This window comes from Homo sapiens, chromosome 7 (assembly GCF_000001405.40).
Source record: "Homo sapiens chromosome 7, GRCh38.p14 Primary Assembly".
Classification (NCBI taxonomy): domain Eukaryota; kingdom Metazoa; phylum Chordata; class Mammalia; order Primates; family Hominidae; genus Homo; species Homo sapiens.
Window position 1 is genome coordinate 145,749,857 of NC_000007.14, and position 72,089 is coordinate 145,821,945.

General features: G+C 35.4%; 1 long non-coding RNA gene across 1 annotated transcript; it reads right to left on the bottom strand.

The window, feature by feature from the left end:
• Positions 1-31,796: 31,796 nt before the first annotated feature.
• Positions 31,797-60,450, bottom strand: LOC124901765 (uncharacterized). The gene is made up of 3 exons (XR_007060575.1): positions 60,375-60,450; positions 34,648-34,725; positions 31,797-31,942 (listed from the first exon to the last, which is right to left on the bottom strand). It is a non-coding gene; the product is annotated as an uncharacterized LOC124901765 (long non-coding RNA).
• Between the last annotated feature and the right edge of the window lie 11,639 nt (positions 60,451-72,089).

The window sequence follows — 72,089 nt, forward strand, 5'->3', positions numbered from 1 at the left end:
TGCAACATTGGGCAGGAAAACGGAAATGACTGTTTTCACCTAGGTCTGTGGGCACAGACCTGGGGGCGGAGCCCTAGCCAGGGACCACGCCCTCCCTTTCCCAGCACTTCCCTGCACCCCTCTCCAGTATCATTTCCCCCCTCTGAAGTGGTACATGTAACTGCTGTTAGAATATGGACGGCCGGGCGTGGTGGCTCAGGCCTGTAATCCCAGCACTTTGGGAGGCCGAGGCGGGCGGATCATGAGGTCAAGAGATCGAGACCATCCTCGCTAACACGGTGAAATCCCGTCTGTACTAAAAATACAAAAAAATTAGCCGGGCGCGGTGGCGGGCGCCTGTAGTCCCAGCTACTCGGGAGGCTGAGGCAGGAGAATGGCGTGAACCCAGGAGGCGGAGCTTGCAGTGAGCGGAGATCGCGCCACTGCAGTCCAGCCTGGGCGACAGAGCAAGACTCCGTCTCAAAAAAATAAATAAATAAAAGCATATGGACAATGACCAGTCTTGGCTGCTTCCTGCTGACAGGTGGCATTGTTCTGAGGAAAACGCAGTCAGATTCCTCCCGGAGGTCTCTAAGGGTTCCTAGCAAAGAGGAGCCATCGCCCAAGGCTCCGGTTGCCTGACCGTTTGGAGTATGATGGCTTCTAGGCATGAGAGAAAAAAACAAGTTTTATAAGGTTAAGTATACATAGGCTAAATATGTGTATTATACAAGAAAAGAATTTAGTGCTAAAAATTAAAAAGATAAGAAGTGAAATATACTAACAACAACAATGTACTCTGAGCTGTTTCACTCTGGTGAAAGAAATTAAACCTTGTATGGGAGCGCATAAACGTTTAGAAAGAGATGTTCTTGCCATATCTTTGCAGTTAACAAATGTAACCAGAGAGTTCTGGGGTTTGTGGGCTTGCCTGGTGGCCACTAAAGCTTCTTTCTCTTTCTTGTATTTCCTTTCTCTTTCCTGGGCCTCCCTGTCTCTATTATAAAAGACCAAGGTGGCCACTTTTCAGGAGGTCTCTAATGTACTATGTGGTCCCAGGGCCCATTTCTGTAGCTTCCTCATGATGTTAGCAGTTGCCTGAGTAATAAATGTATCCTTTGGGATTAGCTGTCCCTCGACAGAATCAGGAGATAGAGAGGTGTGATTTACCAAGGCCTCTCTTAGCCTCTCCAGGAAGGCGGTGGGATTTTCATCAAATCTCTGGTTGATCATGGACAACTTAATGTAATTGAGAGGTTTGGTTTTAATCCTACATAACTCCTCAATTATGCACACCTGAAAGTCTCTCTTCTAGTCTTCCAACTCATCACCAAGATCTCATTTGGGGTCATCCATTGGTATTTCTTCTCTTCCAGTTGGATAATATTTGCCCCCTTCCTGGATGCTATATGTGATGCAAAGCTCATCCACAAATCTGTCTGCTGCTCGCGGGGCTGCCTGTTTCTCAGTGTCTGTCAGGGTCTGATTCGAAAGTAACAATGTTTCTCCAGGGCAGTTCAAATATTTGGGTGAATTTCTGGAAAGCCTCTATATATTTTTCAGGGTCATCTGAAAACTTGCCAAGAACCTCCTTAATTTGCTGTAAGTCTTGTAGGGAGAAGGGGACCTGGACCTTACTGGGCCCAAATTCGCTGGGCACCTGTTGGAGGGGCAAGATGAGACTGGGGCTTGTTTAGGGTGAGAATTTCTAGGAGGAAGCCAGTGAGAGGCTGATGCTGGATAGGGAGGTTGGGGTGGACCTGGAGGAGCAGGGCTTGAGGGAGTTGGCTCCTCTGCTGGGGGCACCTCTGGGATTTGTATATTTAATTCCTTGGGCTTGCCCTTGCAACCTTCCCTGAGACAGCAAACAAGAGGACTAGATCAATCCTACATTGTTGACAAAGTTCTTGATTGCCTTGCAAGGTATAGAAAGCTTTCACATATGGGGCCTGAGGTCATCTATCCTCACATCTACAGAAAAGTTCCAACGACCAGATGGTATGAAATGAATGGTCCCTTTCTGTGGCCAGTCCTTGCTGTAAAGGATAATTTGGGCAAACCTCTGTGCAAACGGTTGTGAGGCACTCTTCCTCCACATTCTGAGGATCAAAGCCGTCCCAGTGGTTCAGGACACACTCCAGCAGAATATAAGCTGGGGGTGGTGAAGAAAACTGGCTGCCCATTCTGAAAGACAGGAAATAGAGGCATTTCTCATTCCCTTCCTTCTTACAGTGAAAATTCAGGGTGTGATGGAGAGAAAAAGTGAGCCTCCTCCCTTCACCTTTCACCTCTTATCCCTGATCCCGGGCGACCTTGGCAGGTGCCAGCTATAGGTACTGATGTATGCACCCATGAAGCAGGGAAAACCTGGAGAATAGGAATTAACCAGCATCACCTGTGCCTCCCTTTCTCCCTGCTGTCAACAAACTTTGAGTTTCCTGGGCCTGTTTATGTTGCGAAGCATGGTTTCCTTCCTTGGGGTGGGGTTTTAGTGGGCAGGAATTGGTCCTGCTCATTTACATTGGGCCTGTTGGTTGGCTTTGGATCCCTCAGACCTGGTTTTTCTTTCTAGGGCCTTAGTCTGAAGCTTGAAATCGAGTTTGGGACTGAAAAAGTATTTTTGAGGCTGTTTGTGTCCCATTAAGCTGTCTCAAATAAGCCCTGCTGAATTTGCAGTTTTCAGCTAGCAGGAGTCATTCCTCCATTAACTTCCCTATCAAAAACAGAGTTGGGGAAGGGTGGGGCGGGGTGGGGCGGAGCGGGGTGGGACGGGGCGGGGCGGAGTGGGGGGGGGGGGGGATCCGGGTGAGGCGGGGCTTACTTAGAAAATAAAAAAAAGAGGCCAGGCGTGGTGACTCACGCCTGTAAGCCCAGCACTTTGGGAGGCCGAGATGGGCGGATCACGAGGTCAGGAGATCGAGACCATCCTGGCCAACACGGTGAAACCCTGTCTCTACTAAAAATAGAAAAAATATTAGCCCGGCGTGGTGGCGGGCGCCTGTAGTCCCAGCTACTCGGGAGGCTGAGGCCGGAGAATGGCGTGAACCCGGGAGGCGGAGCTTGCAGTGAGCCGAGATCGCGCCATTGCACACCAGCCTGGGTGACTGAGCGAGACTCCGTCTCAAAAAAAAAAAAAAAAAAAAAAAAAAAGGAAAAAGAAAGAAAAAAGTTTAAGGGGCAAAAGTGGGGAGATCCTGTGGGAAGAATCCCTTGCTTAGTGCAGGTGGGTCACTTTAATTATTGTATCTTTCCCCTGGTTGAGACTGGGTTCGATTCCTTGGCCAGGGGAGAAACGTTCTGTTGGCCTGGCGGGTGAGAAGCACCATCCACTGGCCCTGTGGTTGTTGGGCTCGGCCTTTGGCCTTTGCCTGCTGCCGGCACGCCCAGCAACAAGCTGGGTGCAGAAAGGTTAATGGGAGGTGCCCTGAACCGTGTGTGCCTGTGGTGTCGCGGTGGAGGCATAGATGGCACCTCTAGGAACAGTTGGTCTGATTTGCACCTTTGGCGGCTGAGCCAAATGATCATTTTACTTAGTAACATTGACGCTTTAAATACTCTAAAGCCAGTGAGTTAGGGCAATCATAAAACTCATTTTTTTTTCTGCCTCTTAGGGAGTAATGTCATTTGTTGCCTGATGTGTCTTGAACAACAATATTTTATATATTTTGTCGTTTTTTTCTTGATTGTTTCAGACAAAAGGGTAAACTTAGATCGTGTTAATTCATATTTGCTAGCAAGAATTCCAGATTTCTAAGTCCGGAGAATTTTTTAAAGATTAATGCATATGTATTTTAAAGAAATGTTCTTTATTTTAAATATGATTTATACATAAACTAATACTTTTGTAATTATTTTTAAAAATTATAAGTACATAAATTGCCATTAACTACATTCAAGTAATTTTCCAAATTAGATTAAAATATATTCTCTAAGATTGTTTATCATGATTTAGCATGTTATATACAGTTGATGTCATATTAAAGATAACTGAAATATAAATGTTTTATACTAACATTAAATTTTGCAGTATTGAAGATGTGATAATTTTGAGATAAATTTATTCTTAGTTTACTAAGATTTTCATATGTACTTTAATTAAATTCATGATGGTTATAATTTCAAATGGTATTGCTACATTTAGTGAATACAGCTGTATTCAGTAAATACACCAAAGTGTATATTTTACTAGTAAAATACATATGTATTTTCAAAATTAAGCCAACACAAAGAGAACCCAAAATAAACCTCCATATGTGTACAATATACAGTTATAGTTCCAGCTCCTGCTTATTTAAATTAGTTTTGTAGTCATCCCTGTTTTCCCAATATTAAAGCTATTCTTTCTTTTCTGTACTGATAAAATGCATCTGGAGGTAATAAGATACTTATGTTTGCTTGAAGACACAAATATTATGACTGCTCAGATTCCAAAATTCAATGGCACCTTTGTCACCAATTACTTTAGCAGAACTTTGCTGAGATCATTTTTAAGAAATCCTTTGACATACGCATGGGCTTGCTCATTTTCAGTTTAAGCAAACAAAACCTACTATCTGCATTTCCATGTAGAGAAAATAATTCTGATTACTCTAAGGGGTTGTAGATAAATATACATAAAGATATAGCCAATTTAAACTTACCAAAAAAAAAGCTCTGATAAGGTTTTAACACGAAGTTTATTTTTAAAACTTATTCACAGAATTCCAAGAAGATAATTTTTGCTAGTCTTAAAATGTTTAATAAGAACAACTATAATAAAAGCTAACACTGAATGCTTACACTATGCATGCTATAGTGTAGTTGCAGTGTCTAAGGGTTTTGCATGTTAACTAATTGAATCTAAATTGAAAACCAAAATGATTTATTGTTATCCTCATTTTGCTGTTGCAGAAACTGAGGCATGGACAGGTTTTTAACATGTCATAGATATAATAGCTTTCCATAGATGGCATATTTAGAATATGCAGTATTTGGTTTTCTGTTCCTAATAGTGAATCAAGGATTCAAAGCCAGAAACACGATGACTCTGGGTCCAGATCCCTATCTGCTAAGGCGTTACTTTTTTGTATCTCTCTACCTTAGAAGCAAATTAATGCTTTCTTTTAACAAGTCAGGTTGATCAACAATGTTAGTCTCATGCACTTCATATTTCTAATTACTATACTCTCATGATTTCAAAATGTATATCTTGTGATCCCGAAATCTCTCCTGACATGCATCGAGCCTCTCCACCTAGACTTCAGCATCACCATGAACGAGCTTCTTATTCTCTTACCCTAAATATGACTGTTGCACTTCTTCTATAATGATTGAAATCATTGATTATCTATACTCACTATTTCTCTATTTCTATCCTTCCTCTCATTTTTTATTTGAAAAAAAATTAAGTTTATTACAAAGTTACAGGTATAATACAAATAATTTCTTTTCTGAACAATTTAGTAATAAGTTGCTGATATCACTTCCAAATACTTTACTGTGCAGTTTTATTTTACAAATAAGGACATTCTTATTGTTAAACACAGTACAACCATAAAAATCAGTAAATTTACATTAATATATTGCTAACATTAATTCTAAGATCCCATTGAAGTTCTTTTTTTAACTTTTACTTTCAGGGGTACATGTGCAGGTTTGTTATACAGGTGAATTCCGTGTCACAGGGGATTGGTGGATGGATGATTTTATCACCAAAATAATAAGCATAGTACCCAATAGGTAGTTTTTCAAACCTCACCCTTCTTCTATCCTCCACACTCAAGTAGGCCCTAGTGTCTATTGATCCCTTTTTTGTCACCGTTTGTACCCAATATTTAGCTCCCACTTATAAGTAAGAATATGCAGTATTTGGTTTTCTGTTCCTGCATAAGTTTATAAGAAAATGGCTCCCAGCTGCATCCATGTTGCTACAAAGGACATAATCTCGTTTTTCTTAATGGCTGTGTAGTATTCCATGGTGTAGATTTACCACATTTTTTAATCTAGTGTTCTGTTGAAGGGCATTTTGGTTTATTCCATGTCTTTACTATTGTGAATAGTACTGTGATGAACATACATGGGCATATGTCTTTATGGTAGAATGATTTACATCCCTTTGAGTATATACACAATACTGGGATTGTTGTGATGAATGGTAGTTCTGTTTTAAGCTATTTGAGAAATGGCCAAAATGCTTTCCATAATGACTGAACTAATTTACATTCCTACCAACAATGTATAAGTGTTCTTTTTTCTCTGTAACCTCGCCAGCACCTGTTCTTTTTTGACTTTTTAATAATAACCATTCTGACTTATGTGAGATGGCATCTCACTGTGGTTTGATTTGCATTTCTATAGTGATTAGTGATGTTGAGTACTTTTTTATATGTTTGTTGGCCACATGTATGTCTTCTTTTGAAGTATCTGTTCATGTCTTTTGCCCATTTTTTAATGGGGTTGCTTGTTTCTTGCTTGTTAATTTAAGTTCTTTATACATTCTGGATATCAGAGCTTTGTCAGATGCAGAGTTTGCAAATATTTTCTCCCATTCTGTGGGTTGTCTGTTTACTCTGTTGATACTTTCTTTTGCTCTGCAGAAGCTCTTTAGTTTTATTAGATCTCATTTGTCAATTTTTGTTGTTTTTTTTTGCAATTACCTTAAAGTTTTATCACTAGTCTCACAATGCCCTTTAGAGCAAGAGCATTCAATTCATAATTACAAGTACTACTGAATTTTTATGTCTCTACTTTTTTCAATCTTGAATAGATGTTCAATCTTTCTTTGAATTTCATGACCACTACGTATGTGAATATAAAAACAATTATCTTATATAATGATCCTCATAATGTATTTAATGTGTCCCATGATTACTTTCATGTTGTGATTCTTTGACTTTAAAAGTGATACTCTGGCAGATCATTTCCATTTGTTTCCTTACTGGTTATGTTAACTCTGATTATCTGGCAGAATTCCCAGTTATCAGACTTCTTACTGACTAGTCAGTCAATAAATATTCAAACAAATATCCCAACAAAAAAATTTTGTTGGGAACTATGTTGAGACTATGTAAATATCTTGTAATTATAAACTTTCAATGTACTCAATTACATTCAGTATATTCAAATTTATCATGGCTTCCTGTTTAAAAAATAATTACAGTTTGCTACTATTATTATTTTTATAATCAGATTGTCCCTCTTTGGCCAGTGAGGGTCCACTTAAGTTAGCCTCTGTATCCTTTGAACATGCTCTTTTCCACTTTATTGAGTGTCTCTATTCTAGCATAAGATAGCCAAAATTCATCTTGCTTTTTGCCTTCGCTAGCCTTGGAAACAGCCACTTACCAAAAAAGCATGGTACTGATACAAAAACAGACACATAAGCCAATAAACAGAATGGAGATCTCAGAAATAAGACCGCACATTTACAACCATCTAATCTTTGAACAAGCCTGACAAAAGCAAGCAATGGAAAGAATTCCGTATTCAATAAATGGTGCTAGAATAACTGGCCAGCCATATGCAGAAAATTGAAACTGGACTCCTTCCTTACACCATATACAAAAATTAACTTAAGATGGATTAAAGACTTAAGTGTAAAACCAGAAACTACTAAAACCCTGGAAGACAACCTATGCAATTCCATTCAGGACATAGGCATGGGCAAAGATTTTATGATGAAGACACCAAAAGCTATTGCAACAAAAGCAAAACTTGGCAAATGATATCTAATTAAACTAATGAAGCTCTGCACAGCAAAGAAACTATCAGCAGAGTAAACAGACAACCTATAGAATAGGAGAAAATTTGTGAAAAATATGTATCTGACAAAGGTCCATTATTGAGCATCTTTAAAGAACTTAAACAAATTTACAAGAAAAAATCCTCATTTAAAAATGGGCAAAAACTTGAACAGACACATCTCAAAATAAGACATACATGCAGCCAACAAGCATGCTAAAAAAAAAAGCTCAACATCATTGATTGTTAGAGAAATGCAAATCAAAACCACAATGAGATACCGTCTCATATCAATCATAATGGCTATCATTAAAAAGTCAAAAAATAACAGATGCCAGCTAGGTTGTGGAGAAAAAGGATCACTTACTCACTGTTGGTGGGAGTATAAATTAGTTCAACCATTGTGGAAGACTGTGTGGCAATTCCTCAAAGACCTAAAGTCAGAAATACCATTTGACTCTGTAATTTCTTTACTGGGTATATACTGTTACTCCTTTTTCTAGTCAGAAAAGGTTTCTACCATCATAGTCTGGTAAAACTTTAGAGAATTTTAGTAAAAATTTTAAAAAGTTTGTACTTCCATAACTACATGTGTTATGGATATGAACATGTTCATATCCATATAACATGTTTATATCCATATCATATATGGGCATTAATAACCACATAATGGGGTTTATATTCTTGCTGTGTCAGGTCAGAAATGACATTTGACTCAGTAATTCCATTACTGGGTATATACTGTTACTCCTTTTTCTAGTGAGAAATCAGGCTCTCATAAACATTAATATGTCTATTTATGGAACTTCTTGTATGTATCTAATCTCTCATAACCACCATTGTCTGCTCCCCTGCATTATTGCCCTCCCTGCATTCTTGCCCTCCCTACACCACTTGACTCGAACTTCCTGCCTGAGCTACTTATGTTGCCACACAATTGGATGTGTGGCAATCCCACCCTAAGCTAACAATCTGTGCTGACTGCCTCTCCTCAGGTATGCCCTCTGATGCCACATGGGCTCCAATATGCTGTACTAGAGAGCACTCCATATGACACCATTCTTTACTCTGATCAGGACCCTGTTAAATTCAAGATAAATGCCTAAATATTTACAATAGATCAAAAGACCCCGCAAGATAAAGCTTCCTTGTTCCTAGTAAGAACAGATCATTTACTACTCCCTACTCACTCAGCTTCAGCCACCCACCCTTCTTGCTATTCCTAAAATACACCAGACACTCACTTCTCATAGGGAATTTGAACTTGTATTCTTTGCACTATGCACTTGTTGCTCTTATTTTCTGGAATTCCATTTCATCAGACAACTGCAAAGCTAATTACCTCATCTTCTTTCTATTAGTAGTCAAATGCCACCTCGTCAGCAAAGCCACAATACAGTCTTGTTAACTATAGGAACAACACTGTGTAATAAATATCTAGATTTTGATCATCCTGCATAACTCAAACTGTACACCCATTGAATAGGAAGTCCCCATTTTCTCCTCCCTTTATCCTCTGGCAACCACCATTCTACTCTCTGTTTCAATCTATTTGCCTACTTTATATACCTCATATAAGTAAAATCATGAAGTATTTATCCTGTGGTGACTGGCTTGTCTGGTGTAGGATGATTTCCTTTAGGTGCATCTACAGTTTTACATATGGTGGAATTTCTTTGTTTAATGTTGAATAATATTGTATTATATGTATATTCATATTTCTACTAACAGTGTACAAGGGTTCAAATGTCTCCACATTTTCACCAACAGTTTTTTAAAAACTATGGCCATCTTAATAGGCATGAGGTGATATCTCATAGTTTCGATATACATTTCGCTGATGATTAGTGATGTTGAGTATCTTTTCATATACTTCTTGGCCATTTGTGAGTGTTCTTTAGAGAAATGCCTACTTATGTCATTTGCCAATTTAAAAATCAGATTAGTTGTTTGTTTATTTTTTGGTATTGAGTTGTAGGAGTTCATGTCCTGTTTTTTAAAAATTTTTACAATTTTACATCTTATTTTTTTCCATGAAGACCTCTATTATGTATCATTCTTAAGTAGGTTAATCAGTATGAATAATCTACACAAATTAATCAATTGGCACAAATCAATCTGCAGATATTATGACTTTTATTGTTCATCCTTTGTTATCCATGACATGCTATGTCCCAGTTTACCTGTTAAAATACTTGTTAATTATCTTTAAAAAATTTTTATTCTCTGTGAGGTTATCATTCTTGGTTTTTCTTTCTTTTTTTTGTAATTTATTCTAGACATTTTTTTAGCAGGAATCAGTACCAGGAATAAATTTGGTTAAATATTCAGCTTTAATTCTTCCTTATTTTTACCCGCTAAATATATCAGATACCCTCATAGTCTTGTGAAACTTTAGAGAGTTTTAGGAAAAATTTTAAAAAGTTTGTACTTCCATAACTACATATGTGTTATGGATATGAACATGTCCATATCCATATAACATGTTTATATCCATATCATGTATGGATATAAATAACCACATAATGGGGTTTATATTATTACTGTGTCAGGCAATTATGGATGTTTTCATTGCTTGAAAACTGAATTTTGTTTTTTTGATACAAAATTAATCATATGCTAAAAAATTTAGCCTAGCAAATTAAACTAATGAATGATATTCCTGTCATGTGTTATGAAATAAAATTAGGAAAATTATCTTTATGGTTTTCTCAATCAAAGATAAAATTTATTCATTCATTCATCACATGATTACTGTGCACCTTCTGTATAACAGACATGGTTCTACAGTTTGATAATCATTAGAGAACAAAGGAAATAAGTCTGGCACTCATGCACTGATGCTACATAAGATGTATTCTAGAATATTGAAGATGAAAGTCATTATACCTTTATGAACTGAAATATTTAATAATATAATGCAGATGTTCTTCAAAAGTATCAGAGTAGATTATGCAAAAAGAATTTGTACAAATGATTAAAGATAGTCGCACTCATAATTTTGATACCCTGTCAATACCAGTTGGTTTTAGTTTTCCTCCTATACAATGATGTGTGTAATTGGGCATAAAGATGGATGTAGCATTGTAGTCTTGGATTCATCCTTACAATTTCCTTCTCATGCTTTGTTTGGCTGGAATAAATAGGAAATAATTTTTTATTTTTTTCTGCTATTCGCACCCCAAGAGGGCCAACCTAGTTTATGAAAATCAAACTGTACGTTTTTATAGCTTCTGTTTTCATGGACGTTTTGAATTGCCACCTCAAATCATTGCAGAATCAGATATGGTTTCTATTACCTTACCATTTTGCTTATAATTTATGAAGCAGACAGGATTTGTGTTTGATTTCCTTAAGCTTCACTGAAATTCTAGGTTGAGAATAACATTTATTTTGACTGGAAAGCTGAATAAACAAAATTTCAGAGTTTTAACAAGAATCATTTATCAAATCCATTGAGTTTAAAAAGTAGAATAATTCTACAGAGTATTTATGTTTTCTTCTTTCTTTAAATGTTAGTTGTGTCAATAACATTTCAGAGTATGGATTTGGCTACAGACAGTCATCTTTACAGGATAAAATGGATAGGTTTGGCTCTGTGTCCCCACCCAAATCTCATAGCTCCTATAATTCTGACATGTTGTGGAAGGAATCAAGTGGGAGATAATTGAATCATGGGGACAGGTCTTCCCTATGCTGCTCTTGTGATAGTGAATAAGTCTCACGAGACCTGATCATTTTAAAAATGGGAGTTTCCCTGCATAAGATCTCCCTTTGCCTTCTGCCATCCATGTTAAGACGTGACTTGCTCCTCCTTACCTTCTACAATGATTGTGAGGCCTCACAGCCACATGAAACTGTGTGTCCAGCGAACGTCTTTCTTTTGTAAATTGCCCAGTCTTGGGTAGATCTTTATCAGCAGTGTGAAAATGGACTAATAGAGTAAATTGGTACTGCGAGTGGGACGCTGCTGAAAAGATACCCAAAAATTTGGAAGTGACTTTGGAACTGAGTAAAAGGCAGAGGTGGGAACAGTTTGGAGGGCTCAGGAGAAGACAGGAAAATGTGGGTCAGTTTGGAACTCTCAGGAGACTTGTTGAATGGCTTTGACCAAAATGCTGGTAATGATATGGATCATGAAATCCAGGCTGATGTGGTCTCAGATGGAGATGAGGAACTTGTTGCGAACTGGAGGAAAGGTGACTCTTGTTATGTTTTATCAAAGAGACTGGTGGCATTTTGCCCCTGCCGTAGAGATCTGTGGAACTTTGAACTTGAGAGAAATGAGTTAGGGTATCTGGCAGAATAAATTTCTAAGCATCAAAGCATTCAACAGTTGACTTGGGTGCTTTTAAAAGCATTCAGTTTAAAAAGGGAAACATATAAAAGTTTGAAAAATTTGCAACCTGCCAATGCGATAGAAAAGAAAAAATCTGGCTGGGCACAGTGGCTCACGCCTGTAATCCCAGCACTTTGGGAGGCTGTGGCGGGTAGATCACGAGGTCAGGAGATCGAGACCATCCTGGCTAACATGGTGAAACCCCGTCTGTACTAAAAATACAAAAAAAAAAAAATTAGCTGGGCATGGTAGCGGGTGCCTGTAGTCCCAGCTACTGGGGAGACTGAGGCAGGAGAATGGTGTGAACCCAGGAGGTGGAGCTTGCAGTGACCCGAGATCATGCCACTGCACTTGAGCCTGGGCGACAGAGCAAGACTCCATCTCAAAAAAAAAAAAAAAAAAAAAAAAGGAGAAAAGAAAAAATCCATTTGCTGAGGAGAAATTCAACTGGCTGCAGAAATTTGCATAAGTAACAACTAGCTGAATGTTAATCACCAGGACAATGGGGAAAGTATCTCTAGGGCATGTCAGAGACCTTTGCAGCAGCCCGTCTCATCACAGGCCCAGAGGTTTAGAAGGAAAAAATGGTTTTGTGGGCTGGGACCAGGGTCCCTTTGCTTTGTGCAGTCTAGGTACTTGTTGCCCTGCATCCCAGTCACTCCAGCCATGACTAAAAGGGGCAAAGGTACAGCTCAGGATGTTGCTTTAGAGGGTGGAAGCCCCAAGCTTTGGCACCTTCTATGTGGTGTTGAGCTTGTGAGTGCACAGAAGTCAAGAATTGAGGTTGAGGAACCTCCACCTAGATTTCAGATGATGTATGCAAATGGCTGGCTGCCCAGGCAGAAGTTTGCTGTAGGGGTGGGGCCCTCATGGAGAACCTCAGCTAGGGCAGTGTGGAAGGGAAATGTGGGGTAAGAGCCCCCAAACAGAGTCTCTACTGGGGTACCATCTAGCAGAGCTGTGAGATGACAGCCACCATTCTCCAGATGCCCAAATGGTAGATCCACTGACAGCTTGCATCATGCAGCTGGAAAAGCCACACACACTCAGTGCCAGCCCATGAAAGCAGCCAGGAGAGGGGCTATACCCTGTAAAGTCACAGGGGCAAAGCTGCCTAAGGCCATGGGAGCCCACCTCTTCCATCAGTGTGACCTGGATGTGAGACATGTAGTCAAATGAGATCATTTTGGAGCTTTAAGGTTTGACTGCCCCACTGGATTTCAGACTTGCATGAGGCCTGTTGCCCCTTCGTTTTGGCCAGTTTCTCCCATTTTGAATGGCTATATTTACCCAAGACTTGTACCCCCATTGTATCTAGGAAGTAACCAACTTGCTTTTGATTTTACAGGCTCATAGGCAGTAGGGACTTGCCTTGTCTTGGATGAGACTTTGGATTGTGGACTTTTGAGTTGATGCTGAAATGAATTAAGACTTGCGGGGACTGTTGGGAAGGCATGAATGGTTTTGAAATGTGAGGACATAAGGTTTGGGAGGGGCCAGGGTGGAATGATATAGCTTGGCTCTGTGTCTCCACCCAAATCTCATCTTGTAGCTCACATAATTGCCACGTGTTATGGGAGGGACCCAGTGGGAGATAATTGAATCATGGGGGCAGGTCTCTTCCGTGCTGTTCTTGTGATAGTGAATAAGTCTCATGAGAGCTGATAATTTTAAAAATGGGAGTTTCCCTGCACAAGCTATCTCTTTGCCAGCTGCCATCCATTTTAGATGTGACTTGTGTCCCCTTACCTTTTGCCATGATTGTGAGGTTTCCCCAGCCAAGTGGAACTGTAAGTCCAAAGAACCTCTTTCTTTCTGCATTGCCCAGTCTTGGGTATGTCTTTATCAGAAGCATGCAAATGGACTAATACTATGAAATTATGCAAAGATTTTCACTTTTTAAAAAATTTGTGCACTTGTTTTTTATTTTAAATCTCCATTTAATTATGTCAGATAATTTGATTTTGATGTGTATCCGTAAACATTATAGTGTATATTTTGATGAAATAAGTCAAGTAACTTGGGGAATTAGAATTTGGGAAAAATTATTTGAGCACCTGATTGTTTTTGAGTTAAAATGCTTTTTAACGTACTTTCAGGAAATGTTTTATGACTTCAAAACTATTTAAAGCCTTCTTAACTTATAGCTCACACAAATTCATACCATTTAAATTTTTAAAATTTACTATTTGATAATATGGTTTAAACAATATTACAAATAAATTTTAAGCAACTCTTGTTTGTTTGTTTTTTGAGACGGAGTCTTGCTCTGTCACCCAGGCTGGAGTGCAGTGGCACGATCTCGGCTCACTGCAACCTCTGCCTCCCAGGTTCAAGCAATTCTCCTGTCTCAGCCTCCCCAGTAGCTGGGACTATAGGCGCCTGCCACCACACCCAGCTAATTTTTGTATTTTTAGTAGAGATGGGGTTTCACCATATTGGTCAGGCTGGTCTCGAACTCCTGACCTCAGGTGATCCGCCCGTCTCAGCCTCCCAAAGTTCTGGGATTACAGGCGTGAGCCACTGAGCCCGGTGCAACTCTTTAAAAGGTAGACATTTCATGAAAGGCAGGCCATAATTCTTATTTCAGGTTCTCTAAAATTTTAACTCCTTTGAAATGAATAAAACATAGTGACTTTTTTTTTTCTTTTAAAACAGGAACTTGTGGTGAATAACAAATAAGACACTTTTTACATTTTTGTTTTTTGTTTGTTCAAAATGAGTTAATATGGTCACAGGTTAAAGTCCTTTTTGGATAACATAATTAACAGATTTAGAAATCTCTAAAATTTCATCTCACAAGGATAGATAATTGCATTTAATGTCAGCCACAATAAAATTTAGGAGTTGTTATATGGCATTATTTTAGAACACTGTATGGATCCAAAGGCATTGCAAAGAAAGAACAAGGATTTAGTAAATTTAGGCTAAGTTGAAGAAATAGGAGAGCAGAGGAACACAGGATTAGCTAAGCCTAAGGTAGATACCAGGATATGGGTTAAGACATGGTCAAGAGTATGGAAACTTATCAAAACACAGCATTAATCATAGATTTATGTTTTTATTGAACACAAAACACCTCCTATATGCTAAGTACTCTTCTAGGTGCTAACACTGAGATGAGATGCACCAATAGGACTGGGTATCAACAACAAACATATTAATGACTAAAAGGTTTTCATGTCTTAGAAGAGGTACATACCAAAACCTGACTGTGTCAAATGTCATGGTAAATATAAAATTAGACATTAGTAAGCAAATGTTCAGATAGCATATCTCATTGCAAAAACGAAAACAAACTAGAAGAGAAAAAAAAGGTCTGCTTTCTTCTCACAATATAAATGTATTCAGTGAATGCATCTTCTTTTCATTTGCTCTGGCAAGAATTCTACTCCATATTTTTTACCTTTTCTCCATAACATCAGAAATATAAATTAACAAACAGCATTTGTTTGTGTTTATTGTTGTTTATCTTTAGTGTTTATTGTTGTTATCTTTAGTGTTGTTATCTGCAGTTCAGTTTCTCTGGCTAAATGCAAATGTCTAGTCTTTCTGTCTCCAATTTTGTCCATTCTTATTGATTCTGCAAATTGAAGACAAGCTGATCTTTTCCACACACATATCTGATCTGAAAAATCAAGCCAGTGATGAAGGAAGTATTGGCTAAACACAAATATGAAAAAAGATTTGCATTTGGAATATATAAGACACTCTGAAACTCAATAACAAAAAATAAAATAGCCCAGTAATATATGTAAAAAGACATTTCACCAAAAATATGGGTGGCATATAATATATACAAAATATATATGGAAGGAAAATAATACAAACATAGATGTTTAACAACATTAGATATTAGAGAAATGCAAATTTAGAGCACAATAAAATACTTCTGCATATGTATTGGAATTGCTAAAATAAAGAAAAACCATCCAAATAAGATAAATGCAAGGCAACTAGAATTTTCATATATTGATGAGAATGCAAAATGGCATAGTCACTTTGGAATATATTTTGACAGTTGTTAGTAAAGGTAAATATATACCTGACATATTACCCACAATCCCAATCTTAGATAGCTAAGTAAGAGTCATGAAAGCTTCCATTTTCACATGTTTATTGTTATATTTTTAAAAACAGTAAAAATAAAATTAAATACTTTCAGCTGATGAATGGATAAGCAATCTGTGCTCTATCAATACTATAGAATACTGCTCAGCAATAAAAAGGAAGAGAATACAGATACACACAGCAACATGGATAAATCTCAAATGTTATACTGAATGAAAGCAGCCAGATTAAAAGTTTACTTCGTATATGAGTCCATTTATATGACATTGAAGAAGAGGCAAAATTTTAGTGATAAAAAGCCAATCAGTAGGTAATAGGAACTGAGGATTGGAGTTGGTTTGTCTTAAAAGAGCACAAAGGAATTCTTATGTGATGACACTTTTCTATATTTTGGTTGTGGTATTATGTCTGGCTCAATCCATTTGTCAGACTATAATAAAAAGGATAATTTTTACTGTATGTAAATTATGATTCAATAAACCTGACTTAAGAAATAATATGATTATTCTATTACTTTAAATCCTCAATTATTCTGTTATCCAAAGGTGAAATTCACACTCTATGAAATGACATATGTGTCTTTTAGTTTATTAGTTTGTTAGCTTATAATTTGTCCTAGTTAGCCTTTCCTATGCTCCTCTTTCCATATTCTTTAGCCAAATCCCATATTCAGTTAAACTGGCATGACCAGTTTCTAAAACATGCCAGTCACTTTCTACTTTATATGTAAGCCATGTGTTTTAAATTTATATGCATTACTACAATGTATAGGGCTGAAATTTTCTTAATTTTTTTATGTAATTGCAATCAGTTTGCTTATGAACTTCCATTTCTACTCAAAAGAGGAAAATGTATTATCTGTCCCTGTAAGGAAACTCTGTGCTGTTCAAGTTAAAACAGCCTCTTCAGGGTAATTTCTCAATCAGTATTGCATTTAAGCTTAGTCCATTTCAAATTAAAACTTATTATTAGTGATACTGTTCTCTCTTAATAATTATCCCCCTTTTCCCTCTCTCTGATCTTCAGGGGAAATATTCATAACCTGTGGCATTAGAAAGGGGTGCAGAGTGCTGAGCTGTTGTCATGGTCAGCTGTGGCATCTCTGATGCATCTTGATGCATCTGGTGCAAATCCAGGCTCTGGTTCACGTCCTGTCCTAGCATCTGCTCCTGCTGTAGCTTGCTGTGTTCACTCATTTGAGATTGGAATATATTATTGTTATCCTGTCCATGGTATTTGCTGTGCCAACCAGTTGTACGGTTCACAAACTATGTCTTCCTTGTTCAGACCACAGGCATCTTCTCAATAGTTTGATGACATGTCTGTTTCTTCTACTGAGTTACAACTTATAAAAAAAGTATAAGTTCAATCTTCTGAGCATTGATTTTTGTCATTTGAGTTAAGCTTTTAAAATAAAAAACCCATTCAACCTTTCAAGTGCCTGGGTCTTCTCGTCTGACAACCAGTTTATAAGACAGACTCTTTTGGATTGGCTTCAATAGGCTCTTAGAATTTCAAAGCTGAAAATAAAAGTCTCCTCTAATTCCTTTGTATTTCAATCTTTGAAAAATTAAGGTCTCCCTCAATAAAATAATTTCCTCTGGATGAATAAAAAGCAGGAAACATAGGGATATTTTTAAAAAGTAAATTTAAAAAACAAAAATAAGAAAAAAAAACCATCAGCTTGCACACATTCTGCAATATCTGTGTGATGTGTGCCCCATCCCTTTCCTGAGCACTTTCCACCCATCCTTTGGGGATCTTAAGTAATATTAATAAGAAAATTCTGATCTCCAAGGAGTGTATTAGCTGTCACTTCTGTGTCATATTTATGCAAATGTGTTCCCATTGGCAATACTTATCACACTTATGGAAAATCCTCTTTAATTAAAATTTGAATTATGATTTATTTTTGAATTTATGGGGTATTTAAAAGTGTTGCTTTAAATTTTTTCATTATATGTAATTATTATAATATTTATGGGATACGGAGTGATATTTTGATACATATGTACAATGTGTAATGATAAAATCAGTGTAATTGCCATATTTATCACCTCCAACTTTTTTTTATTATTATGAACATTCAAAATCTCTTCTAGGCTTTTGGAAATATACATTAAATTATGGTTAATTATTTTCACTCTACATTGCTGTAGAACCCTATACATTATCCCTCCCAACTAAGTGTAAATGTTTTGAGTCCCACATTTAAGTATTTAATTCATTTTAATTTGTTTTTGCACATGGTAAGAGCTAGGAGTCTAGTTTTATTCCTCTGCTGTAAATATTGTTTACCCAGCATTATTTATTGAAAAGATTGTTCCTTTTTCAATGAATGTCCTTGCTGCCTTTGTCAAACATCAGTTGGCCGTAAATACAAGAATTTATTTCTGGGTTATCTATTATCTTCCACTAGTCTATGTGTCTGTTTTTATAGTGATACTATGCTATTGTATTTGCTATAGCTTTGTAATATATTTTGAAGTCAGGTAGTGAAATGCCTCCAGCTTTACTGATTTTGCTTAATATTACTTTGGCTATTTGGGGTCTATTGTGGTTGTATATGAGTTTCAGGATTTTGTTTTCTATTTCTGTGAAGAATATTATTGGCATTTGATAGGGATTGCATTGAATATATGGATTGCTTTGAGCAACATGGCTATTTTAAGACTATTAATTCTTTTAATCCATGAGCATGGGATGTATTTCCAATTATTCGTGTCCTTTTAAATTTTTTTCATCAATGTTTTATAATTTTTATTGTACGGATCTTCCACCTGTTTGATTAAATGTATTGCTAGGTACTTTATTTTTCTGTAAGTATTGTGAATGAGATCACATATTTCATTTTCAGTTACTTCTTTATTGGTGTATAGAAGTGCTAGTGATTTTTTTATATTGATATTGTATCCTGCATATGTACTGAATTTGTTTCTTAGTTCTAAGAGTTTTTTGGTAGAGTCTTTAGGTATTTTAGTATATAAGATTATGTCATCTTTAAAGGGGGACAGTTTGACTCCTGCTTTTCCAATTTGGATGCCCTTTATTTCTTTATCTTGCCTAATTGCTCTGGCTAGAACTACGAGTACTATGTTGAATAACAGTAGTGAAAGCGGGCATCTTTGTCTTATTTTAATTCTTAGATATAGATTTTCAATGTTGCCCCATTCAGTATTAGTTGTGGGTTTTTCATATATGGCCTTTATTGGGATACGATATAGTCCTTTTATATCTAATTTGTTGAGTTTTTATCATAAAGAAATGTTGAATTTTATCAAATTTTTTTTGCAATTATTGAGAAAATGAAATGGCTTTGGTCCTTCATTCCATCATTGTGATGTATTACATTTGTTGATTTGCATATGTTAAACCATCCTTTCATTCCCGGCATAAATTTCACTTGATCATGTTTTATTTTTTTAATGTGTTGCTGGATTTCATATGCCAATATGTTGATGAGAATTTTTACATTTATGTTTATTGAGGATATTTCCCTATAGTTTTATTTTTTTTGTTGTGCTTTTGTCTTGTTTTGGTATCAGGATAATTCTGGTCTTATGGAATAAATTAGGAAGAATTCTTTCTTTTCCAGTTTTTTTTAATAGTTTGAAAAGAATTGGTATTAGTTCTATTTAAAAAGTTTGATAGAATTCAGCAGTAAATTCATCTGGTCCAGGATTTTCTTTCCTGGGATTCATTTTATTAATGATTCAGTCTTATTATTGGTTATTGGTCTGTTCATGTTTTCTAATTCTTCCTGGTTCAATTTTGGTAGATTTATATGTCCAGGAATTTATCTATTTCCTCTAGGTTTTCTAATTTGTTGCTATGGAATTGCTCATAATAGTCTGTAATGATTTTTTTTTATTTCTATGGTATCAGTTGTAATGTCTCCTTTTTCATTTCTGAAAATATTTATTTGGGTCTTCCATCTTTTTTTCTTAGTCTAGTTAATGGTTTGTTAATTTTGTTTATCTTTTTTAAAAATAAACTTTTGGTTTTGTTGCTCTTTGTATGTTTTTTAAAATTCCTATTTTGTTTTATTCTGGTCATATCTTTTAAATTTCTTTTCTCCTAGTAATTTGGGGTTTGGTTTGTTCTTGCTTTTCTAGTTCCTTGTTAGGTTGTTTACCTGAAATCTTTCTACTTTTTTGACATAGGCATTTATTATTATGACCTCTCTTAGTACTGATTTCCTATATCTCATAGGCTTTGGTATGTTATGTTTCTGTTTTTATTTGTTTCAATTTTTTAAAAATTTCTTTTTAATTTCTTCATTGACTTAATGGCCATTCGGGAGCTTATTATTTAATTTCCATGTGTTTGTAGTTTCTAGAGCTCCTCTGTTTACTGACTTATACTGTTATGGTCTGAGAAGATATTTGTTATGGTTTTGATATTTTTATATTTGTTGCAGTTTGTTCTGTGGCCTAACATGTTGTCTATCTGGAAAATGTTTCATGTGCTGATGAGAAGAATATGTATTCTACAGCTGTTTGATGAAGTGTTGTAAATGTCTTTTAGCCCCTTGGCCTATAATTCATTTAAGTTGAATGCTTCTTTGTTGTTGTTTTGTTTGAGTGTTCTGTCCAATACTGAAAGTGAGCTATTGAAGTCCCCAACCACTATTGTATTGGGGTCTTTCTCTTTAGCCTTAATATCTCTTTAGCCTTAATATTTTTGTTTTATATATGTGGGTCCTCCATTGGTGAGTGAATATATGTTTACAATATTTATATACTTTTGGTGACTTGATTCTTTTTTTTTTTTTTTTTTTTTTGAGACAGAGTCTCGCTCTGACGCCCAGGCTGGAGTGCAGTGGTGCGATCTTGGCTCACTGCAACCTCTGCCTCCCGGGTTCATGAAGTTCTCCTGCCTCATCCTCCTGCGTAGCTGTGATTACAGGTGTGCACCATCATGCCCAGCTAATTTTTGTATTTTTGGTAGAGACGGGGTTTCACCATGTGGGTCAGGCTGGTCTGGAACTCCTGACCTCGTTATCTGCCCGCCTCGGCCTCCCAAAGTGCTGGGATTACAGGCATGAGCCACCACACCTGGTCAATCCTTTTTTCATTATATAATAACCTCACTTAATTATTTTTATGTTTTTTGAATTAAAGTCTATTTTATGTGAGATAAGTTTAGGTATTCCTGTGCACTTTTGGTTTCCCTTTGTGTGCAGTGTCATTGTCTTCACACATAAAGAGAGACTTTGTAGGCAGCATATACTTTGGTATTTTTTAAGTCCATTTAGCTGGTCTAGATATTTTAATTGGGGAATTTATATCATTTAAATTCAAGGTTATTACTGATAGATGGGAACTTCCTCATTTTGTTACTTGTTTTTTTATTCTTTTATATATATTCTTCATCATTCTTCTTCTCTTATTGTTTATCTTTGTAATCTTTTGATTTTCTGTGGTGATAACGTTTGATTTCTTTATCCTTCTTTAGGTATCTGTTCTACCAGTTAATTTTATACTTTTATGTGTTTTCATGATAATAAATGTCATCCTTTTTCTTCTACATGTAGGACTCCCTTAAGCATTTAATGTGAGGTCAGTCTAATGGTGATTAATTCCCTCAGTTTTTGCTTGTTTGGGAAATACTTTTTATTTATCTTCATTTCTGAAGGAGAGTTTTGCTTAGTATGGTACTCTTGGCTGACTTTTTTTTTTTCTTTCAGCACCTTGAATTTATCATCCCATTCTCTCCAGACTCCTGAGGTTTCTGCTGAGAAATATGTCATTAGTCTAAGGGGATTTTCTTATATTTGACTTGCTGATTTTCTCTTGCTGGTTTTAGAATTCTCTTTTGGTCTTTGAATTTTGGCAATTTGCCTGTAAAATGTCCTGAGAGGACATGGTCAGTTCAATCTATTTGAGAGTATTTGAGATTCCTGTATCTGGATGTTTATATCTCCTCCAAGACTGTGAACATTTTCAACTATTATTTTATTATGTAGATTTTCTATGCCTTTTCTCATCTCTTCTCCTTCTGGAACTCCCAAAATTCAAACATTTGTTCACTTGTTGGTGTCCAATGTATCATTTATGCACCCTTCTTTCCTTCTCTGGGAAAATGTAATTGTGTGGCCTTCAGCCTTCAGGCCTGTACTAGACTCAGAGTTGCTGAGGGTTGAGGGACTCTCACATAGCTAGAATTGCAGGCATCTGTGGTGGGAATGTGGACGATTGGGAATCTCTTGCTTACCCTTCCCCTGCAATGGAAAGTCTCTCCTAGCTTTCAGCATATCACAGCTGAATGCTTTGCTTACCTCTCTATGGTGCAATCTTAAGTTCCCATGCCTCACAGGTTCCTGTCAATTTCCTGCTGAATTCCAGTGTTCTTCCTTATACACTCTACTTGATGTTTGCTTATCTAATCTTTTCATCATTCTTCATGGATAAGGGGAATGTTGGATTCTTCTAGTCAGCCATCTTGATGGTGTCTCTCTAGAAATGCTTTATTTTACAACGTTATTTAATTTTCATTGCCAAATTTATTTCTTATTTAATTGCATTTTACTGAGTATGACCTAATAATATTGATGATTTGACATTGTATTAAAATTTGCTTAATGTACTAATATATGTGATCTTTTAATCCATGTATTCATTAAATACATTATCTTTGCATATTGGTTACAAAGTTCTATATATTGCTCAGAGGCAATGGGCAAAATATTTGAAAACCAGTGCTGTGTTGGTCCAGCCAATAGTAATGCATGTTCTATCAGTCAGAACGGCTACTGGCACCTACATTTTACCACAGATGGTAGCTGAAATTAGTTCTGTACATATATATATCAGTTAGAAAGACTGTGTGAATCCTGTTGTTTGGGTCTTATATATTTTCACTGTTTTTCATAGGCTTAGCTTATAATTATAATTGAGGAAATTGGGGTTGAAATCTTTTAATGTGATGTTGAATTTGACAATTTCTCACAAATATGTTTGTCAATTTTAAAAATTATTGTGAAGGTACTTTTAAAATCTTATGTTTGAAATAATTACATTATCTTAATGAATAGGATTCTTATTACTTGGCAATTTACTTTATACTCATTAATGGTTTGTTTTTAGTGTACTTTTAAAATTTATTGTCTTTATATGTTTTGTATCTCTGGAGTTTTTTTTTGTTTTTGGTGTTACTCATCTTTTTTTATTATAGATCAAAATTTCACCAGAGTTGTACTTAAATAAGAAAGTTAATATTTTACCATTAAATATGTCTAATTTTAATCTACTGTTTATCCATATCAATTTTGACCATTGCTTTATAATTTTTTTTAGGTATTACTTTTTATTATTGTGGTAGATAGCTCTTAAGTATTGTGCTTTTTAACTGTTATTAGTTGGTATATATAACATAGGAATTTTTATATGCCTATTTTATCAATTTTCTATTGTTTAATATTATAATACTACTAGATTATATTGATAAATAAATAGTTTTGTAAGATGTATTGAATAAAGTTAATGATAGAGGGCTATCTTGTGTTTTTCATTTTACTTTGTCTTTTTTTTTATGCTTTTCTATTTTCATTTTTGGTATGGTACAAATAACCTACCAAAGACTTAAATATAAATATATTAAGATTTAAGCAGACATACAAACACATTTTATGGTTGCACATTCCTCCACAGATTCAACATTAATAGTATTCTTGACAATTGTTTAGACAATTATTTTTCTAGTGTGCTTAGTTAAATGAGGCCAAGAGGAATTCTCTGGAAATCAAGGCACAATTAATTTTAAAGCATTTGTTTTTGCTGTTTACCTGTAAATATAAAACACAAAAAGATCTAATTATATCAAATACACTTGTTTCTCAGGGCCAGTCTGCTTGGCCTCCTAAAGAAAAACGATAAAACAAAGTGAGTCTTTCAATGTCAACAAGGTCTATCAACCAGTGTTACAAGTATGTATGTCTAAGACACCTCAAGGTTATAAACCAAATTCCTAAAAGTTCAGGTTTATTGCTTCATACTGAGTCACTTTAAAACCTCTGAATCCCATAGGGAAACTTTTATTTCAAAATCAATGTTGGAGTTGTTTGAAGAGAAGAGAACTATCTCTCAACCAATGCCCTATCAGTTAGAAAGGATTACAGGTATTTGAAATAAACTTCTAAGGAGCTTTTCAAAATTTGGAGAATGGTCACAAAAGCTGCCTTTTATGTATCATCCACAGAAATATCTATGAGTTTACATACACATAATTAGCAAACATTGTCATTAAGGACTTTTACAGACTTTGGGTGAAAGCATTTTTGTTTGTATAAAATAAGGTATCAATTTGTTCTACTTACTCTAGTAGACAGCCAGGAATACTGCATATTCTGCAATTTTGATTCACACTTAGAAAAAGAGGGAGCAAAATTGCTTTAAATCTACCACTGCCACAAATTTAACATTTAAAAAGTAGTTACATACATTTAGGAGGTATCCATGCACACTTTGAGGAATAGTAACGTGAAGACATCAAAAATACTCATTTAACCTCAATTATATGCACAAGTTTGTGATTTAATGTGACTATATAGTGCTAACAAGACATGATGTTTCTTCTTCAGAGATCATCCTTCAGCTAAGATATAAAAACCACCTGTTATGATTGGACTGTTTGTCTCTACCCCCAAGTTTATGTGATGAAATCCTGACCCCCAAAGTGATGGTATTAAGAAAAGAGGCCTTTGGGAGGTGTTTAGTGAGGGAAGAGCCCTGATGAATGGAATTCATGCCTTCATGAAAGAGACTTCAGAGAGCAGCTTTGCCCTTCCAACAGGTGAAGACACAGGGAGAAGCTATCAGTTTGCATCCCAGAAGAGGGCCCTCCCCAAAATTTGACCATGCTGGCCTCTTGATCTTGTACTTTCCAGCCGCAAGAACTGTGAGAAATAAATTTCTGTTGTTCATAAGTGAGCCAGTTTACTGCATTTTATTATAGCAGCCTAGATAGACTAAGAAACATTCTGCTTTTTTTCATTAACACTAAATGCTGACTTGGGATTTCTTAAACGTATGAGGCAATGCTATTTTATCTTAATTTTATTTTCATTATTTTTATATACTTGATTTAAAATAGTCAATATTTTATTAAATATTGTAAAATAATATGCCTGACTTATAAAATGTTAGAAAGATTAACTTATTTACACAATGGAGTTTTAAAATAGAACATTGCCATGCTGTTTTCCTGTGACATTCCTTCTGGTTTCTGATTATGATGTAAACCTGCATGAATGTAATACAAAAAAAAAAGGTCAGATTTCTTTTGCCTTTTAACTTTATATAAACAGAATATTTGTGAGGAGTTATACTTGCTGTTGTCCTCTTCAATTAGGAACCATGAGATCCATTATGTCATGTGTAGTTATATACTTTATTCATGTTACCGTTGTTTATTATTTCTTTCAGTTTTCAATTTTGCCAATAGAATTATTGTAAAATAATTTCTTATTGTGCGTTAATTTCATTTCTTATTAAAATTCAGTTATGCAAATTGTCAAATATTTACTTGTCATTTGTGTGTCATTGTCTATGAAATAATTGTTCATGTCATTCCCTATGTCAGTTCCATGTTGGTGAATTTTTGTAATTGATTTATATATTTGGAGTGTTTTTCCCCCTTGGTAATACATATGGCATGTATTTTCTCTTCATTTGTGGTTTGTCCTTTTCATCTGAACAGAAATTTATAAGTTTTTATTTTCAAATGAGTATTATTATCCCTAATTATGTACTCTTTTTGTACTTACAGGAAACATTTTTTTCTCTTTTCTTAAGTAATAAAGATATTCTCATGGTTTTGTTTCCAAAATAACAGATTTGCTTTTTGCATTTAATTCCTTCACTTATCTAGAATTGCCTTTGGTAAATGGTCACAATATTCAAATATTTGCTTGGATGTTTCCTCAAAAAATTAAAAAGCTACATACTGCTTTGCAAAATATATGTGATGTTTTATAAAGTGTAAATAGCTGCAAAAGATGTTTTGGCATTTTGTAAATTATAGCTTTTAAAAAAATTATGTCAACTTTTAAATTGTCTCCAATAAATCAAAATATTATGGCAATTTAATATCCACATTTATCAAATTAAAAAATTAGCAACAAGAGCATATTTAACATTTAGATTTTTTTGCCTTGTTTCATGTACTCAGTATTTGATATGTCTTATCACTGAAATTATTTTAATCACTTATATATTACTGCAACAAAAATGTGAATATTATTTTAAATAACATTTTGAGACATTTTGTTTTACTGAAGCTCTATACAAGTTAAAATGTTTTAGGATGTTTTCACTACATTTGAATTACTGTGAGTATAAAAAATATAATGACATACATTTTGATACTTATCTAAATATTTACTAAATATGAGAGGTAAAATATAAAATTGAAATTATCTTTTATGAGTTGGAGGAAGCTTTTATTTAGTTAGTTCATATATCTCTGGGTGATCATTACTTATTGCTAGATTACTATTCCTAGTTTTCTTCATCATACATGTAAGTGATGGGAAAATTTGTGTATTTGAATGGGGAGATAAAAATAAATGAAGCTCTGTAATATGAATTGTTACTCAATTATTTAAACCTTTTTTTTTTTCAAATTATTTACCAAATAACATAGTGGTTTCTTACAAAACCTATTTTTAATGTAATATCAGCTGACAACTTGATTACTTCCTCCTTCAGTTTTATTGATAGCAAGAAATTGGAAATGACCTAACTTTCAAAAAGATTTGTTACCTAGTCATGAAGATCAATTACACTCTCAGTGTCTAGGAATTATACATAAAAGGCTCTACAAAGACTTTTCAAAAGACTATTAATTTTTCCCTTAAATTCTTTCTCAACTAGAGGCAACATATTTAATATGATACACTAAAAATATATCAGAAATAAGATTAAAATATAATTAATTCTAATATACTCTTGTCAATACAATATATATTTGAATTAATGCCTTCATCTAATTCCCTGTTTTAAATATACTTCAGTCAGAATCATGGAGCCATCATTGAATTCAGTTAGTTTATGGGAAATGATGGTCATATAACCTAACTTGCAAAGTCAATCCTTGTCAAACAAATCAGCCAAATGGTATTTACTTTCTGTCAGAAAGTAACATAAATGTGTTAATAAGCTTCCCCTTGGCACCCATTAAGCTTCTTATTCCCAATTCTAAGATAGATAAATCCCTAGCATGACTCTGTGGTCTAGATCTTTAAAAAGGGCTACATCTTCAACTTTTTTTTTTTTTTTTTTTTTTGAGACAGAGTCTATTCCGTCGCCAGGCTGGAGTGCAGTGGCGTGATCGCGGCTCACTGCAGTCTCTGCCTCCAGGTTCCAGCCATTCACCTGCCTCAGCCTCCCTAGTAGCTGGGATTACAGGTGTGCACCACCACGCCTGGCTAATTTTTTGTATTTTAGTAGAGTCGGGGTTTCACCGTGTTGGCCAGGATGACCTGGATCTCCTGACCTCGTGATCCACCCACCTCGGCCTCCCAAAGTGCTGAGATTACAGGCATGAGCCACAGTGCCCGGCCTTTCTTTTTCTTTTTCTTTCTTTTTTTTTTTTTTTTTGAGATGGTGGTCTTGCTCTGTCACCCAGGCTGGAGTGCAGTGGCGCAATCTCGGCTCACTGCAAGCTCTGCCTCCCGGGTTCACGCCATTCTCCTGCCTCAGCCTCCCAAGTAGCTGGGACTACAGGCTCCCGCCACCACGCCCGGCTAATTTTTTGTATTTTTAGTAGACACGGGGTTTCACCATGTTAGCCAGGATGGTCTCCATCTCCTGACCTCGTGATCCACCCGCCTCAGCCTCCCAAAGTGCTGGGATTACAGGCATGAGCCACCGCGCCCGGCCACATCCTCAACTTATAAGTTCTCATCCTCTCTCTCTATCTCTGTCTCTTTCTCTACCACCCCCTACCACCCCCTACCCATTTTCCCTCTTCCCTTGTTGTTTCATAGGATTTCCCCCGAGAAGTGGTACACACAGTATTTAACAATAATTTGGAAATAAAAGAACCAAGATCTCCATCATTCCTTTGCTCCACTTGAAGTAAACGTTGAAGAGCATTTTAATATAGAACAAAATGTTGTATTTATCATGTTAAGCTTTTTTCTTAACAAAAGGGATAAACAATATTAAATCACATAGGCCTTGCCCTACAGACATTTTTAGCTTTTCGTTCCTTCCCTTTAAGTAATTACAGGCTTTGGGTAGCCATGGGCAAGAAAGAGGGCAGGTAGTAAGTTTCTTTAGCCTTTGTCTTTTTTTGCTTTTAAGCTGGCTCAGTTATGACAGCTGCTATGTCAATTATATTCTTGGGGAGTTGACTATATTGGGATATTTTCTTTCAATAACTTGCATACAGCAAGTGCAGCTATGATCTTATCAAATCATATCTGAAGCAATTATTTTGGCTGTATAATACTCTTGTAATTGCTTAAAAGAATGATGAAATAACAGGCTTTTTAAAACATTGTGTAAAAGTAACAATCTTCTGTCCTCTTAAGGTAAGCTCAAGAAATGTCCAGCATATTTTCGCTGTTATAGCTATTGATTTTATCAATGTATATTAGATTGGTTCTCTTACACAGTCTATTAATTATATCAATACACTGCCAGTCTATTTTGTGTGAACCATAATAATACAGAATTTCTTTTTTCATGTCTCAATATTTCTTATAACCAAAATATTGTTTTCCAAAATAAAAAATAGGGTCATCTGTCTGACCAGATTAGTCCTCATCCTTTTCCTTGTATTGGATTTCCCAGTTACCAGTCCAATTTTTCACTGATGAAACACTTACAAGAAATTTCTTTCTTAGAATCTTTAGTACACTCTTGATCTATTAGAGAATTCTTGTAAGAATGCATTGCTCACAGAGGAATTAATTTCTCAGAGAAAAAACTGTTAAAAAACACCCTGAATACTCATATCTGAGTCTTACAAACTAAAATAAATGAATATCATAATCAGAGTTTATTATAGTTTTTCACCTTGTTTAAACTTTGTAAGTCTGAAATTTAAACTCTCCTTCATTCTCAGGTTTTCATACATGAAAACTTTTTTTTCTCCCATATTCTGGATGTTGATAATAGAATTGTATTTTGGATTTTTCTCCTATAGCAGTAACTTTTCTGGTTGGAAGAGTTTCTTTTTGTGTTGATTTTTAGTTCATGTTCTTGTTGGGAGGGGTGAGTAGACAGATTAGGGAAGGGGTATGCATTAGAAATAGTGTGAGTAAAAAACAACTTACATATTTGCTAATGCATTCCTTTGGGATGTTAAATATGTGTCTCGAAACAATAAAGCTTGTTGAACTCACATTTTTCACATATTCTTTGTTTCAGTTTACATTGGCCTAAAAGCGGGTGTCTTTTTTTTATAGACACATTTATTTTGAGTTGCATAATACAGAATTGTGGGAAATATTCACAACAGATTTGCAAAACATGTTAATATGATCTTATTCAGAGTGCATCTTAGAAGCAACTCTTACAATATTTTTATCTTCCTAGATTTCTTCCCAATATTAATATAGTTCCTCTAGTGTTCCCATTGCAATCGAAATTTTTATAAAGCCAAATTTCCTAGCCTTATTTTTAAACTACTTATGTACAGTTTAAATTCACATTATGTAATTGATTGGGAGAGCCTACTTAGGTTTTTATCCTTTTTTTAAACAAAGTCTGAATGTTGAATTATTTTATATATCACTTTGACAGTTTAGGATGCGTTCACTATCTTACTTGAGTCAAAGAACAGATACTATCACACATTTATTATTGAGTTTTATACCTAAGGAAACTGAGGCTTGTTGGGAGACAGTTAATGGGTCTCTCATATTTCTGCATGTCTTGTGAGCAGAGGCACTAGCTTTTTTTTGTTCCAGACCATCTTTTTAAAGATATGTGTATAGCAAACATCTTTAAACAAGAGGATTTTTCTTTGGAGCAGAGGTTAGGTTTGTTTACTATTCAGTATAGTAAAGATCATGTCCCCTCTAAGCAAAGGTCAAACAAGTTTTCTTACAGCCCATTATAAAAACTTGGAGTTTTCAAGCTTAGGGCTCCTCTGCTGTGTTGCAAACACAGTGCACGTGCAGCATTCACCTAGACTGCTCTGTATCACAGGGGAAACTGCAAAGATGGGTAAAAAGTCTTTTGTCTCTGACCAAGGGTCTTCATATCATTCACAAGCATTCATAAAACTGTGGCAGGCTTGCAGATCAGGTCAAATATCAGGCCCCTCACAGTATATAACAAGGGTCAGAGAAAATAAGTGCCATTAGAAATACTGGAGCTAATTATTGCTATTACTACCCTTATCATTTTCCTATAATTATGTAATCTCGTAACTATTGTTTTCTGAAATATATATCTTTATTAAAATAATGAGTTTCTGTTCTAAAAAATAATTAATAGTCCAGTAATTTCTTGTGTTTTTAAGACTAATCAAGTGATGAGTGCAATAATTCCTTATTCATTGACTTAAAAACATTGTCTCTAAATGAGTTAATTATAGTTTTAAGGTTGAATAATTCACTTGTATAGTTTGGTGATTTTTTTAAATAAAAAACAGATAGTGAAGAGAAAAATTAAAAGTGATATATCACATATCATTTTTCATATAGTCTTTTTGAGCATATTTATTTTCATCTAGTTGAGCTCATGCCTCAAATTTTATTATTAAAAACAATTTATGGCTGCATAAATGTCTTCTTTTGAGAAGTGTCTGTTCATGTCCTTTGCCCACTTTTTGATGGGGTTGTTTGTTTTTTTCTTGTAAATTTGTTTGAGTTCATTGTAGATTCTCGATATTAGCCCTTTGTCAGATGAGTAGGTTGCTAAAATTTTCTCCCATTTTGTAGGTTGCCTGTTCACTCTGATGGTAGTTTCTTTTGCTGTGCAGAAGCTCTTTAGTTTAATTAGATCCCATTTGTCAATTTTGGCTTTTGTTGCCATTGCTTTTGGTGTTTCAGACATGAAGTCCTTGCCCATGCCTATGTCCTGAATGGTAATGCCTAGGTTTTCTTCTAGGGTTTTTATGGTTTTAGGTCTAACATTTAAGTCATGAATCCATCTTGAATTAATTTTTGTATAAGATGTAAGGAAGGGATCCAGTTTCAGCTTTCTACATATGGCTAGCCAGTTTTCCCAGCACCATTTATTAAATAGGGAATGCTTTCCCCGTTGCTTATTTTCTCAGGTTTGTCAAAGATCAGATAGTTGTAGATCTGTGGCATTATTTCTGAGGGCTCTGTTCTGTTCCATTGATCTATATCTCTGTTTTGGTACCAGTACCATGCTGTTTTGGTTACTGTAGCCTTGTAGTATAGTTTGAAGTCAGGTAGTGTGATGCCTCCAGCTTTGTTCTTTTGGCTTAGGATTGACTTGGCAATGGGGGCTCTTTTTTGGTTCCATATGAACTTTAAAGTAGTTTTTTCCAATTCTGTGAAGAAAGTCATTGGTAGCTTGATGGGGATGGCATTCAATCTATAAATTACCTTGGGCTTAATTTTTCAGCAAGGCTCTATGGCATTCATGCTTGTACAAGAGGCAGATACACGTGGATTATTCATTTCACTCTGTTTCCATAAGTTGCATCATCTAGCATCAGCATCATAACTAGCTCTGTGTACCTAGTGTGTGCTCGGCATTGATGTATGAATGACTAGCATAATCTCCCTGTTGCTTATATAATTCTAGTGAATAATAATGCAGTTTTCTATAATGTTTAAATATTGGCTTGTTTCTTAATACTTTTTTATTATTTTCTGATCACCAATAAAAATATCACCAATTCCTGAAAAATAAATAAAATAAAAATAAATAAAAACAATTTATGCCAATTTGGGTCTCAGAAATATATGAGGTTAAATAAGAACTTCGTTAGTTTTATGTTTTTTTCACTTACTACCATACTCCAAACATTTTAATATAGTAAAATGATTGTTAATAAACAGTGCATGTTATTCTATCAACTGAATACAGAATAATTTATTTAGTATTTTGTTATTATTAAACATTTTATCTGTTTTATTCTCTACCATAAAAATAATACTGTCATAACACTTTTTGTGCATATTTATTCACAACTTCAGTAAAATTATAGAATACATTCTCAGCAGCAAAATTGCTTGCTCAAATTTTAAATATACTTAGAATTTTTTAAGTATATTGCTTAAGATTTATTCAGAAATGTACTATTTGACCTTGAGTATAGAAAAATATATATCTTACTAATATGGCAGGTGAAAGGTGGAGGTTACACTTGGCTTCCTTTGGGTTTTTAGTTTGTGAGGTTAAACATGAAAATCATGTTAATCAGCCATTTATTTGTTAGTCATTTTTGTAAATTTTTTGTTCTTGTTTTACCAGCTGTAATGCTATTTTATCTCTCTCCATTATGATCAATATTTCTTCATCTGACTACATAAATTATGGAAAAGGAAAAGGGATTGTATACTAAAATAAATCCTATATGTTAATCTCTGTAACCTACATGCTCCTTTATAGTATGCACTTTTTGTGTTCAGATAATGTCTGTGAGCTACTTTCATGTTATTGCTTGTATTTGAAGCTTATTTTTTTATTGTTGAGTAGCCCATAGCATGTACATATCATACTTTTTCATTATTGGTGGCCATAATATCAATGTTATAAAAATAAATAGAAGTAATGAAAATTTGGAATGCATTGCCACAATTGTGATGTCTATAAACAGATAGTTATTTTTAGTTCTATAATTATATAATTCTATAACTTGATTGCATTCTTGAGTCTTCATTTGTGTATGCAGTCAGCACAAAATTTTCAACTCAGGTACAGAGAATTTTGTGCTTTTAAATTTGCTATTGAGTAAATCATCAATTTAAAATTTTTAGATAGATCCAAATTTTACCTGAAGCACATCAAGGATATTTTCTTCTCTCTTACATCATCATGAATAAAAGTGCATTTTAACTTCATAGCTTTGCATCTGTAATAAAGGCCAATAGTCCTTGTCTGGTCTATAGTTTCCCTTGTATTTGTTTACCGTGATGATTTACAAAGATGATTGGACTCATAGTCTGTTTTCTCAGCATAGATAAAACCAAGCATTAGTTCTAGCATGGGATAATGGATGCATGTTTAAAATATTTTAGAAAAGGCCAGGCGTGGTGGCTCATGCCTGTAATCTCAGCACTTTGGGAGGCCAAGGCAGGCAGATCACAAAGTCAGGAGTTCGAGACCAGCCTGGCCAAAATGGTGAAACCCCGTCTCTACTAAAAATACAAAAATTAGCTGGGCGTGGTAGTGCACACCTGTAGTCCCAGCTATTCAAGAGGCTGAGGCAGGAGAATTGTTTGAACCTGGGAGGCGGAGATGCAGTGAGCCCAGATCGTACCACTGCACTCCAGCCTGGGTGACAGAGGGAGACTCTGACCCCCCAACCCCCCAGAAAAAAAATGAAAAAGTTTTAGAAAATATTGATATTAAATATGCAAATGTAATAATTTTACTGGTTTGACAAATGCGTGAACCTTATAAACCACCACTTATTTCAGATATACAGTATTTGACCAACCCAGAGAATATTTTCATGCCTCTTGCCAGTAATTTCCTTGAAAAGAAACTGCTTTTCTGATTTTTTCTAAATCATAGGTAATTTTTTCCTATTTTATATCTTCATAAGTGTGAATTATTCATTATATATTCTTGTCTGAATTCTTTGTCTAGGACATCGTCCATGAAGTGCTTTCACGTCATTGAAAGAATCTGTCATCTATTTCTCATTGTTGCTGAGTACTCATCTGTAGTGTGAATATTCCACAGTTTGCTCCCCTGGATGGACACTGGGTCATTTCCAGCTTGGGTTAAGAATAAAGTCAGCTGGGTGCGGTGGCTCACACCTGTAATCCCAGCACTTTGGGAGGCTGAGGCAGGCAGATCACCCGCAGTCAGGAGTTCGAGACCAGCCTGGCCAACGCAGTGAAACCCCGTCTCTACTAAAAATACAAAAATTAGCCGGGCGTGGTGATGGGCGCCTGTAGCCTCAGCTACTGGGGAGGCTGAGGCAGAAGAATCGTTCGAACCCGGGAGGCTGAGGTTGCAGTGACCTGAGATCATGCCATTGCACTCCAGCCTTGGTGACAGAGTGAGACTCCATCTCAAAAAAAAAAAAAAAAAAAAGTCTGTATGAACTTTTTTACATAAGTCTAGTATGTGTTGCTATGGCTTGAATTCTCCTATAATTCACATGGGGAAGAACTGATCCTCAGTATCTCGGGATGTGACTGTATTTGAAGATAATGTCTTTAATCAAGTAAGGTTAAATTGTTACAGGTAGTTAGGCGTGAGCGGGCAGGAGAGGGCTCTCCCCGCCACCCACTAGAAGTCTTGAGTGATGGTTCAGTAATTGTTGCATTGCCTCTCTAAAAGTGATACATTGGCAGCCGGTGCTAGGGAGAGGCCATTCAGTGATGGTCCACACCTGTTAACGTTAAAAACTGTTAATTAGAGGCAGACCTCATGGAGAAGAAATTTCCTGGGCGTGCACATTAACAGACAAAAATAGCGGAGTGTGATCTTCGGCGTATCCTCTACCTGAAAAAGGAAGAAAGCCTCAGATAAGCATGCGTACAATTTACTGAACACACTACATGAGCTCACTTCCCAAGGGTAAGAAGGGCTCTGGCCGGGCGCGGTGGCTCATGCCTGTAATCCCAGCACTTTGTGAGGCCGAGGCGGGCGGATCACGAGGTCAGGAGATAGAGACCATCCTGGTTAACACGGTGAAACCCCGTCTCTACTAAAAAAAAAACACACACAAAAAAATTAGCCGGGTGTGTTGGCGGGCGCCTGTAGTCCCAGCTACGCCGGAGGCTGAGGCAGGAGAATGGCGTGAGCCCGGGAGGCGGAGCTTGCAGTGAGCCCCGAGATCACGCCACTGCAAGAATCCAATCAAGGGAAAGAGGCTATAAAGGTCATAGCATCACGGTTAAACGGGGCTTTTTACCTTCTTTAATCTTCATGAGCCCTCTTGGATCTCTTCTAAGTGAACTTTCCTTTCTTTCCTGTTCTAAGGCCTTTTAAGTAAACTTCCACTCCTGCTCTAAAATGTGCCTAGGTCTCTTGTTCTGCTTTATGCCCCTCAGTCTAGTTGTTTCTTCTGAGGAGGCAAGATTTAAAGTTGCGGCCGACCTGTGCGGATTTGCTACTGGTAACTCCTGGTAACTCCGGTCTCTTCCACCACTAACAAAATGAGGTCCTTGAGGTGGGCTCTAATTCAGTATGACCGGTATCCTTACAAAGAGGAGATGAGGACCTAGGCACACTCAGAGGAAAGATCGCTTGAAGACACAAGGAGAAGATGACACTGTACAAGCTAAGGAAAGAGGCCTCAGAAGAAACCAACCCTGCTGACACCTGGGTCCTGGACTTCTATCCCACAGAACTGTGAGTAAATACACTTCTGTTATTTAGACCATGCAGTCTGTGATACATTGTTATGGCAGCTTTACCAAACTAATACATGTGAATATACATATATGTTTTAATTTATCTATGAGGAAATATGTAGGAGTGGAAATTGTTGAATTGTATATTGCTGTACTTGCAATTATTCAAGAAATGGCCACAATTTTTTTCCAAAGGGTTTAAACACTTTTGAAATTCAAGCAGCAATATATGAGCCCTCCAATTATTCCACATCTTCTGTAATATTTAATATTGTTTGTTTTAACTATAGCCATTTCGCTGTGTGTGTCATTGTATTTCACTGGGACTTTAATTTATATTTTCGTATGACAAATGATGTTTAGAACTTTTCTATGCACATCCATATATCTTCATTTGGAAGGTGTTTCTTTCAGTGTGCTTCCCACTCTCTATTGGCTTGCTTTCTCTTTTATTATTGAGTTGTAATATTTCTTTATAAAATCTGTATAACATTTCTATCAGATATGAACTTTACCATTTTTTTTTTTTCAATTTTGTTGCTTGAGTATTCACTTTCTGAGTGAAAGGGAATGGGAGAAGAAGGCATTAGCCCAGTCTATAATGGCACACCAGCCTCCTGGGCCTGTAGCGTTTTTGTATGGTTCTCATCACATCAGACATAAGCATAGCAATTGGAGGGACCACCTTGGTTAGTTCTTCACATCCCATTGTTAAACTCTAGGAATTGTCTGCCTTATATACTGGTCAGATCAAAATGCTGAACAAGAATAGTGGGAATCCAGACTCTTACCTCAGCCGTTTTCTTAAAGCGGTAATCTTTTGCTGCCTTTGGGAATACTATACTGCTTAGTCTTTACTAGCAAGGAAGGTTCATGCAACTCCAAAATTTCCCATTTAACAGGGACAATTAAAACTGGATAAGAGTGGGCTTAGCAGATAACCCCTAAGGAAAGAAAACCGCAGTACACTCTTTTCACGCATATCAGCTATTTCAAATATGCATTTAGGTAAAGGCTAATTAATCCCTGAAAAAATCTCTCCAGTCACATTTTGTGGTTTGTACCTTTACAATGCATTTGTTCCAAGTCTATCTCTGAACCCATCAAGTTCCATGTTAGTACCTTTCAGCACTTTTCCCATCTTTTGTAGGGTTTGCTGTCCACTGAACCCCAGCATCTTACAATTTTGAGAAGTTTCACATATCACCTCTTGGTCATTTCATCCAAATCATTGAGCATTTCCTATATATGATTAGTGATGGCACTAATACATAATTAGGAATGATACTAATTTCTGTAGTTCTGCAGGAATGAAATTGTGTTTCTGGTTTCTGACATTGCTAAAGTGGGGAAATTCCAGGGGTTTCTACTTCATCATTTCCACCATATTGGCCATTTCTCCATGGGTCAGAGAGTCAATGTGGATATTCTGAAAATTGCCGAATATTCCAATTAATATAACTTCAATGATACATTCAGGAAATGAGGAAATAACCACAGAGTGAGTCCCTACCTGGCCCCACGTGAGTTGAATTTTGACTCAGACTCCGTCTATCACCTGACACCAAAAGTACACACTTTGCCTAGTGAACCACACTGGCATTTTTGACATTCAGGAATTAGTGTCAGTTCAGAGCCAGCATCTACTAATCTTTGAAAGGTCTTGATATCTTTCTTCCCATTGCGCATTCACTCTAGTAAATGGGCCCTAGTTCCTTAAAGGAAGATTCATGATCTATGCTGTGGCAAGGCTGTCAGGTCTTTCTTTGTATGGACCTGGCTTCCCTTTTAAATTTTAATAAACTGCTTTTGAAGTTTTAAATTTACAGAAAAATTACACTTTAGAATTCTCATATACCTCGCACAATTTCCCCTATTAACATCTTAACTGATCTGGTTAACTTGTTATAGCTAATAAGCCAATATGGAAACATTATTATTAACTAGAGTTTGGAGTTCAAATTTCCTTCTTTTTTAGTTTTGGCATTTTTTTTTTTTTTTTTTTGAGATGGAGTCTCACTCTGTCACCCAGGCTGGAGTGCAGTGGTGTGATGTTGGCTCACTGCAACCTCCGTCTTTAGGGTTCAAGCAATTCTCCTACCTCTGCCTACTGAACAGCTGGGATTTCAGGCATGTGCCACCACACCTGACTAATTTTTGTATTTTTAGTAGAGATGGGGTTTCACCATGTTGGCCAGATTGGTCTTAAACTCCTGACCTTCAGTTATCCACCAGCCTCAGCCTACGAAAGTGCTGGTATTACAGGCATGAGCCACAGTGCACACTCAAATTTCCTTAGTTTTATCCCCAATATCTTTTTTCTGTTCCACTATCACATCCAAGATACCACAGTACATTTAATTGTCATGTGTCTTTAACTTAGTTTCTTAGATTTCCTTGTATTTTATGACACCAGCAATTTAAGGCAGTACTGGTTAGGGGTATTATAGAATGCCACTGTGTTGCCTCTGTTGATTTTTGTTTTTGTTTTTATTTTTTGATGTTTTTTCATGACTAGACTGACAATATGGGAGGAAGTTCACAGAAATAAAGTGCCATTTCACCACTCATACCTAGGGTACATACGTCAAGATAATTTAACAATAGTGTCCTTTATCACTGGACTGAGGTGCTTTTATCAAGCTTCAGTGCAAAGTGTCCCTTTTTTTCTTATTCTACTCAGTATACTTTGGAAAAAAGTAACTATATATAGTGTACACACACACACACACACAAATATTCACTTTTTATGCTGTGAAGTTCCAAAGCATCTGACAAATGTATAATGTCATGTATTCACTGTTAAAACAACGTACAGAACCATTTTACCACCTGAAACCCCCTGTGGTTAACCCGTTCATTTCTTCTCAATCCCCAAAACTCTTTGGTAACCACTGATCTTTTTCTTTTCTCGACAGTTTTGCCTTTTCCAGAATGTCATTTAATTGCAGTCGTGTGCTATGTAGCCTTTCAGACTTCTTTTGCTTAGCAGTGTACCTTTTTCATGGTTTCATAGTTGATTTCTTGTTACTGCTTTTTAATTTTCTTACAATTTTCTAGCAATGGCTTGGAACTGCCATGTTTTTTTCTAAGTTGGTAGAAGAGATGTAATTTTTTATATCGTATTCTTCAATTAGTTGCATTATTTCCAGGGCCTTGTGCCTTCATCTTTCTTGGCTCCCTGGTTTGTTTTGCTTTTTTTACTTTATATTTGAGAATTATTTGGGGGTAGATGCCTAGCAGTGGAATTAGTGAGTCATAAGTTGAATACAGCTTTAACTTCATTGAATATTGTCAAATTGTTCTCTAAATTGTCATTCCACGATACATTTCTACGAATAGCACTTAAGAATTCCCACTACTCATCCACACCTGGTATTATTAGATGTTTAAATATTTGCCTATTTAAAAGGTTTGAAATAATCCCTTGTTATTTTAATTTGATTGGCACCTTAGTGAATCTATGCATTATGTTTAAATGTACATATTCACATTTGAGTAATATTGAGTCTTCCTACCTGTGAATATGAAATATCACATTGTTTTGATAGTTTAAATTATTTCATCAGTGTTTTACAGTTTTCTACAAATAGATTTGTACATACTTTTTAGATTTACACCTAAGGTTTTCATGGTTTCCTGTGTGTGCATGTGTGTGTGTGCGTGAGTGTGTGCTGTCAATGGTGTTGAATGGATGAGGTATTCTATAAGTATCAATTAGATCAAGCAGATTGATGGTGATATTTCCTTCAGCTATATCTTTTTTTTTTTTTTTTTTGAGACGGAGTCTCACTCTGTCACCCAGGCTAGAGTGTAGTGGCATGATCTCAGCTCACCGCAACCTCCACTTCTGGGTTCAAGCGATTCTCCTGCCTCAGCCCCCTGAGTAGCTGGGATTACAGGCACCCACCACTACACCTGGTTAATTTTTGTATTTTTAGTAGAGACAAGGTCTCACCATGTTGGCCAGGCTGGTCTCAAACTTTTGACCTCAGGTGATCCACCCGCCTCAGCCTCCCAAAGTGCTGGGATTACAGACGTGAGCCACCGCCCCTGGCCTTCAGCTATATCTTCACTTATTTTCTTATTGCATGATCTGTCCATTAACAATACAGTTGAGTTGAAGTTGCCAACTCTAATAGGGAATTTAAATATTTATCTTCCCAGATATATTCACTTATCCCTCACATTATTGACATGCCATTGTTTTATGAATACATGTTAGGGATTGTTATGTCTCATGGAAAATTGACCTCCTTATTGTTATGTGATATACCTCTTTACTTTTAGTAATTTTCCTTGTTTTAAAACCTTTTTTGTCTAAAATGGTAATATGGCTATTTCACCATTTTTTCAATTATATTAGCATGGTATATCATTTTTGCCCCTTTGTTTGCAACATTTCTTTGTATTTATGGATTTCTTATAGCCAACATAGAGTGGGTTTTGCATCTTACTTTTTGAAATGCACTCTGTCACTGTCTTTTAATTGGTGTATTTGTACCATTCACATATAAAGAGATCATTGATATATACTGTATTAATATCCTTCATGTTTGTAACTGTTTCAGATTAATTTCACTTGTTATTTGTTTTGAATCTCCCACTCTTTTTTCTGACTTTTCTGGTTTTAATTGAGCACTTCCTATAATTCTCTCTCCTTTCTTAGCATAACAGTTATATTTTATTTTTGGCTAGTAGTTACCCGGAGTTTGCAATATATATTTACAACTAATTTAAGTCCAATTTCAAATAGCACTATACTGCTCCCCATGCAGTATACCTTTTAAGAGTATTCCCAAGTCCTCTCTTTAGTTCCTTATAACATGACTGTCACATCCAGTACATTATTATTATTATTAACTTAAAGAAAATGTTAGCCTTTATTTAAACCAAAAATAAGGAAAATAAAATATTTTATTTTACCTTTATTCCTTCTCTTATGCCCTTTCATTTTAGGTAGATTAGAATTCTGACCTATATCATTTTCAATTTCTCCAAAGAATTATTTTAATTTTTCTTATGGAACATGTCTGCTGGTAACTTTTGTCCTTAATTTTTCTTTGTGTGAAGATGTCTTGATTCTTCTGATTTTGAAGGATAATTTTGCTAGACATAGATTTCTAGCTTAGTGTTTTGTTTATATTTCAATGCTTTAAATAGTTTTTTCTTTTTACATGGTTTCTGATGTGAAGTCTAATGAAATTCTTATCCTTATTCCTCGATTGATAAAGTGTGTATTTTTTTTTTCTGTCTTCTTTCAAGATTATCTCACTGTCTTTGGCTTTCTATAGTTTAAATATGGCATAACTCTCTGCAGAATTCCTGATGTTTATCCTGTTTCTATGAGTTTAACCTGTTTCTCTGCGCTCCTGGTTCAGTGGTTTGGTGTCTTCGTTTAATTTTAGAAAATTCTCAGTCACGACTACTTCAAATATTTATTCTGTTCCTTTCTCTTTTGTTTCTCCTTCTGATATTCCCATTACACACAATTATACCTTTAGTAATTGTCCCACTGTTCTGGCATATTCTTTTCTTTTTTTAAAATAAAATTTTCATATTAGTTTAGGAAGTTTTAATTGAGTTATGTTGAACTTCAGATTCTTTTCTTGGCCATATCCAGTTTACTGATGAGCCTATCAAATAATTTATTCATTTCTTTTCCAGTGCTTTTGATTTCCAGCATTGCTTTGATTCTTTTTTAGAGTTTCATGTCTGTGATTACATTACACATCTGTTCTTGCATGATGTTCATCTGCATGTTTCTATTAGAGCCCTTAACATATTAATCACAGTTATTTATATTCCATGGCTGATAATTCCATTCTGTGTCATATCAGATTCTGGGTCTGATGATTGCTTTTTCTCTTTAGGCTGTGTTTTTTTCCTGCCTTTTAACATTTCTTGTACTTTTCTGTTGAAAACCACACAAGATATATAAGGTAATTGGAAGTGATGTAAATAGGCCTTTAGTATGAAGCTTTTTGTTATCCGGCTAGAAACAGATATGTGTTTAACATTTGCTGTAGTTTTCGGTGCCAGAAAAAGTGTCTTTCCTCAATAGTCCTTGTTTATTTCTCCTCTCTTCCTTTATGGTTCCCTAAATAACTCCTTCTTAAATGGAATGTGAGCTGGCAGCTCTTTAAGTTGTCACCCACTGTCCTGGCCGTGGACCCCTGTAGATGTGGTGGTAATTTGTGGAGGAGAGGAAGTGTTCCATAATTTTATGATTACGTTTAAGTTCTTTAGTGGGCTGAGCTCCTGGACTGTAACCTTCAGAATTCATTCTTATCCTTTATTTGTTTCCTGTTATCTAATTCAGGATGCTGAGATGGATGGGAGCTGCCTAATCACAGTTTCCCCAGGTAGGAAAAGGCTCTGGTACAGTTCATTCCCTTGGAGGTTAGGTCTTTGTTATGGAAAACGTGCTGGACACATTTTGAAATGGTGACTGTGTCTCTCATCCTGCCAGAAACACAAGAGTATTTTTCTCAGATCGTTACAATGAGAATCTGGTTGGGGATCCTGGAAGTAATGTCTATGCATGTGTCAGGACCCTGCTAAGACTAGGCTCCCAGGAGTCTTTCAGTCTCAAGCTGGTCTACATTCAACCTCCAGTAAAACTGCCACTTAAGTGTTTTTGCTAGCTTTGCCTCTGGAAGCTTTAGCTTCGAGTAAGGTGGTCTCAGCTGTAACTCTCTGTATTTGCCTGTTTCTTCAGATTCAGGGGTATTAGTGTGTCCAGTGACATCAGTGCTCTGATAAATCTAAGAAAAATTGGTTTTCATTTGACCAGTTTTTTCTAGTTGTAAGGAAAACCAGATTTCTAAGCTCTTATTATAGGATAGCTAAAATTAGAAGTCCTGGACAGATTCTTTTAAAACCTGAGAAAAACAAGCAATGGGGAAAGGATTCCCTATTTAATAAATGGTGCTGGGAAAACTGGCTAGCCATATGTAGAAAGCTGAAACTGGATCCCTTCCTTACACCTTATACAAAAATCAATTCAAGATGGATTCAAGACTTAAACGTTAGACCTAAAACCATAAAAACCCTAGAAGAAAACCTAGGCATGACCATTCAGGACATAGGCATGGGCAAGGACTTCATGTCTAAAACACCAAAAGCAATGGCAACAAAAGCCAAAATTGACAAATGGGATCTAATTAAACTAAAGAGCTTCTGCACAGCAAAAGAAACTACCATCAGAGTGAACAGGCAACCCACAAAATGGGAAAAATTTTTTGCAGCCTACTCATCTGACAAAGGGCTAATATCCAGAATCTACAATGAACTCAAACAAATTTATAAGAAAAAAACAAACAACCCCATCAAAAAGTGGGCAAAGGACATGAACAGACACTTCTCAAAAGAAGACATTTATGCAGCCAAAAAACTCATGAAAAAATGCTCACCATCACTGGCCATCAGAGAAATGTAAATCAAAACCACGACGAGATATCATCTCACACCAGTTAGAATGGCAATCATTAAGAAGTCAGGAAACAACAGGTGCTGGAGAGGATGTGGAGAAATAGGAACACTTTTACACTGTTGGTGGGACTGTAAACTAGTTCAACCATTGTGGAAGTCAGTGTGGCGATTCCTCAGGGATCTAGAACTAGAAATACCATTTGACCCAGCCATCCCATTACTGGGTATATACCCAAAGGACTATAAATCATGCTGCTATAAAGACACATGCACATGTATGTTTATTGCAGCACTATTCACAATAGCAAAGACTTGGAACCAACCCAAATGTCCATCAATGATAGACTGGTTAAGAAAATGTGGCACATATACACCATGGAATACTATGCAGCCATAAAAATGATGAGTTCATGTCCTTTGTAGGGACATGGATGAAATTGGAAATCATCATTCTCAGTAAACTATCGTAAGAACAAAAAACCAAACACCGCATGTTCTCACTCATAGGTGGGAATTGAACAATGAGAACACATGGACACAGGAAGGGGAACATCACACTCTGGGGACTGTTGTGGGGTGGGGTGAGGGGGGAGGGATAGCATTGGGAGATATACCTAATGCTAGATGACGAGTTAGTGGGTGCAGTGCACCAGCATGTCACATGTATACATATGTAACTAACCTGCACATTGTGCACATGTACCCTAAAACTTAAAGTATAATTAAAAAAAAAAAAGAATGAAATAACTCCCTTGCTTCCATTTTAATCAAAGGCTCTAAGTCTATTAAGTGACTCAGGTCTGAAAAGTGGGTTAGACAGTATAGTTCTCTATTATGAAAACTTATGTTGGGACTTGACTACTACATTTAGTCTTCCCTCCCGTTCCACCACTTACATAGATCAGGCACTATTGCGGCATGATAATCATCCTTTTCCTTCCTGAGGACAATATGAACAGTTAGCCTGCTCCAGAGATCCCCAAAGTCCCGGATATTCTGATTACTAGTATGACCCTCATGCTATTTATGGTAAGTGATCCCCTCTTGTGGTTAAGTGGCTGTCATTTGGCTTCTGTGACCTCAAGATCCAGTCATCCCATTGAAATCAAGGAACCCATCTCAGTTGTAGCATCTTCCACAGTCATACCTGACTCACAAATCAGAACAACCACTGGGTTTTTAAGTAATGTCCATGCTTCCGTCACTAATATGTATCTCATCAGTTTACTGGAGGGAGTATTTTCTTGGCCTTCTTTTGAGATGTGATTGAGGTTGATGTGTAAGTTGCAGAAACTAAATACATTCCAACCTTTCTATCTCCTGAAGACTTATGATCATTTCCTCCAAATCCAATTTCTGTCAGGAAAAGTCTTTAGTACCAACCACATTAAATGTAGGCCACCTTTAAATATAAGTTTCAGTTAACCAAGCAGGTATTTGCTGGAGCTACTTAAAGCTGCATGAGCTAACAGACTAAATTCAGAATCTTTAGTAAGTGCACATTCTAATTGTTTAATTCTAATCTCCTTGGTCTAACACCCTTGGAATCCACCCTCATACCTGTTCTCAAGGTGTCTGTTGACATATATTTGCAAAATCTTGAAATATTTTGTGTGTAAGCTATTTCCTCTTGGATCATAGTGTGTACCTGGCCTCCAGGATCATGCTGATATTTGATTTTAGCTATGAGTCTGGTGCAAAGAGGAGGTGATAGTGGTGAGTTTGAGAAAAATAAGTATCCCTCTACAAAACATATGCCCTGATGAGGTTATCAATGAGTTTTCAGGAAAGTAAGACCAGTCTCCTTAGACACAGATGACCTGCTACTTCCACTGTCAAGAGAGGCTCAGAGTGACTGAGTCTCAGTTTCAGTGGAGTCCTGTTAAAGCTTTTATTTCAGTTTTCAAGGTCTCATTCCTTTCCAATCAAAACTCTAAATTTCATATGAGAAACTGGACAATATTATAAGTTAAATCAACATTCTAATTCTGTAACCACCACAATTAATTTTATGTTTGATAATTAATAATCTTGGCTCTATGGCTGTAGGAAATGAGAGATTAGCCAGGCACGACTAATTAGCTCACACCAGTAATCCCAATACATTGGGATGCCAAGGCAGGTGGATTGCTTGAGCTCAGAAGAGACCATCCTGGGCAACATAGTGAGAACGTATCTCTACATAAAACACACAAAAAGTTAGCTGACCATGGTGGTGCAAGCCTGTGGTCCCAGCTGCTCAGGAAGCTGAGGTGGGAGGATCACTTGAGCCCAGGATATCAAGGCTATAGTGAGCCATTTTCATGCCACTGCACTCCAGCCTGGGTGACAAAGCAATACCCTGTCTCAACAAAAAAGGAAAGAAAAGAAAGATGGAGGGAGAGAGGGAGGGAGGGAAGGAAGGAAAGAAAGACAAGAGAAAGAGAAAGAAAGGAAGGAAGGAGAAAAGAAGGAGAGGGGAAGAAAAAAAGAAAAGAAGGAAGAAAAAGAGGAAAGAAAGAAAGAAATAGGAAGGAAGGAGAAAAAGAGGGGGAAGAAAAAGAAGAAAGAAAAAAGGAAAAGAAAGAAAGAAGAAAAGAAAGAAAAAAAGAAAAGAGGAGAGGAAGGGAGGGAGGGAGGGAGGGAAGGAAGGAAGGAAAGGAAGGAAGGAAGGAAGGATTACTGCAGTCCTACCGTGGAAGATATCTGGTTCTTAGATCACGATTCAAACTTACAGTTTAATAATCTGAACTGCCAGCAACTAACTTTAATTGTCATATTACTATCATAAACCACAGATAATAACTTGATTAATTATGATGGCAGTGTACACCATAGATTATTACTATCCCATTTTCTATAAGCAAGATGTTCGGCAGGAATGTATCAAAACCAATTCAAAAATTCCATAACTGAGGGACAGTGTTCTAGGTCCACTGTTGGCATGAATTCTGTATCAAAGTTCTTTTAACAGGCTGAAACCATACTGGTTATACAGGCCAGCAGAGATTTGCTAAAATGTAACTTTTCTCAGTTAAGTATTCTCTTTCTTTCTTTCTTTTTTCTTTCTTTTTTTTTTTTTTTTTTTTAAAGAGACAGGGTCTCACTCTGTCACCCATGCTGCAGTGCAGTGGTGTGAATGCAGCTCACTGCAGCCTTGAATTCCTGAGCTCAAGCAATCCTCCCACCTCAGCCTCCCAATTAGCTAGTACTTCAGGCACACACCACCACGCCTGGCTGATTTTTAAAAAACAAACTATTTGTAGAGATGAGATCTTGCTATGTTGCTTAAACTGATCTCAAACTTCTGGGCTCAAGTGATCCTTCCACTTCAGCCTCCCAAAGCAGTGAGATTACTGGGATGAGCCACCACGCCTGGCCATATTCTCTTAACACACTGTTTATAATTTCAACCTTTTGCACATGTCCAGACATCTTTTGATTTATTTCTGTTCAAAATTCTTACTGCCATTTATTAAAGTATATATTATTAGGTGTCACAGGTATTTATTATGCAAAAAATATAAGCTCCACAGTGTCAGAGATGTTGGCCTCCTTTCCTTACTGAATTGTCCCATCTCCAGTAACTGTGACTAGGACTTGGCAGGTCTCAATAAACATTTGTCAAATAAATCTAAGGAACTCTATTCCAAACGAATAAAGAGTGACTCCTAAAGAAGGACAAGCTTGGGTTTCCTTCTCAGGATTAGGACAAATTATATTCCCAGCATTTTTAAGAGACACATGTTTTTAGAAGTTTGATGATATGTTTTACTGAGAGATGAAGCTAAGAAAAATGATATTGCCTGTATGAAAGATTTTTGGCTATAAATATTGAAAGTATTTCTGTGGGGATTCATCAGTCATTTGAGAAAAAGGAAAGAGGCTTTTTAAAAATCATTATTGAATTCTTTATATTAATAATAAAATGTGCTGGTAAAGAGCTGATGATATTGCAATGAAGTAGTACATTTAGAGAATGTTTATATGCTTTTAGCTTCGCTAAACAAGGTAATATTTCTGACACTGAAAATTAATATATCCTTAACATCTTGCTTTAGAAAAATTATTTCATCTGTACATTGCTTATATTTGTCTCTTCCATTGATGTCCTGGCCTTGTTGCCCAGGGCAGAAGGAGTAAAATAGAACTAGTAATGGTATTTTTTGCAAAAAGTAATCAACCATAAAGACTATAATTGGACACACAAATATAGTCATTGCATGATTAATTACTTTGGTGAATCAGCTGCCTATATACATCATAAAAATATTCAAAGGTGACTAGAACATAGTGTACCAAAAGCAGACTTGCCATGAGCATAATCATAGCCATCAGTGGAGTGTTTTCTATATTTCTCAGTTTTCACCATTTTTCTCCCTGCTAATCCTCTACATTCACTACATTTTAAGATTAATGTTTTGATGATTAAGTGGTAGCAAGGCAGACATTAGCTGAGGCAAATGTCTTTTCAAGTTTCCGTCACACACACTAACGATTAAGCTCAACGATTTATTTGGCAATGTGTGCATCTGTTGTTGATTGATATATTACTGAGCTCATTTTTATATTTCAATAATGCATCAGTTGTTTAGTAGGTGATATATCAATATAATTGTTTTCTCAAGTTCAAATCCATTCAATGCCATCTATAAGATTCTGGAAAATACTGCAGAGAATGAAATCATATATATGAAATCTGCTTAAAAGACAGTTTCCTTTTTACTCTGATGTTTTTATATATGGATATGAAGTAAGTAACTTTTGCAGTCATCCTGGAACCTTGATAGAAATCAGCCTGAGAACAAAGCTGACACATTTCTTAAGGCAGATCACAGAGATAAGAATCTTGGTCATGGGTGACATCATTAAGCTCTTGAATGAAATAGAGATAGAATGTGCCCTGAATCTGGACTTTACGCCTCCACAAGCTTCTTCTCTTGTTCAAAAGCCTACAGTGTCTTTCAGTTACACATATGTTCTTATTAAAATCATTTAGATTTACAATGAAAAACGTTCAATTTACTTCTCACAGTCTAACTCAGAGTGATTGTTATATGGTATCAGTACCCCAAACTACTCATTTCAAAATAACGTAAAACTTCCGATATCTTTGTGAGGCAAGAAAATCGGGTCTGGAGGGAGGGAACATAAGGCCGATTCACACATCAGCTATAACAGGAAATATCCTCTCCAAAGGGTGTACGCCATAAATGACTTTGTACTTTACTTCATCCTCTTCATTAACATAGGACGTACCCAAAGTATCTAATGGAGTCCTAAAAATTCAGTAACGGGGCTTGAGTTTCTATGCTCAGGCCCACTCTCGCACTGTGGAGTGTACTTTCCTTTTCAATAAAACCCTTCATTCCTTCCTTGCTTAGTTTGTGCGTTTTGTCCATTTCTTTGTTCAAGATGCCTAGAACCTGGGCACCCTCCCCCGGTGATATTTGCTTTGATTGAAACCTCTGTTGGATGGTGCATCCTTAAAGAAGGGAAAATTTTGAGCAACTGCTTTCCTAACACCCAAAACCCTATGCAGTGATGGGTGACGCAGGAGTGAGCATCTACAAGCCGGGTCATGAGAATTCCTTCCCTGAATTTTAGAATTGGCTATAAAAAAATTCCAGACTCAGTCTGCTTTTTCCAAAATATCATAAAGATGTGACTCTGGAGTGTTTGTGGTCGTGATTTCTGACAGAAAGATTTAAGAAACTGCAGAAATTCATTCTCACTGAGGAAAAAAGAAAAAGATAAAAATAGCAGAATTAGCCAGTCAGAAAATCATACAACAGTTTGAAACAGAATGTTAGACATGACATGTCTGTATATTGAAATCATGTTATATATTAAGAGAGAGAAGAGAAAGTAGAGCAAACATGAATACCCTTCAGCCAAATATAAAAACCATTCAATACATCAAAATAACATTTCTAAAATTAAAATATGTTAGAAAAAATACATTAAAACCTTCAGTGGATTTGACCAAGAGTTGATCAGGTACAACTAAGACTAGAAATGGTAAATTGGAATATAGATCTGAGGAAGTCACCAAAAAGCAGGACAGAAATAAAAAATACAGGAAAATATGATAAAAAGGAATGAAATCATGTCCCTTGCAGCAGCATGGATGCAGCTGTAGGCTATTATCCTAAGTTGATTAACGCAGGTACACAATATCACATGTTATCACTTATAATAAATATAAATCAAATATCACATGTTATCACTTATAAGTGGGAGCTGAACTATGGGTACTCGGACATAAGGATGGCAACAATAGACACTGGGGACTACTAGATGGGGGAGGAAGGGTTGAACAGCTAACTGCTGGATGCTATGCTTACTACCTGGGTGACAGGATCATTCTTAGCCCCAACCTCAGTGACACACAATTTACCCATATATCAAACCTGCACATGTACCCCTTGAAATTAAAGTTGGGGAAAAATAGTACTAGTCAGAAACAGAAAAAAATTAAAAATATGAAACAGTGGAAGTGTTATAAATGGAAGACAAAAAGGAATAAAACAAGATTTGAAGAATAGAGAGTGGTGAACCATGAATATTTAAAACAAATTGGTATGTATGAATATTATTAAGTGTTGAAAGAAAAAGTACTCCCAGACTGAAGGAACATATTGTGTCCTAAGCAAAACTAATAATAAGGCATTCACCGCTGATACAAAAAAAACAATAACAAATCATAATAAACCTGAGAAAATTAAAGACAAAATTTAAACAGCTACCACAAATAAAAGACATTCATTTAAGGGAAATAAAGTTGAGACTAACTACAAACATATCATTAATAAGAAAAGATGCCAAAAAGCCATGAAGTAATATATTCAAAGTACTGCACAAAATTTTAGTAAAAAAGTCATGAAGATGTACTCAGAATTAGAGTGGAGGAATAAACTATAGTGTTCTATCCCACTGTAGGGTGACTGTAGTTAACAGTAATATATTATATGGTTTCACATAGCAAGAATGAGGATATGGAATGTTCCCCAGCACAAAGAAATGATAAATGTTTGAGATGATGGGTGTACTAATCACACTGATCTGATTACTATACATTATTTGTATAGAAACACCTATATGTATCCCATAAATATGTACAATTATTATATATTAATTAAAAATAATATATATATTTGATAGATTTTTTTGCCAAGTGCTAGAAACTTTTCTGGATCTTAGGCAAGCAATTGTCCTCAAAAGCATAAATCAAGCTAGAGAGATAGACCCAGACAACCTAACCCTACACACAGGATACATGTTTTAATAGATGCATTAAAAATAAATTAAAATGGGCAGGAAAACTAGATGCATTGATAAAGAAAGAAATTAGCAAACGTATTAGTACATCTAAATTGTCATGGATAATAAAATATTAATGTATAATATTGGGTGCTCAGGTTTGAAAAATGTCAAAAGCAAACTTTTTTAACATTGTATTCTATATATTATGAATATCCTACAAAAAGTACATAAAATATTGTGACAATTACCTTAAAAAATATAAATTTGTAGCTAAACTTGTAAAAAGAAAAAACAAATAGGCACCTAAAGAAACATCTGAAATCTGAAAAGTGCATTATCTTTCTTTAAAATTAAGAACATGTTTAACATACACCATATAAAACATGATCAATATAAAGCACCAACACGTCTCTCCTTTTCCTATGATGATGTGACTTCAGGCTTTATCTGTGCAGTGAGAACAACTACAATCTTGTCAGGGTGACAGTTTATCATTTTGTTTTATTGTTTTCTCCATATTAATAAATTTCTTTTTAAATTTTAACCATTTTCTAAATTTTTGGCTGTGGTCATTGTTGTTTTAAATATGCCATAAATTCTTCTGGGTTTTTCTGTTTTAAAGCTGATGCCTTTCCATTAATAGTTTTTTTCAGTAGGTGTTTACTTATAAACCGTTTTCTCATATTTGTATAAAAACTATATTTCACTCACAATCTTGTATGATATTTTGCTGGATATAAAATTTCAAGCAGCATAACTTTTCTTCACTATTTTGAAGATACTCTGTCTTCTGTTATCTTCATATACTTTTCAGTGTAAGTGTCTGACACTAATCTAATCATTATCCCTGTCTTTTAGTTATCTGAAAGCTTTTAAGATTGTATTTGCTCTTGATTATTTCAGCTTCATTATCAAATGTATAGATGTGGATTTACTTTTACTGCACAGAATTCAAGGTGCATTTTTGACGTGGGATAATTATGAGTCAAATATTTTAAAAGATTTCCGGATTTATGGCAGGTAATTAAATAGCATAATTATTGGTTACTCTGTTTTCCCTGTATTACTTTCCCACTTTACCACCATTATTTCCTTTATCTTTCTAGTAAGCTTCTTCTGCCTGAATCTTCTTTCTGAGAAAACTCAGTTAGATAGAAATTGTAATATATGAAGTTTTCTTTGCTTACTTCTTGCTTCCATGACCAGATGATATGGAAGTGCCCCAGTTCTTAAACCTTAGTCTTCTACTCTTTACTATCTACACTCTCTTTCCCAGTCAACTTATCTTATTCTTGGCTTTGAATACCATCAAAAGTCAACATCTTTGTGTAAGAGGTACCCAGAGGCGGGGAAAAATTTGAAGTCTGCGAAACTTAAACTCTCTTTTTGAAACCTGGATTCACACACCCTGCTGCCTGTATGATATCTCCACTTGGAGATAACATATCCAAAACTGAACTCCTGAATTCCTCCCACCAACAGAATCACCATACCCCTCTTCCTTTTCTGGTTTCTGGCTACTCAATGCTTCCAACTGTTCACACCTAAAACTTTGAAGACATCTTTTTTTTTTTATTTCTTTTATACACCACATACAATACTGTCTTCTCTACCTTCAAAGTGTATCCAGAATCTGACCAGTTTTCTGCAACTCCTGTTACCACCTTGGTCAAGGACAATATTTCTCCTGCCTACATTAGCACAAGTGTTCCCTAACGTATCTCTGTGCTTTTGCACTTCCCCATCTGAAATCTGTTTCCTGTAGCATATAAAGTGACGCTTCAAAACTTGTCTCATCATGCCATTCCTCTGTCCAAAATACCTCACTGACTTTTTACCACCCTCAGAAAATACAAATACCTTATAATAGCTTGCAAATGCCCACCAGATTTCTGTGACCTGTCTAACCTCCTTTCCTGTCTACTTCCTCTTATTCACTCTAATCTGGCCAAAATGTTCCCTCTTCCTAAAATGTTCTGCCCTCAATTACCCTAATGGTTATTTGAGGTTAATAGGTTAATATGGTTATATATAATAGGTTATATGAAGAAGGTTATTTGACCTTCTTCAAATATTTTTACAAATGTCACTTTTCTTATGGACCCTACGCTTGTTACCATAGTTAAAATTGCAAACCACCTTTCTCTCATGCACAAATATTTCTATACTTCTCTCATACTTTTGGTTTTTGAAAACACTTATCACCTATTAAAATATCTTTAACTTATTAATTTTATTATCTCTTTCCATCAACTGGAAGGACAGATACATTGGGCAGAGATGTTTGTCTTTTTTTTTTATAATGTGACTCCAGCACTCAGGACAGTTCACGATACATAGTAGATCCTTAATTAGTATTTGTTAAATGAATGAATGAAGAATGGATGTGTGTGTGTGTGTGTGTGTGTGTTTCCATGAAAAGTTCTGAAAGGATGAATGTGTAGCTGATAATGAGATAACTGGGTATCTTTTAAATCAGGAGAATGAAGTCATAGAGACAAGTATATGAAGATCTAGGAGGGAATAATAGTAAAATAATGTCCTAAAAGAAATGGAAAGGGGTCGAATACAGCTCATTGATCCAAAATGATGAAGTTTCAGGCAGAGACACCCAAGTCCAGTTGACAGTACATATACACACCATCATTAAAATGCACACAGTTTTGGATATACATGGACCAGTCAATAATGTAAGTTAAAATAAATAAAATATACTAATATCATCATCTTATAAATTATGGTGCTGAGTTACAAGTTAAACCAAAAATATTACAAAAGCAACAAAACAGCCTATCTCTTGATTTCTTAGAACTTAGTACCTGAAAATAATATGCACCAGAAAGCAAAAAAAAAAAAAAAAAAAAAAATCAGAACAAATTTTGTAGTACTTCATTGGCTTCATTAAAATGAATTTAATTGTATCAAGGTATGTAAATACATATTTGATTCTGGATATTTTCAACAAAGGATCTATAAGAACCGTGTGAAAACATATCTCATCCTAATTTGTGGTTGATGTTATTTCCATTGACTTCCTTCAAAAACATTGCTGGTGTTTCTTATACTCAATTTTCATCCTGAGGATTTCCCTGTAATTGCACTTGGTGAGAATTTCATATTGAGCAATTATCAGTATCACAGTGCTAATTTGAGTAGAAAAAAATTGTGTACATGTTACCATTTATTAATTAAATATACAAATGGTCCCCTTCCAGGTTTTTATGATGATCTGGAATTTACCCCAGAAATTAATTGCATTCCTTTCTACCATCACTAACTAAATTATTCATGAAAGCTTGTAGAGATTAATTCTGAATTATTATATTACCAAAAGAGAAGGTCATATGATCAAGTTAAAATGGAAATGGCAAAAGAGGGGAAATCTCTAATCATTCTGAAAGAATTATTTTTGGGTTATCACCTTGTTTGATTTTATTGCTTCTATGCAGTTTTTCCTTTAGAAATTAGATGCAGATGGTTTCAGCAGAAATGGCTGACATAGCTTATCAAAGATGAGATAGCTTCATTTATCCAGAATTTATGCAGAAAAAAAGTTTTTCTAAAAATGAAGCCAATAAACATGAAATAAGTAAACCAAAATATTTCTGACCATTCCCATATATATAAACAACAATATAAAAATTATATACACTTATAGAAAAAACTGTGAATGCATTTAGGTCATTATATGACAAAATGCAAAGCATTGCTATAATTTAAAAGGTTATATAACTAAGACTACATCTTTATTTTTTAATTTTTTTGTATTTTTTTTCCATGGGATAATTTCTGGTTCATGGACTTGCAGATAATACTCAGAAAAACATGTTGAAATAGGATATTTTTCCATGCATGCCTTTGGCAACAGAAGAATTATATGTAAATGAATGTGTTTATGTGTATCTCTTGTCTAAAAATGCAAGTTGGTATAGTATTTGGAGCAAAAACAGAAATAATGATTTATTGAAATATATTTTGTTTTATATTTATTTGGTAAAGAGTATTTTTATTACAATTATTATTTTTTTTTTTTTTTGAGACAGAGTCCTGCTCTGTCGCCCAGGCTGAGTGCAGTGGTTTGATCTCGGCGCATTGCAACCTCTGCTTCCTGAGTTCAAGCAATTCTCTTGCCTCAGCCTCCCCAGTAGCTGGGATTACTGGCACGTGCCACCATGCCCAGCTAATTTTTGTATTTTTAGTAGAGATGGGCTTTCACCGTGTTGGCCAGGCTGGTCTCGAACTCCTGACCTCATGATCTGCCCCCACCTCAGTCTCCCAAAGTGTTGGGATTACAGGCGTGAGCCACTGCGCCCTGCCTTCATTTGATTTTTATTTTATTTCTTTGATACAGGGTCTTGGTCTGTCACTCAGACTGGAGTGCAGTGGTGCTATTAGGTCTCACTGCAGCCTCAACCTCCTAGGTTCAAGAGATCTTCTCCCCTAGCCTCCTGAGTAGCTGAGACTACAGGCATGTGCCACCATGCCCAGCTAATTTTTGTATTTTTAGTAGAGATGGGCTTTCACCGTGTTGGCCAGGCTGGTCTCGAACTCCTGACCTCATGATCTGCCCCCACCTCAGTCTCCCAAAGTGTTGGGATTACAGGCGTGAGCCACTGCGCCCTGCCTTCATTTGATTTTTATTTTATTTCTTTGATACAGGGTCTTGGTCTGTCACTCAGACTGGAGTGCAGTGGTGCTATTAGGTCTCACTGCAGCCTCAACCTCCTAGGTTCAAGAGATCTTCTCCCCTAGCCTCCTGAGTAGCTGAGACTACAGGCATGTGCCACCATGCCTGGCTATTTTTTTCTTTTCTTTTCTTTTCTCTTCTACTTCTCCTTCTCCTTCTGTTGTTGTTTGTAGAGACAATGTCTCACTGCATTGCCCAGGCTGGTCTTTTGCCTTAGCCTCCCAAAGTGGGATTTTAGGTTTGAGCCACTGCACCCAGCCATAAAAGATACTTTTAAATGATATTTGTGATGAACCAGTTGACACAAGAAAGTTTTCAAGCCTATTTATTCTGACTATGAAGATGTTTCACCATTTTACAACCAAGACCACCATCTATATTATATATATGAACCTTGTTTTTACTTGGTGCCCTATGATGTTTTCTTTTATTTCCTTCTATTTATCTATTAGTTCAGGTCTATTGAAGCATTTTCCAACAATGATATTTGCTGTTTTTAATACAATTCAGTGAGTTTTGACAAACACATAAAGTGTGTGAAACCACTACAATCACGATATAGAACAGTTAGATCAATTCTTGAAGTTTCTTGGTGCCTTTTTGTTTGGTTGGATTTTTGTTTATTGTGGGGTTTTTTGTGTGTGTGTTATTTTTGTTTGTTTTTGTTTTGTTTTGATCACTTTATTTTATTTTATTATTATTATACTTTAAGTTTTAGGGTACATGTGCACAATGTGCAGGTTAGTTACATATGTTTACATGTGCCATGCTGGTGTGCTGCACCCATTAACTTGTCATTTAGCATTAGATATATCTCCTAAAGCTATCCCTTCCCCCTCCCCCCGGAATGTGATGTTCCCCTTCCTGTGTCCATGTGTTCTCATTGTTCAGTTCCCACCTGCGAGTGAGAATATGCTGTGATGGTCGCTTTCTTTCTAACAGTCTAGCCCTGGGCAGTAACTGATCTGGTTCCTGTTCTTATTGCTTTCCCTTTTCTAGAAAGCCATACAAATGGAATCACAGAGTATGTAGCCTTCTGGGTAGGTCTTTTTTCACTTAGCATAAATAATTTGAGAATTCTCCATGTTGTTGAACATGTCAGAAATTTGTCCTTTCAAAATTGCTTAGTAGTAGTCCATGGTACACATGTGTTACAGTGTGTTTAATCTTTACTTAGCTTAGGTATATTAGAGTTGTCTCAATAATTGCCCTTTACCAAGCTACTATAGATATTAATATATAGCTTGTTTTGTAAACTTAACAGACCATAGCTTGGCAAGGGTTGTCAAGAATGTGAAGTAACTGGAAATCTAATACATTCTTGGTAGAAATGCAAAATTATAAAGCTATTCCAGATAATAGTTTAGTGGTTTCTTATAAAGTTAGACATAACTTACTATGGCATACAACAATCCACTTTTAGGTATTTTTAAAGTAAAATGAAAACTCATGTTTTTTAATATGGTTATTTGCTATTCATACATCCTATTTTGTGAAATCTCTGTTCAACTCTTGTCCATTTTTAAACTGAGTTTGCTGTTGTCGTTGGTGTTATATATTCTAGATACAAATCTTTTGTCTAAGTGTTTCACATGTATTTACTTCCAGTTTGCGGATGTTGTTTTTCCTTTCCTTAAATGCCTTTATTTTAAGAAGAGCAGAAATTTTTAAATTTTATGACATACAACGTAATTATTTAATGAATCATGCTTTTTTATCATACCTATACCTAAGAAACATTTGCCTACCACCAAGAGTTTTTCACTATTTTTCTTCTAGAAATTTTAAGAATTTCCTAATTTATGTTATGCATTTAAGGCTTAATCCATTTTAAGTTAATTTTTGCCTAAAATGAAAAGAATAGATTAAGGTTTTTTTTTTTATTCACATGAATATCCAATTGCTTCAGCAGCATTTGTTGATAAAATTCCTCTTTGTCCATTAAATTACCTTTGAAGTTTGTAGAAAATCAACTGACCATATGTGTATAGGTTTATTTCTGGGTGCTATCCTGTTTCATTGATTTTTGTGTCCATACTTTACAAATACCACACTATGCTGATTAGTATAATTGGAAGTGTTTGTTTACAGGATTCTTTGTCCTTGTCAGGATTTTAATGATATCACTTCATTGTTCTTTGAAGTTTTTTGAAGTTTCCAAGTAGAACTAACAGTTATGTTGAGCAAGATCACTGGCTACAAAGTTAATTTACAGAAAACAATAGTGTTTCTATATAGTAGCAATGACCATTTGGAAATTACAAGTTTTAAATGTCCACACATGCAATTGTATAGAAATATAACAAATCTACTAAAATATGTTTACTGCTAACAAGATCCATTGCTAACAAGACCGATTTACTATAGTAAATCTTAAAATAATAAAATGTGCATTTTCTAACTGTACCTTTTTTACAAAACTGTTTTTGCTATTCTTGTTTCATTGCTTTCTATATACATTTTAGTATTCATTCATTGATTTTTACAGAAGCAATCAAACAAAATGTTAGATGCTGGCATTTTGATTCAGATTGTGTTTATTCTGTAGACTTATTTTAGAAAAATTGATGTCTTACAAGTAGAGTCTTCAGATCTATGAAACTGGCATATTCCCTTTTTTGGTTTCATTTCCGTGATCAGTATTTTATTGTTTCCAGGAATCAGTCTTGATAGTAGGAAACATATTTTGGTAGATTTGTTAGATTTATACATAATTGCATGTGTGGACATTTAAAACTTTTAATTTCCAACTGGTCATTGCTACTCTATGGAAACAAAATTGTTTTCTGTAAACTAAATTTGTAGTCAGTGATCTTGCTCAACGTAACTGTTAGTTCTATTTGGAAACTATGTATATAAAAAAATAAAGTGACATCATTAAAATCCTAACAGGGAAAAAGAACCCTGTAAACAAAGACTCCTACATTCAGCATGTTAAGTAGTTCAATTTTATTTTAATGTAGACATGAATAATTAAAATCAATATCATGAACCCCAAGGTAATCATTAATTTTTAAGAGATATAAATAATGAGTCAATGTTGGTGATAATTTGGTTAAAAATAATATAAAACAGATAGTATAAAAGGAACAGAAACAGAAAGAATAAAATATGAGAAAGATGGTAGACATTATTTCAATAATATCATTAATAATTCAATAAAATTGAAATACACTTGAGCATACATTTAAAAAGATGACACTTAAATGGCCAAAAATATAAATAAATGTTCATCTAACTTATTATAAAAGCTTAGAAGAGTCAGGATTCTCATATACTATACCAGAAATAAGAATTTCTACAACTTTGGAAATTTTTTAATAAATTTGAAGATAAATATATTTTAACTCATTCATCTTACTTTTAGATATATGCCCCCTAAAAATACGTACATCTGTATTAAAGACAAGCAAAAATATTCATGGCCTGAGTATACATAATAGCCGAAATCTAGGAACAACCTAAAAGTTCATTCAGTACAAAAATAGGAAAATAAATTTTGTTATAATCACAAAATGGAATACTGTACAATGAGAATAAACTACAACTATATATAACATAGACACATTTTTAAGTATGTAATTGTAATAAAAATAAATTGGACATAAAAATAATATGTAATGAATGGTTCTATTTATATAGACTTTTAAGTGCAGGAAAACATAAACTTAGAAAAATGCATAAAGCAACAAAACTCTAAAAAAAACAAGGATGTGATTATCAAAAAGTTAAGAAAGTGGTCACCTGATGAGATGAGGGAGTGCAGAGTGAGGAATGCTAAAAAAAAAAAAGGCTTCTAGAATTTTGACATTGACATTGTTTTACATTGTCATTAGTGTAATGGCTATAGGAATGTGTTTTTTTAAAATTAGAGCTGTACAATTTTGCTATGTGTGCTTTTTTATTTGAGCATTATATTTCACATATATAAATTATGTTATATATCTATATAAATTATATATACATATATATATAGTGGTTCTTGATAAACTTGGCCTTGTAAACAATAATAAGTAAGTCACACTTCTTCCCCCACATCCCACATTAATAGTCACATTAAAATGCATGACAGACACAAAATACCAAGTCACTGTAAATGACAAATACTCCAGTGATCTGACAGATAGCAAACACAACTTTTATACATGAATACATGGAAGGAAATCTGAAGCTAAGCACTAGAGGCAGAAAAAGGGCAACTGAAAATGCCTTCTCATTCTGCCCTACATGCATAGACTTTACATGTATATGTTTATTGCAGAACAGAATGACAACTGACATGGAAAATATTTTTGAAATTAACCTGCACCATTTCTATTTTCCGTAATGTTAATTTAAACGTCTCCTTCAATCCCTTGTCATGAATAGTAATGTGTAAGTAGTAGGAATCTCGCCATCATAGAACTAAAACTCAAAACAACAATAACAAAAAACAGTTGATCTTTGGGATGTTTGGCACCCATGCACTGTTTTGGCAAAATAATTACTAAAATTGCTTTAAAATTCCTCTAAAATATAACCTGCTACTTTATAGTATCAATAGATAATGGCAGCTAAATATTCCACTAATATTAAAATAGTGATAAATTATTTATAACACTGATAAAAGAAATGTAAAAGATCCAGTCAGTCAATTAGTGCTCAAGAGGAATCTAGCTCCCACTGTTGAAATAATTACAGACTTCTGCACTATACAAGGAGACTATAGAATTAAAGATTCGGAGAAAATATGCAGTTTTGAAATATACCATTAAACTGAAATTTAGAAAGTATGTACTTAGTTATTTCAATAAGTTTATTAATTATTAAAATATAGATTCTTTATAATGAGAAATTCAAGATACTTTCAAAAGAAATGTGGATGCAATTAAAAAGGAAATGGATGTTATAAAAAGTTTTTGGACAAGACAAGAACAATATTTTAGGAAGAATTCAAATGAAACAGCAAAATTTAAACTTTCATTAAAAAACAAAATGAATGCTGATAATATTATTGGAAAAGATTAAACCAATGTCTAACAGCAGAACTTGAGAGATTTTATCAGAAAAAAAAGAAAAAATGTTTTCAGAAATGTGTGTGAATATGTGTGTTGTGTGAAACAACATGAATGACAGAGGAAAGAGAGGAGGGCAAAAGAAAGAGATCCTGCATAATAATATTGATATTCTTAAAGACTGCAGAGAATAAACAAGTGGCACAAGAGCAGTAAAAGGCATAGTCTAAGTCTTTTCTGAGGTTAAGAAAGAATATAATATTTTAATCAAAATTGTGCAATGAATAACAAGAAAATATGTTGAAAAAGAGAGGCAGAGCAAGATGACCAAATAGAAGGCTCTACAGATCATCCCCTTTCCAAGGACACCAATTTAACAGCTATTTACACAAAACTGGCACCTTCATAAGAGCCAAAAGTTAGGTGAACACTCACCTGACCTGGTTTTGAATTCATAATGCTGAAAGAGGCATTACAGATGGTAGAAATGGCTATTGCCACCCCTTGCCCATTCCCTGGCATCAGCCTCACAGCATGGAGAATCTGTGCACCCAGGAGAGGGAGAACACAGAAATTCTGAGACATGGCATTGAACTCAGTGCTGCTCTGTCACAGCAGAAAGCAAAACCAGGCTAAACTCAGCTGATGCAAATTCTGGCAAGCCTTGCGACCATCAGGGCTAATGTATTCTGGGGCCTTAAATAAACTTGAAATGCAGTCTAGGCCACAAATACTGACACTCCTAGGTGAGTCCTAGTTCTGACCTGGGCTCAGAGCCAGTGGACTTGAGGAAGGCACAAGACTTACTGAGACACCAGCCCAGGCAGCTAAGTAAGTGCTTGCGCCACCCCTCACCCAAACCCAGGCAGCATGGCTTGGGACTCTAAAAGAGACCCCTTCTCTACCCTGAAGGAGAGAAGGGGAGATGAAAGAGTAAAGAGGTCTTTGTGTTGCATCTTTGATACTAGGTCAGTCACAGTAGGACAGGGCACTAGTCAGACACATAAGGCCCCCTTTCCAGGTCCTAGTTCCCAGATGACATTTCTTGACACACACTGGGCCAGGATGGAACTTGCTATCTTGAAGGGAAGGATCCATCCTTGGCAGGAGCCAACACCTGCTGAGTGATGAGCCCTTGGACCCCAAATAACCAGCAGCAATACCCAGGTCGTACACTGTTGGCCTTGGGTGAGACCCTGAGACTAGCTGGCTTCAGGTGAAATGCAACACAGTGCCAACTGTGGCAGCTATGGGGAGAGACTCCTTCTGCTTGAGATAAGCAGAGGAAACAGTAAAGGGGAGTTTGTCTTGCATGCTTAGGTACCAGCTCAGCCACCATGTGTTAGAACACCAAGTGGGCTCTTGGAGTGCCTTATTCCAGGCTTTGGCTCTCAGATGGCATTTCTAGACCTGCCCTGGGCCAGAGGGGATCCCACTTCCCCGAAGGGTGAGTCCTAGGCCATGCAGCACTCACCACAAGCTTACTTAAGAGGTTAGAGCCTTAAGTGAACATCAGTGGGTAGCCTGGGAGTACTCCTTGTGAGCTGATTATGATGGTAGCCATGTGGTGAAGCTCTTCTATATGTCAGCAGAGAACAATCTGAAAAAGAAATCAAGGAATTAATCCCATTTTCAATAGCCATAAATAAAATAAAATACCCAGGAATAAACTTGGCCAAAGAAATTAAAAATGTCTACAATGAAAACTATAACACATTGATACAAGACATTGAAAAAGACACATAAAGTTCATGTGTTAGAAGAAGCAATATTGTTAAAATGTCCATACTACCCAAAGCAATCTATAGATTTCATGTAACCTCTATCAAAATACCAAAGACATTCTTCATAGAGATAGAAAAACAATCCTAAAATTTATCTAGAACTACAAAAGACCCAGAGTAGCCAAAGCTATCCTAAGCAGAAAGAACAAAACTGGTGGAATCATGTTACCTGACATTAAATTATACTACAGAGCTATAGTAATCAAAACATCCTGGTACTGGCATAAAAACAGACCCTCAAGTCAGTGGAACAGAATAAAAAATCCAGAGATAAATCCATACATCTACAGTGAATTAATTTTTCACAAAGGTTGCCAAGACAGTCTCTTCAATGAATGATGCTGGAAAAAACTGGATATCCATATGCAGAAGAAAGAAACTTGACCCTATCTCTTTCCATATGCAAAAAACAAATGCAAATGGATTAAAGACTTAAATCTAAGACCTCCCACTATGAAACTACTAAAAGAAAATATTGGGGAAACTCTCCAGGACATTGGACTTGGCAAAAATTCCTTGAGTAATACCCCACGAACACAGACAACCAAAGCGAAAATGGACAAATGAGATCACATCAAGTTAAAAAGCTGCACAGCAAGAGAACAATCAACAAAGTGAAGAGACAACCTACAGAATGGGAGAAAATATTTACAAACTCCCCTTCTGACAAGGAATTAATAACCAGAATACATAAGGAGCTCAAACATCTCTATAGGAAAAAATATAGTAACCTAATTTTAAAAATAGGCAAAACAGGCATGGTGTTGCACACCAGTGGTTCCAGCTGTTCACAAGGCTGAGATAGGAGGATTGCTTGAGCCAGAGAGGTGGAAGATGCAGTGAGAAGAGATCATACCACTGCACTCCAGATTGGATGACAGAGCAAGATCTTGTCTCACCAAAAAACAGCAATGACAACAACAAAACCTGAAAGAGCAACAACAACAACAAACTTCCTACTCTTTCTATCCATAATAAAACATTATATTTGTATACAATGCCATTATATTTGTTTACAATGCTCCATCACTTTAAAGGTAAAAAATACTTTGACATCTTATCACATCTCATCACTTGTAATGCAGCATATTACACACGTTTTGTTTTCTTCATTTACTGAAGGGAGAATCCTTTTATAGAAGTTAATTTTGTTTCTCTTCAAGCTTGAGATCTTATTGGAAATTGAGAGCAAGGAAGTAGTCAGTCATGACCTGGAAAAATACTAGAAGAAATGTGGCATATTTGGCCTGTCTTCATACTTAGCTTTGTGAAAACAGAGAAGCAGAAGGGCACAGAGAAAACAGTTAGCTTAGGAGTTTATCAGATGAAATCCCTAGATCTTTTATTGAAGCTAAAATTACTGATGTAGAATTTCTACTCTTGCAATGTCTGAAATAAATGGATTTTAGCTCTACTTTTCTAAAGAAAAAAAGTTCTTCTTCCATAAACACACATTCAGATTTGAAATAGAAATTGCCTTATATAGAATCTGGAAGTCAACTTTTCTAAGTTTTATGAACTTATGATTACTTTCCCTTTATTTTTGCATGTTTTTCTCTTTAAACCTTCAATTAAGTTATGGTATAAAGCATACTGTTTATTTTAGGTAATAAAATATTGGATACTATTGAGTTTTGTAGCCTTTTTGGTTAAATCATTGTTAAATTACTGACCCATATACAGTAATTTTTTCCCTCATTTTGTCGTTTGATGAAAGTTGTAAGCTCTTTAATGAATCAGTTTTCTAGCCTTATTGTACTTCTCAATTTTAATGTTTCATTATGTATGGTTTGGCACCCCAGATAGCCCATTTTAGAGGTTTACTTCTCTAAAAAGAAGTGATTCATTTTCATGTTATGAAAATTAAAAAATCAATGTGGACTTGCTCATGCATAGCAAACCCACCTTAATTATGTAGCTTCTGCAAGTGAGGTAACTGAATTAATTCTTGCCTGTCTTGACTCCTTATATAAATAAGAGCCAGATTATCTTATATATAGATTCAGGGCAAGCTCTTCTTCGATACTTAATTACCTCTCCCATGCTATCTTCCTTAATGATAGTGTATGAAGTCAATTCTGCAACATCCTCTGTGATAGCATACATACAAATTATTTAATGTTGTAAAGACTACACATCCTTTGGTCTGGGACTTTTACTTACTTTGAAATGGCTAGATGTGTTTTTCATACTTTCCCGTTTATTGGAACTTGCTGTTTCCTCTTCATAATGTTAGTTTTCCATCAGAGTATATGCAAGCAATGCACAGTAGTTTTCTTGTACTGTCACTTTTTCACTAAATTTTTTGGCTTTTTTTTTTTTGCATTATTTGTTTCAAGAAAAGGGAATCTCTCATGTTATTGTCATTCTTAATAGGTCATGTTATAGGCACATACCTATTAAAAGATTTTGTTATCTCATATTTCTCTATAATCCAGTAACAAATAAGATCAGTCCTTTTTCATTGAGTATGTCACATTTCCTTTTTACCAGATTAGTTTACAATCACAAAATCAGAAATATAACTTTCAGAATCCCCCAGATGTTATAAATTGTATTAAATTATAAAGTCTGTAGGCATGCAATTAATGTTTTCTGAAATATTCAAATTATTTATTCTTAAAATATAGGTTGTGTGTCATTTATGAAAGATATGATCTAAGTGTCTTAAAAAAATCAGCTTATTACATTGATAGGATAAGATGAACATTTTACTAAATCATGTTGATTGTCAGATATTTATTTTCAAAAAGATCAAACTAAATTTATGCCTCACACATCAAAGATAAATTTCAAATACATTTTATACCTAAATGCACTAGAAGAAAACAGGTAAGTTCCTTTATAATCATAATGCAGGGAACATTTGAGCTTCAACTTGAAAACTAAAGCCATTTCAAACATTCCGTAAATTAAACTACTTAATACATCTTAAATATCCTATGTTAACAGAAGAGTAGCCAGGAAGGAAGCACAATTTGCATTCCAAAATGTGGTATCTAAATATATTTTCCTACTGAAAGCAATGATGATGGGTCTCCAGGGAGACCCGGCTGAACAATGAGAACACATGGACACAGATCATGTGTTGATAGGTGCAGCAAACCACCATGACGCATGTATACCTACGTAACAAACCTGCACATTCTGCACATGTATCCCAGAACTTAAAGTTAAAAAAAAAAAAGTCAGTGTTTTGTTAAGAAGAGAGCCACAGTTCCTGTTATTCTCCCATTGTTACAGAGAATCTTGCAGTGGGCAGAGTGCTATAAAGAACACCTGGCGTATATGTGCGTTTTGAAGAGTCCATTCTGTTTGTAAGGGCAAGCCTTGACAGCAGCCTTGTCAGTAAAGGTAAAACTATTGAGGCACCAACAAGTTTGCACTTAGATGTCACTGTACATTACTATTAGAGTTTTCTGAAAATTCCAAATATCTAGTGTAGAGGCACAGAGAGAAGACGACAATCAATCCCATAATATTTTCAGTTTGCAAAGAAGTGGGGATCACTGATTCTAGCTTGCTCTTGATCTAGCCAAGTAGAGAAAGAGTTCAATGTCATTTTCAGACAAACTACATTATTATGCTTCATCCCCTGAACCAAAGTGTCATTTGAACAACAAATATTAACCATATTTTTAAAACTTGATCTAGTATTAGGTCCATATTCAAAGTTATCTCAAAGACAATATTTAATGCTGGTTTCTTAAAACTAAATCATATCAGATTAATGTAAATGTAAGTTCTGAATGTTGACTTGGTTTTTGATAAGTTACATGTCTCTTAACCTATGCCAATCCCTGGGAACATTTTTATGTTATTGTTTAAATGCATTAAGTATTTAAAAAAAAAAGGTCAATTTTTTTTAAGTCAAAACTTTTAGATGTGTTTTTTTTTGTGGGATATAATTCATGTGGTAAATACTTTCACTGCTTATTTAAAATGGGAGTTAGATTGAAATGATCAAAGAGATTTGGACTGGATATTTTAACAAGAATACTCCCTAAGTTGCATTGTGTATTTTGTTATTCAAATGCAGCAGAAGACATGCAATGTCTGAATGCCCCTCTATTAATGATGTTACGATCACTTAAAGTATTAACAGGTGGAGTTTTTTTATTGCAAGCTTCCATGTCCTCCTTTCAAATCATATGTGATTTTTTCATCTAATATTTTGGCACTATGTATGTACTCAGTTTCACATAAACTTTCATCTAATAATTTTGGCACCCATCGATTTTTATTGTCTTAGTAACAATTTTCTAATTTTATAATTTCTTCTATATTAATCAGCTAGCATTATTCTATAAAGAAGAGCTTTCATGAATCAAAACACTATATGGACAAATTGAAAATATACGTCTAATTTGAAATGTGGAGCTAAAACTTGATTCTCTAAATGTAGTAAAATGCTTTTAGAATAAGAAGTTCGTTAGATAACTACTTCCTTTTGCTACAAATGAGGTAAATTTTTGTACTTTTTTCATGTTATTATGGATTTATATACATTAATGTTGAAAACATCCTGACTGTGGATAGTAGTATCTCTTTCATGATGGTCCTTGTATTCTGTTGATATGATACATTAGTTTTCTTCTCTTTCTGGTCTCTCAAGTCTGGTATTTCAAGTTATTCCAGGAATATTTTATATAGATAGGCTTCAAGTACTGTCCAGTAGAACTTCTACATTAATGGAAATGTCCTACATTTCTATTACCCATTCAGATAGGCTTCACCTATGTGTGGCTATTGAGCACTTGAAGTGCAGTTAGGGCAACTGAGGAGGTGTATTTTAAATTTTACTTAATTTGAACAAATATCAATTTTAATTACAATAATCGTGTCATTACTGGCTACTGTGTTAGTCCATCAAGAAGGATAAATAAATAAGAAAAAAATAAAGAAGGTCGAGTAATAGAGTACTGGGATAAAAAGAAAAGAAAGGAAGGATGAAGGAAGAAAGAAAAATAGATGTAGAAAAATACTTAAAATCAATAAAATAGGAGATTTTAAAAATAGTAAAATAATTTTAAAAATGTTATAATAATGGTATACCACGTGATTCTAGTGTATTAATATTGTATAGTTTTTCTATTTATGATTTTAATATGCAAATTCAGAGATGGAATTTTGAACACAAGGTATTATCAGTTCTACCTGGTGTTGCCATTTGTCCTTGAAGAGGGTCTTGAATATGATCTGTAGAAAAGACTGACATAAAGCATCTCACTAACAGAAGGAATTTGTGATGAACTTTCTTCTTAATCTAGATTAATTAGCTAGATTCTTAATCTAGTATCTAGCTAATGATACTAGATTAGCTCATTACTGGGTGCTTTTTTGTTTTCATTTGAACACTTCATTTTACTAGTTGTGTCACGTAAACAGATGTCAATATAGTGTAAATTATATTAAGAGATACTACTGCTTGTATTGTATTCATTTTGTAATTTAAGATTAGATGTTGCAATATCTGAATCCCATTCCCAATGGCGATACTTCAACATGAGTTTATAAGGGCCGTAACAATCATTCACATTTTGTACCAGCGTAGGTCACTCACTACTCCTGAATCAGTATGACAACTTCATCTATAGAAAGACATAGGGAGATTATAAGGCAAGATGAAAGAAATGTAAGCATTCAAACTCCTTCTTTCAAACCAATTGGGAAGTGTTTTTTATCTGAGTTCTTAGTGGGTTAACTGAATTTCTTCTATGGAACTGATAGGGACAGGAGGCAAGGAAATTCTGGGCAGAAGAGGGTGAGTCCCTAGTGAGTGCCTCACCCTCAAGCCTGGAACCGTGGCCCAAAAGGAGAACATGCATTCCTGTTTTCCTGCTCGAATGTTGCCTTTTCTAAAACCATGAAAGCCCCAGGCTCCACTGGGAGAGAGAGGAGAAGAGGAGAAGAAGTGGGACATTAGAGACTATGGTTGGTTGGAGGCTGGAGAGAAGCAGCTTTACTTCAGAGAAACAGCTTGACCACTTGCTTCCAAGAGGAGTCAGGCAGTAGATGGTTAGACTCTGGGGAAATGTTATTTTCCTACTCCATCCCCTTTTCAGCTCCCCTTCCCACTGAGAATCACTTTCGATGGCAATAAAATCCCTACATTTACCATCTCTAATTTGTTCGTGTGACCTCATTCCTACCGAGTGCTGGTCAAGAACTCCAGTGCAGGTGCAAAAGGCTGTCACACTGACCCTCCACTGAGCTGTTAACACTTAAGTCATCCACGGGTGGCAAAGCTAAAAGAGCACTTACTGTAACACTTTTTCTGGGGCTTCGGTGGTTGCAGGCACCCCCCTACAGGCTGCTGCGGGGCTGCACAGAATTTTGCTCCTGCTGGCAACCAAAAGTGTTCGCCCCAGGTCCTGTACTTGTGATCCCCCTCTTGCAAGGGGTGCAATGCAGCAGGACCCTAGCGAGTGGAGTCGGCCCCTGCTGGCACAGAAGAGGCTGACTAGTTTTTTTTTAATTTTTAATTTTTATTTTATTATTATTATACTGTAAGTTTTAGGGTACATATGCACAATGTGCAGGTTTGTTACATATGTATACATGTGCCGTGTTGGTGTACTGCACCTATTAAGTCGTCATTTAGCATTAGGTATCTCTCCTAATGCTATCCCTCCCCCCTCCCCCCACCCCAGAACAGTCCCCGGAGTGTGATGTTCCCCTTCCTGTGTCCATGTGTTCCCATTGTTCAACTCTCACCTATGAGTGAGAACATGGTGGTATTTGGTTTTTTGTCCTTGTGATAGTTTGCTGAGAATGATGGTTTCCAGTTTCATCCATGTCCCTACAAAGGACATGAACTCTTCATTTTTTATGGCTGCATAGTATTCCATGGTGTATATGTGCCACATTTTCTTAATCCAGTCTATCATTGTTGGATATTTGGGTTGGTTCCAAGTCTTTGCTGTTGTGAATAGTGCCGCAATAAACATACATGTGCATGTGTCTTTATAGCAGGATGATTTATAATCCTTTCGGTATATACCCAGTAATGGAATGGCTGGGTCAAATGGTATTTCTAGTTCTAGATCCCTGAGGAATCGCCACACTGACTTCCACAATGGTTGAACTAGCTTACAGTCCCACCAACATTGTAAAATTGTTCCTGTTTGTCCACATCCTCTCCAGCACGTGTTGTTTCCTGACTTTTTAATGATCGCCATTCTATCTGGTGTGAGATGGTATCTCATTGTGGTTTTGATTTGCATTTCTCTGATGGCCAGTGATGATGAGCATTTTTTCATGTGTTATTTGGCTGCATAAATATCTTCTTTTGAGAAGTGTCTGTTCATATCCTTCGCCCACTTTTTGATGGGGTTGTTTGTCTTTTTCTTGTAAATTTGTTTGAGTTCATTGTAGATTCTGGATATTAGCCCTTTGTCAGATGAGTAGGTTGCTAAAATTTTCTCCCATTTTGTAGGTTGCCTGTTCACTCTGAGGGTAGTTTCTTTTGCTGTGGAGAAGCTCTTTAGTTTAATTAGATCTCATTTGTCAATTTTGGCTTTTGTTGCCATTGCTTTTGGTGTTTTAGACATGAAGTCCTTGCCCATGCCTATGTCCTTGAATGGTATTGCCTAGGTTTTCTTCTAGGGTTTTTATGGTTTTAGGCCTAACATGTAAGTCTGGAATCCATCCTGAATTAATTTTTTTATAAGGTGTAAGGAAGGGATCCAGTTTCAGCTTTCTACATATGGCTAGCCAGTTTTCCCAGCACCATTTATTAAATAGGGAATCCTTCCCCCATTGCTTGTTTTTGTCAGGTTTGTCAAAGATCAGATGGTTGTAGATATGCGGCATTATTTCTGAGGGCTCTGTTCTGTTCCATTGATCTATATCTCTGTTTTGATACAAGTACCGTGCTGTTTTGGTTACTGTAGCCTTGTAGTATAGTTTGAAGTCAGGTAGCGTGATGCCTCCGGCTTTGTTCTTTTGGCTTAGGGTTGACTTGGTGATACAGGCTCTTTTTTGGTTCCATATGAACTTTAAAGTAGTTTTTTCCAATTCTGTGAAGAAAGTCATTGGTAGCTTGATGGTGATGGCATTGAATCTATAAATTACCTTGGGCAGTATGGCCATTTTCACGATATTGATTCTTCCTACCCATGAGCATGGAATGTTCTTGTTTTGTAAAGAAGCTTTCCTTCTATTCAAAAACTGCTCAGAGATTTTTTCAAGAAAGAATGTTGGACTTTCTCAAATGCTTTTTCCGTGCCAGTTGACATAATCATGTAGTGTTTATCTTTTCATTCTGCTAATGTGATGCATAACATTGATTTATTTGCATACGTTAAACCAAACTTGCATGCCAAAATAAATCCCACTTGATCATGATGTATAATCTTCTTGATATGTTCTTGGATTTGGTTTGATAATACTTTTTTGAGAATTTTTGTGTCAATGTCCATTAAAGAGATTGGCCTGTAGTTATCTTTTCTTGTGATATGTGTCTGACTTAGGTATCAAGGTGATGCTGGCCTCATAAAATGTTTGGAAGTGTTCCCTCTATCTCTATTTTTTGGAAGAATTTAAGAAGCATTGGCCTCAATTGTCCTTAAATGTTCGGTAGAAATTAGCTGTAAAGCCATCTGTTTCTGAGCTTTTCTTGTTGGGAGGTTTTTAGTTGTTTTTTTCAATCTCTGTGTTTATTGGTCTGTTCAGCCTATTTCTTCCCAGTGCAATGAATCAATAAATAATTTTCTCACTTTCATTTTTTATTTTATTTATTGGACTCTTTCTTTTTTTCTTAGACTAGCTAAGGGTTTGTCATTTTAATTTTTTTCAAAAAACAAACTCAGTTTTATTGCTTCTTTCTGATTTTTCTGTTCTCTATACAATTTATTTCCATTACTATTTTTATTATTTGCTTCCTTTGGCTAATTTTAGGTTCTGTTTGTTGTTCTTTTTCTTCTTTTTTTAGGTGTAAGTTAGACTATTTATTTGAGATTTTTTTTTTCATTTTTCAGGTACAAATTCGTCACTCTAAACTTTCATTTTAGAACTGATTTGCTGTGTTGAATTGATTTTGAAGTATTGTGTTTCCATTGCCATCTGCCTCAAAATATTTTTTAATATCCCTTTTGATTTTTTTTTACCCATTTGTTATTTAAGAGCATGTTCTTTAAATTTCACATATTTGTACATTTTTCGCAATTTCTATTATTGATTTCTAGTTTCACACCATTGTGGTTTAAAATAATACTAGATATGATTTCAACCTTCTTCAAAGTTCTGACTTGTTTTGTGACCTAATATACAAGGTCTATCTTGGAGAATGTTTCATATGCATTAGAGAAAAATGTGTATTATGCTTCTATTGGATGGTAAGTTCTGCATATATCTTTCAGTCCATTTAGTCAAAAGTGTAACTCAAGTCCAAATTTTCCTCATTAATTTTTTTGCCTAGTCAATCTATTTCTTGTTGAAAGTGGGATATTGAAGTCCTCTACTGTTATTGTATTGCCATTCACTTCCCTCTTCATGTCCATTAATATTTGCTTTATATATTTAGGTGCTCCTATGTTGGGTGCAGATATGTTTACAATTGTTATTTCCTCTTGATTAGTTGACCACTTCATTATTAAATATTAACCTTTGTCTCTTGTGACAGTTTTTTGTCTTGAAATCTGTTTTAGCACATACAAGTGTAGCGACCCCTGGTCTCTTTTGGTTACTGTTTGCATAGGATATCTTCTACCATACCTTTACTTTCAGCCTATGTATGCTCTTAAAGCTTAAGTAGACCTCTTGTAAGCAGCTTATAGGTGAATCTTGTTTTTTAATCCATTTAGCCATTCTATGTCTTCTGATTGGTGAATTTAATGTATTTAGGTTAAATAGGTTAGGTTTAATTCATCACGTTTTTATCCATTTAGTTTTTTAATCTATCTAAGGTTATTATTGATGAATAGGACTTACTGCCACCATTTTGTTATTTGTTTTATGAGAATTTTGTAGCTCCTTTGTTTCTTTTGTCCTCTCTTGCCTACCTTTGTTATTGGGCATTTTTTTTTTGTAGTGCTAAGCTTTGATTCCTTCTTCTTTATCATTTGTGTATCTACTGTAGTTTTTTTGTTTTGTAGTTACCATGAGACCTACATTAAATATCTTATAGTTACAATCAACTATTTTAAACTGATAACTTCTGCTGAACACACAATTTTTAGATTTTCACCCTCCCCCTCATAATTTATGCTTTTGATGTCATAATTTACATATTTTATATTGTGTATGCCTTAACAACTTATTGTAGTTTTAGTAATTTTTGACCGTTTTGAATTTTAACCTTCATAATAGAAATATGTGTGATTTATACACCACCATTACAATATTATAGTATTCTTGTTTTGAC